Genomic DNA, 72089 nt, shown 5'->3' with positions numbered 1-72089 from the left:
CTATCAACATATGGGAACATTGATCGGGAGATCATGAATGTTTTCAACCTTGGGAGTCTGATGCAGGAGAATTCAGCTCAGAAATATCATTGTATTTTATTATACATAGGGGTTCTTTTGTTTTAAGGGAGTTGGGTTCTTGAGTATTAAATTAATGTAATTATTAAGGTTTTGAGTGATTTTAATGCGAGAAACTAGAATAGGGATTAATTAAGTATTTGAGGCATATTTTATAATGTGCTCGAATGTAGAAGAAAATGAGTGATGATGAGTGATTACTAAGGATTGAGACATTTTGAAATATTGTAAATCCTAGATTAGGAATTGGTTTCATGATTTCATGGATTAAAGAGAATCCTTAGGATTTAGTGAATTTGTTGAGATCCTCAAGGGATCGTTGAGAGATTTTAGGACTTGATGAGGAAATTAAGGATCTAAACCAAGAAATGGATTACAAAACCTTTTGTATAAATGTAAGCCTAAAAGGCATAGAAGAGGGTTAGTTAGCTAGTCGTTAGTAGTGAGTTAGATAGGGTTGATTGTAAGCCTACATGCGGGAAAGGAAGGAAAGGCCACTGGTAGTGAAGATAAGGCCAGAAAGGAATCATTTTGTAATTATTTTTTTATTAATATAGATAACTCGATTTCTGAGTTTGTGTGGTATGAATGGAGTAATTGAATGAATGTGTGTGGATTTTAGTAATTCTGCATAACATAGGTTTGCAGGTGTGTAGAACTAGAGATGAAGTAGAGAGAAGTGTGTTACGAGTTCATATACAGATAGTATTGGACAAAACTTAATGGTACAAAGAAGGTATACTGTAAGGGTTCTTAAACCTAAGGAGTTATGCAGTGGAAGCATAAAGGTGTGAAGGGATGAAGTAATGGAGCGAAGATCAAAATCAAAACAAGTGAAGACAGGAAGGTGAAAAAAATACACAGACAGAAAGCCAAACAAATGGGCTAATACACAATAAGAGACAAAAGAACGTAGCAGTGGAGCACAGTCGTTGGATCATCCAGATCAACGAACGAGAGTGAGGGAGACAGGCAGCTAGGATTAATCCCTCAGAATAAAGTTAAGAAGATTAACGACGAAGATTTAAACTATGTGTAAAATAGTAGAGTGGCCTTCGTAGGTGATAAGTTGTTTCTCGTGCGCCCTAAAGCTGGTAAGCCATCTTTCTAAATTCTACGCGATTACCTTTAGCGGTCGACAAGTAGCACATGGTGGAAAGAGAAAACCGCTTTTCTCGCATGCTTTCAAAGTATTAACCGTCGTTTTAGTTGGAGCATGAGATTGCGCGATAGCCGTTCGATTTTGCAAGACAAATCAATGGTGGAGATTGTCTAGGCTAGTTGATGATCGGGTGACATGATAACCATCAGATTAAGGAATGAGATCGATGATGAAGGTTGAATGTGCTAAAGAGAACATCGATATATGTGCAAGGGTTTTTGAAATGGCAAAGAGGTAAAGTTTAAGTGTGATTATGAAATATTTCTATTATACAGGAATTATAATAGAAATAAGCAGGGTTAAGGTATTATGGTTTAAGTTGAGTTAACCAAATTCTAAATTCATGCTATGGCTGATAAGCGTGGGTGATTAAAATCAGAGTCGAAGCTTACATGATATTTTGTTACCATGGGTAATAAAATCAACTGAAGGGGTGAGTTATAAGGACTAGGAGAGAACCAAATATATTTATGCTTAAAGAATTAACCTTTGATAAAGTGGGTTTTCATGAGATGTTATATTTTTGCTGGTTAAAACTTTGGTTTAAGAAGTTTTTACTGGGCAAGAATATTAGAATTCCTCGGACATGTATATGACATGCATTTTATATGCATGCTATGGGTATTTGTGGCTTAACCTAGCATCAACATGTCTAGAACATATCGTGACCGTCGGATTGTAAGTTACAAAAGTACATAGTAAAGAAACACACTTTACCTAACTCTACACTAGACCAAGTTATACATAACTATTTCCTATGTGTTGGAATATCCTAATAGTAGATGCATAGAGGCACTATATGGTTATGTGGTATACATTTTTGATGAAATATGGAGATGCATGATTATGTGGACAAACATTTAAAATAATACCTATTATGGAAGGAGGTACCTCCTAATACCCTCAGAAAGGGAGCTCTTAAATCTTGAAAAAAGTGATTCAGTAACTATGACATTAGAGATTTTTTCAACCTAAAAGTGGTTTCTTAAGGAAATATAGTAATATAATAGTAAAAATAATAAAATAAGAGTTATAAATTTTGGAGAGAAAGAATAAAACTATTTTTTATAGTATTTTTGGCTTATATCCTTACAGGTTTATTCAAATTTCAAGCGTAGACAGTTTTTCGATGTGGAAATAGATTTTACGTCCAATGAGTACCCATTATGCATACTTATGGGAAGACTCGCATTGATAAAAAGTGAAGATACTTTAAAAAGGCATATTCAACTCATGTTTTTTTAATGTATCTTCATTGTTTTTCAATGTGGGTCTTATCAAAAGTATGTATAATAGGTACTCATTGGATGTGGAATTTAGTTCCTCATCTGACGAGAATCTACACTTGAAGTTTGAGTAAACATATAAGGTGATAAACCAAAAGTATAATTAAAAAAAAAAAATTCTTCTTTTCTGTCCAAAATATTTACATGTATCTCTTTTTAAATTTAAGAGATTCTCATTGGTTTACATATTATAACATGGAAATTACATGAAAATTTCATGGGAATTTTTATTCTGAAATTTCCTCTAATGATTATGTCACATAGGTTGATTGGAGCAAATACCTAATTGCATTATGTAATTCTTGGTATTCTTGTAATGAATAAATATCGAAAGACAATTTAATTATATTTGATATGAATAACAAGCAAAAATAATTGAAATGTTAAAATTTGAAAATTTGGAGGTTATTACGCAAGAACTATGTACATGAACGGTCACATTTTGTTCGGTTGATTGGAATTTCAAGTTGTAGGTAGAATGGTGCCATAAGAGCCAAATAGTATGTGTAAGAGTTTCACATGTGGGATATGTGGTTTTCCTATATGAACCAAATTTGAAAGTAGAATGTGTGTGAAGCAAGTTTAAAATATTGCTTATTGAAATTGTTATGATGTTATCTCATCATAATTGTCTGTGCAGTTTACAGGTGTGCTGATGGATCTATCTATCTAGGATAAATGATGCCTACTAAGCTTCAAGGCATGAAAAGGTGGCTACTATTGTGTGCATAACAACTCCTGGTTAATTTCCTATGTAAACAGATATAAATAATACCAAGGTCATGGAACACATATTCCAAGCTGAATGTCGGGAAAAAACATAGTGATGGGCATCGCTAGTGATTAATAAATGTTTATGGAAATTGGGAAAGGAAAAGTGGAAATAATTAAAATTTTATTTATGAAAAAAGGAAAATAGGAGAAAAGGGAGATGAAAGGTCACAAATCTGCATGAGAGGAAAATTGAAGGAAAATAGAGGAAAATGAAGAAATTAAAGGCCTCTACGATAAAAAGGATTTTGAGGATCAGTTCACAACATTTTGTCAGTTTTAGCTTTGAGTCTCTTTTATTCTCTCTGTCTCATACTCTTGCACACTTAGAGAAATCTTGGAGTAATTTCGAGCATGCTTGGAGCACTCTAGTTCTCACTGGATTTGGAGAAACAAGATAAAGGAAAATGGGAAAGTGTGAGGGAACAAGCATATGAACGGATATAGTTGGATTTATTTGTAGGTAATAGGTCTCATGTGTGATTTCCTTGTTGATTTATGGATGCATGGTATATGCATGTCATTATCTAGTTATATTATGTCATTGGCATGGAGGATTTCCTCAATTGATAGTGGTTTTAGCCTAGCCTTTCCATTTCCTGGATAGCCATGTTGTTGTGGGTTTCTCCATTGATTTGTTTTCTATTTGGTGCTCACAATTACTTATAGTTGTGGGTTGGAACAAATGCTCTAGAAGCGTAGGAACAACTTGAGTTGAGTTACTAGTCTTGGAGCCTAAGTTGGACAAACGCTTTGGAGCCCCTGGTGGGTGGAGTTACAGGTCTTGGAGTCGGGATGGAAAAATTCTCTATGTTACATGCCATTTTGTCACATTAGGAAAATGACCATTGGTTTGGATATTTCTCTATCCATCAATGTGTTCCAAAGAATCCCCTTGCAAGGCTAGAATCCAAACCATCCCAAAAAGAATGAAATTCTTCGATCCCAACGCTCAAAAACCTATTTTTGGCTTCTTGTGCATTTCCCTAGTTAATATATGCCCATACATAGAAGATTCCATTAGAACTTGCATAGAAGTGTGCTTAGTCTTACAGTATGGCCTGCACACATGAATTAACGTATGTAAAAATAAAAAGTAAAATATAGAAGTGTTGCTGGTCGAACCTTTCCCATCTAACAAGCTTCGAATGGTTTCCTATATAACCATGATCCCTTCCATCATGGGGCTACTTCCCTATCTTTGTGGACCCCCTATCCAATTATATGTGGATCTCATCCCTTCAGCAATGGATCCCAAACATCCCCTTCTTGGCGTATAAGCTAACACAAGCTTGAGGATTGAAGAGGATTATTCGAAGGTAGGCTTATGCTGTAGAAATAAGGCTAGGAGGCTATTCATCCATGCAGAGGGTTGGAGATTGTGAGAAGAGGATTGTAACATCAAGGATTTGAGGTTCTAGTTTTGTTCTCCATTTTATTAATATAAAAGAAATTGTTCTTTCCCAATTATGTCATCTCTGATATAATTTGTGGGATTCCTTGACCACCCACATAGGTTATGATTTCTTATTGATTCAATTTATGTTGAGTTAATTAGTTCATTTATATTTTATGCTATATATTAAATGCTTTGGTTCTTTGTTTGTTTTTGTCTATGCATTCACCTTTAAGACATCATGGAAAAGTTGTGGGAAGCACTGGAATGGTCTTTGAAGTATCAAGGAGAAGCAAAATGTCAAAGGCACTAAAAGGGAATTTGAAAGGCATTTCGATAAATGGTAAGTGACCTCTCTCATATTGTTTGTTTCAGCCATCATAAGCTAGGGAAAGGTAGTAGTTATTTCTTATTTGTTACTAGAGTTATCTAAGGTCTAGGAAAATCCATCTTGTATGTAAGAGGGATTAGTACGCCTAAAAAATTGGCGAATTTGTTGGGGGTCTTCTCACTCTCCATCATTCCCTTTGTTTCGAACTCTGATCCTTCTATTGAAGCACTCTCTAAGTGTTTGGAAATGTTTACAATCTATATTTTGTGATTTATTTGACTTGTTTTTTATTTTTTCTAAAATCTCATGTTATGCACACTTTAACTTTAGGCATAGAGCATATTTCTACATACTTTTATCTTTGCAACAATGCATATGCACATTGGTTTGTTCTATGACCTGCACACATACCTAGAATTTTTGGAAATTTCAGTTTTCTATTCATCAAGTCCAGATATTTTGATTTTTCCTACTTATTTACACTTGTTTATGCCTTCTTTGAGTCTTTTTCAGTTAGGTTGAGTGTTGTGAAAGATTTTTCTTGTAATTTTCGTGTTTTCACAAATTAGGGTAAAGCCTCATATGGCGAGTGGTCAATCAATCAAAAGAGAGATTGGTTGGTCATGCTTTGTTGTCTTTGTAGCTTTAGTATTTCGATTCGATCAGATTTTGTGTTTACTTTTATCTTTTTGGAAAGATTGTTTTGTGAGTGAAAAGAAACGATTTATAAGAATGAGTATTATTTATGAAAAGTTCCTCTTATGCTATTCTTGAAACAAAAAGTCATTTTTCTTCCATTATTGGAGTGTTTCTGAATTGTACTCTTGATTGGATTAAAATCATAACATTCAATAGGGAAAATTCATTTTAGTGTTGATTGGTTTCTTCTTGCATTTTGCAAATTTTCAAAAGATTGTATGTCAAAGAGAAAAGGTTTTTCTTTTTTGAGTTATTGGGCAAACTAAAATTTTAAAAGTTAATTTCAGTATTTGGGTAATTCAAAATTGGGATTTCAGAGTTTTTTACATTTTCGTTGAAAAATTGAAAAGACGGTTTCTTTACATCAGTTATAAATTCATTAAAAAGAAAATAATACAATTTCATTTTCGATTTCATTAGGATCTGCGTCAAGTGATAATTCCATTAGTTTCATGTCCATTACATTTGAGTAAGTAACAACTCATAAAATTAGCACTAATAAAATCAATTTAGGTTTTTTTTATGGAATAAATGGAAGTGATTTGGAGCACCGAATATGCCTTATTTATAAGTGTCGACTAATGGCCTTTTCTCTTTTCCTTATTCTAGGTCTCTTTTCCACCTACATTAGATCGGGTTGTAGGGCTTTGGAATAGGAAAGTGAGATAACTTTCCAAAGCTGCAAACAAACATGAGTAACTTATGATAGGGAGAAAACTCTATTTACTGCACTTTGGCTCTGGGAAGCTACCCTCACCAAGGAGTTAAGCACAAGATCATGTCTTACCCAATGGATTGATCGGACCCACTTCATTGGTTATGGTAGAGTGAGTTACACATATTAAAAATAGTGTCAACATGTACTTGGGAGTTACTTCGAGGTAATTTAACCTCAGATTAAGCATGTTGAGTAACTTTCAGGGGGGTTGAGGTTTGTTACTCTACCCTTGCATGTACATCTGATCTGCGACTGTCCCTCGAGGTTAAATTGTTTTATGTGGTAACCTTAGAGAGCATAATCTGAGGGCTATTACCCAAGGTAACAATGGAGAGGAAGTCTCTATCGTACTTGGAACAAACGTTGGCTAGACTCACTTGGACCTTTTTTGGAGGGTATTCTTCATTCGAGATGGCATAAATGAAGTTTACTTGCACCAGATCGTGTATGTTAAGCAGGTTGTTAGTGTAATTGGTTCCACTAACTCTACCTTTAGCCAATTTTCACTTTGATCTTTGTGACATTGGAGTTCATCACCAACTAGTGATTTCATTGTGAAAAATTTCTTTGTAAGGTCTGAACCCTTAGATTTACTAGCACATGTTATTTTCTTGCTTTTACTTTTTAGAGACTTTAGTATTGGATTATGAATGTGGTTTGGTTTATTGATAAAATTTCATCCCGTCTTATTCACCAAGGAGCTCACATAGAATACAGGTTAAACCCCCAAAATTTACACTTAGTCAATTGGAAATATCAAAATTGAAAGGTAAAAATCAATAGGATATGGAACCTTAGAACAACTTGGAACATCAATAGTTTTACAATATAAAATAGAAAACATTCAAGTGAAGCCAACACAAGAAGTCAAATCAGGCTTACTTCATTATGGCCTAGAAATTACCGAAGTTGTTCAAACCGATTTTAATACTGGTGAAGTTTCAAACATAGAACTAAACAAACCAGAAGTAGAAGAACTTGATTCTGATATTTCTCAAGCTAAATCACCTTCGACTATTATAGCTCCTACTCTTCCTTCACCTTCAGCACGAAGGAAGATGATAATTACAATTGGATTATCTACTAGTGTAATTAGCATTGAATATATTACCTAGAGCGAGGAGGACGAATCACCTCATACTCTAGTTACCAGCGATGAAACTTTTAATCCAAATGTTTTTCCAAGTGTTCATTTGAATGCTTTCTGACCTAATCCTTGGTATTCTACTGCTTTGAACTTTTTGGGTCATATTTTTCCACCTCATTGCATTCAGTTTTATTTACCGAGAAGAACCATTTTAAAAATTCCTCTTGGGAGCCAACCTATTGATTCATCTATGTTTATTAGCTCTCCGGAATCACTATTGTATGGTGGTAATTCAGTTCTTCCTCGATACCAGTCACTTACTGGGAATTTTTCAGGAGCTACCCCTTCTCGTCAACACCTTACTTGGTCATATGGTTTATATACATCTACTATTCAGAGCATGAAATCCATTCCTTAAGTGCCTATGAAATCTGACCAATATGTTCACATGGTATCCGGTAAATTAGGTAATCCTCAAGTCACCCAAACTGGTGTTTATCACCCACCTAGGGGGTAACCACCTTATCCTCCACCTGGAAGAAAAATTGTTATCAGATCTTCTCCTATGGTTGGATGAAAACCTTTCACTGGAACTTATGGTCAGATATCTTAGTTTAGTCAGTGTCAACCTGTTGTAGTTGAAACATTGATTGGTACTCCTTACCTTGGGATTTATACTATTTTTAACATTTCTTTTGCTCAACTGTTTGCTCCAGTTTATCCATAAGTTCTATTTTATCAACCTGTTCAGCCTACTGGACAATCTATTCCTCAAATATCTATTCTAGGTATTCGTGTACCCGTCTAACAGCCTATTGATGGAATTCCACAAACACCTGTTCAACAACTTGTCTAAGGAATTCCTCAAACACCTATTCAACCACCAACTGAATAAGTTGTTTAGAAACCAATTCAACAACCTATTTAGAGTTGACCTTAGACACCTATTCAACAACTATTTCTGATTTCACTTCAAACACCTATCCTAGGAGTATCACAAATGACTACTCAAGTTACCCCTCGAATACCAGATCCACAAACTACATAGGTTAACTTTAAGAATCTGGATATCAAACAGGTCCTACAATTCGGTCTACACCACAGATTCCTATCAGACAACTTGGTACATGAAAAATGCAAAGACCTTTTCAAGGGCAAGCTTCCCAAAGCCCACCTTTTCAAGGTCAATCTTATCACGTTCGACCTTTTCAAGGCCAAGTTTTTCAAGGTCCACCTTTCCAAGGTCAAGCTTTCTAAAACCAAAATTTTGAAGATCAATTTATACAAAGTCAACATGTTCAAAGTCAATTTGTTCAAGGTCAACCTTTGCAAGCTCAACCTATACAGGGGAAATATTACTTGGGTCAAATGGGTCAAAGTCAACCTTTCAAGAGTCAACTATATCGTTGGTCACAACTATAGGGTCCCTGTTCGACCTGTACATGGTATGACTGACCCTCGTTACCCCAGTGGAATTAAAATTCCAACTACAAAGGCTATTCCAAGGTATGTTGGGTATTGTCCTCGAGGAGTTGGACTTAACCCCTAAGTTTATGAACCTATGCAACAAGACCCTAACCAACAATTACCATTCATTGACACCCTAGATTCACATGATTTATCCCAGCTAATGAACGATCGTATTTATTATTATCATTTTTGGCCGGTGATTCCCACAAAGTTATTGAGTGACATACCAAAGTTTTCTAGTAAATTGAGAGAAGACCTATCTAATGATGTGATGACATTTCATCTTTGGTGTGCATCGAATTCTTTAATCGATGATTCTATTAGACATCACCTTTTCCAACAAAATTTAATTTGTTTGGTAGCCAAATGGTACATTAAGTTACATCGTGCTTCTTTCCATAACTTTAACTCTTTAGCAATAATATTTTTGACCCATTTCCAGCCACCCATTCGATACAACATTAGTACCAAACTATTGACTTCCTTAAAACAATCGAAATCTACTCGCATTTCTAATCATATACATGAATGGAGATGTAGGTGGTGGTTACCGAAAGTTTTTATTCAAGATCATATTTTAGTTGAATGGTTTACGAATTCATTGCTTTCTATTATTTCTGAGAATGTTTCTAAGGGAGGTTTTGTAATGGAAGAGTAGGTAATTTCTCATGCCCAGTACTTATACATAGTTTATACCCAATATGGCACGTTGTACGAGAAAACCCAAATTTACCCTGCAACTCGTACATGATCTAATGTCGTTGATGGTATATTCCACTGCGTTAGCAAAATTCAAATGAGATTCAAATATTTTTTACGAGGCCACTATGTGTTTTTTTTTATGTGCTTGCCTTTGTGAGAATATGAGGTATTCATGAAGTTGAAAAGTTTTTTTCTTTAAAAGGGTTTATTTTGAAAGAAAAAGGAAGGGTTTGTTATTTTTTTAAATTTAAATAAAAACTTGAAAAGAAAAAGGCGTATTGGGTTTGTATTTTTTTTAGAATTTTTTGTTATATAAACTTTGAATGTAAATGTAAAAGGAATGTTTTAAAAGTATTTTTTATAAAAACTTGGAAAGGAAAAGGATTTTTAAAGGATATTTAAAAGAAAAGGCGGAAATTTTGCATTCAAAGAATGGCTTCCTCCAATGCTTTGCCACAGACCGCGACGCGGTTTGGCAAAAATTACGAGGTTTTGGTTTTTGAGAATGGCGACGTTCATGCAAGCCCAAGAGTGTTGGGATATACTTTAGAATGCATATGTAGAGCTGACTCAAGAAGCATGGATGACCATGACTAATAATCAGAGGAATGAAGCGATTGAACTAAAAAGGAAAGAACACAGACCCAAATGTTGGATTCAAAACTTAGTTGATGACTCTATTTTTGACAAGATAACAAGCGCATCCACAACACATGAAGCTTGGTAAATCTTGAAAGTTGTGTATCAAGGTAATGATACACTGAAGGCAGTGAGATTATAGACATTGAGATCACACTTCGAACCATAAAGATGACTGAGACAGAAAATGTGGATCAGTTCATCACAAGAGTTGTGGGAATTTTCAATCAAATCAAGCTCATCGGTGAAACCATTTCAGATGAGAAAATTGTTAAGAAAGTCCTTCGAAGTCTGCCCAAGAAATATGACATGGTTGTAATAGTCATTGTGGAATCCAAATATCTTACAACTTTCTCAGTAGAATAGCTGATTGGATCTCTTCTAGCACATGAAACAAGACTCAACTTGACAGAAGATTCCACGGAATAAGCTTTCAAAGCAAAACTTTCTTTTGGTAGAGGTAGAGGTAGAGGATATAGAGGTGGCAACAAGCAAGGTAGAGGCCAAAGCAGAGGCAGATCAGAACATCATCATACAGCAGAGCAGTGGAGACCTCCACAAAATCAAACCCAAAGAAGCAACACTTGGAGAAAATATAATGTCCAGTGTTATTACTACAAGAAATTTGGGCATTATGAAAATGAATGCAAAGAGACACAGTCAGATTAACACATATGCAATGTCCATCTCTCGAACAATGAAGGTGAATACTTTGAAACAATGTTTTTTTCATGCAATCTTTTAGAAGACACTCACAACAAGGATCTTTGGTTGTTGGATAGATGATGGACAGTGTGTGCAACAATCATATGATACGTAACAAAAATCTGCTTTCTTATCTCCATGCTTCCATAAAATTAGAAATTACTCTTGGAGATCATTCTTGCATTAAAGCTGAAGGAAAATGTATTGTTCCTATCCTTACTAAACATAATCAACAAAAATACATTACCGATGTTAATTATGTTCCAAATAAGAAGCATAACCTCATTAATGTAGGACAACTGATGGAACATGGTTATGATGTAATATTTCAAGGGAACACATGTTATATCTATAACAAACCTCCCGATAGAAGATTGATAAAAAAGGTTGAAAAAACCAAGAATATGATGTTTCCTTTGAATCTTAGAAGTCAAAATCTTTCACAGTATTTTTTACACCATGTGTCAAGAATAGATGAGTCTTAGCTATGGAATTCCAGATATGACCACATACCATTCAAAAGTCTAAGTCAACTTTCAAAACAATCAATAGTCATTGTTCTCCCTACTATGAATGAGAAACACTGTAATTGTGAAATTTATGTTCTGTCCAAGCATAAAAGAGACAGCATTCCCACATCTTCCTCTAGAGAAAAAGAGCCTTTAGAGCTTGTCCATTCAGATATATGTGGCCCAATGCAGACACTGTATGTTGGTGGTAATTTTTATTTCCAAACATTCATTGATGATTATAGCAGGAAGACATGGGTGTATTTCCTCAAAAACATATCAGATACATTGTCAAGATTCAAACACAGGGGCTTCACTAGGGGAGAAATATCATACCACGTTGGTTCATATTGGAGGATATATATTGAGGAAAGAACGAAAAAATATATTGGCGGATATATAGGGGGTAAAGCATTTTTATATTGGAAAATATAAAAAATGGAGCTTAAATTTAATGAAAAAATATAAAGGGGTATAAAAAATGCTAATGGAAAAATGGATACCTATAATATCTAGTGAAATAGGGGTTTTTTAAATTAGGAAGCTATATTGGGCTCATATTGGTAGGGTGTTAAATAATGTGATTTTTAGATGGATTTTATAATATGTAATAAAATTAAGGGTATTGTTTAATATGCCATGAACACACGTGATATGTCGAAGGTTCACAAAGTGAATCCCCCATGGGTTGAAAGAATTCAAAGCAGAAGCATAAAAGCAGAGTGGAAATACTTTGAAAGTACTCATATCGGATAAAGGAGGAGAGTACAACTCCAATCACTTCAAAGAATTTTGTCAGTAGCAAGGAATCGTAATGCAAAACACAAGATATACTCCATAGCAGAATGAAGTAGCAATAAAGAAAAATTAGTCAATCATGAACATGGCCAGATGTATGCTTTGTCGAAATAACTTTTCAAAAAATTATGGGGATGAAGCAATTTCGATAGTAGTGTATGTTCTCAATAGATCTCCAACAACCACTCTCCAAGGCCCAGTTCCTCAAGAAGCATGGGATGGTAAAAAGGTAAATGTATCTCACTTTAGAATTTTTGGATTAGTAGATTTTTCACATGTTTGTGAGAAGCTAAGAAAGAAGCTTGATGATAGGAGTGAAATATGTATTTTCATATGCTTTAGTGAGCAGTCAAAGGCCTACCAACTTTATACTCTAGTTATAAAGAAGTTTGTTTTAAGGAGAGATGTAATTTTTTTTGAAAATAAATCTTGGTCTGATAAAGTTAATGAAGATTCAAGACAATATTTTTATCCACCATAGCCACCAAGATCATAGGTTGAACAAGAGCCATACCATTCTGAAAATGGTACATCTTGAAGCAGTGAATCCACCAGTGATTCAACATCTTCATAAGACAATCAAAAAACAAGAAGTGTCAGAGAAATATATGAGCAAGAGCATGAGTTTGACCAACATAATATGTTTTCATTTCTTTCAGATTGACCAAAAAATTTGAAGAAGCAGTTAAAGAAAAGCATTGGGTAGAAGAAATGAACCAAGAAATTGTTTCCATACAGAAGAATCAAACTTGGGAATTAGCTAATCTCCCAAGAGATAAAACCAAAATTGGTGTAAAATGGCTATATAAGACGAAGCTGAATGAAAAATGAGAAATTGAGAAACATAAGGCAAGGCTGGTTTCCAAAGAACTTTCACAACAATTTTGTGTTGACTATGGTGAAACCTTTTCTCTAGTAGCAAGGTTAGACACTCTCAGAACAATTTTGTCCACAACAACTCAGAAAACATGGAAAGTTTATCAGCTTGCTGTAAAATCTTCTTTCCTAAATGGTATATTGTAGGAAGAAGTTTATGTAGAACAACCTCATGGTTTTGAAGTTCAAGGACAAGAGCATAAGGTATACAAATTGAAGAAAGCCTTTAATGGTTTGAAACAAGCTCCAAGAGCTTGGTACAGTCGTGTTGACATCTATCTCATCAAAAGTGGTTTCTTCAAAAGCAATCATGAGCCAACTTTGTATACCAAAATGCATGAAGGTAAAATTTTGATTGTATGCCTTTATGTAGATGATCTTCTATATATAAGAAATATGATGTTGGAAGATTTCAATGAAGCAATGAAAAAATAATTTGACATGACAGATCTAGGAGTCGTGAAATACTTTTTAGACATTGAAATTCACCAATTTGCAAATGGATTTTTTGTCAGTCAGCAAAAATATGCAACCGATATCATCAAAAAGGTTAGAATGACCAATTGCAAACCTGGATATACACCAATTGCTCAAGGCACAAAACCGAGCAAGGAAGATGTAGCACGACCAGTTGATTCCACACTATATAAAATTCTAGCTCGTAGCTTGTTATATCTCATTTCAACTAGACCTGATATTATGTTTGCAACACTTTTTGTCTCCTGGTTTATGCAGTCACCTAAGATTTCTGATTGGAAGGTTGGAAAAAGGATGTTAAGGTATAGTGCAGAGACAATAGATTATGGTTTGTTTTATACACATTCTGAAAATTGTTCACTTTGAAGTTATACAGTTAGCGATTATGCAGGGAGTTTAGATGATCGCAAAAGCACCTCGGGGTATGTTTTCAACTTGGAACCAATCTAATTTCATGAACATCCAAGAAACAGTCAGTTGTTTTAATATCTTCTGCAGTGGTAGAATATGTAGCAACAAATTTAGTAGCTTGTCAAGCTGTGTGGTTGAGAAGATTATTGAAAGATATTTCTAATATTTAGAAGGAGCCAAATCCAATCTACTGTGATACCAATTCAACTATTTCCTTATCATAAAATCATGTTTTCTACCAAAGGAGCAAGCACATTGACACTTGTTTTCAATTCATCCGTGACCTTGTCAATGATGGGGACATAGTACTTTCTTTCTGTGGTTCCAAAGATCAAATAGCATATATTTTCACAAAGCCATTGGGAAGTAATGTATTTGAATTTCAAAGAGAACAACTGGGAATTGTAAGTGTCACTACATTTAACAATTGAGATTAGGAGGGGATGTTGAGATATTAATCTCACTGTCATTTTCCAATTTTGTCATATGTTAACTATCGATGCGTGAATGTGTTTAAGATGAAATTTAAACTAGATTTAAACCGATTTTGCAAAATGAGGAACTAGTAGACTATGGAAAACATGACTCCTGTCTGCACCATTTCAAGGGTAGCAACTCAAGGTATATTAACAATGGATAACAACCCACTATTGGAAAAAGAAACGTGTCTACTAAATATTAGTATTATTACATAACTTCTTTTAATCTAATAACGAATAACATAAACAATCTCCGTCAGTTTATTGATACGAGAGGATACGAGAGGGGCGTAAAAGGACATTCTATTATGCTGATATTTTACATGAATAATATTGGGGCACAGTGTGTGAATAATGTATGTATAGTATTTCAAGTTTACTATGAAGGAAAAATGAAAAATTGGTAACTAGATGATTTGAACCGTCATTGCTTATTGTTCTCAACTAATTTCACCATTACCATTGTTTGTATCGATGGAAAGATATTATAATTTTAAAAGATTTTTCACCATTACCATCTTTTGTATGGATGGAAATATTTTATAATTTAAGAATATTTTTCACAATTACCATCCTTTATATGGATGGAAAGATTTTATAATTTTAGAAGATTTTCCAAAAATGCAAGATATTAAAAATGATTAGCAACGCCATTCTTAAAAAAATCAAACATTTACATTATTATAAGCACTTAGAGTTGTGTTATAGAATCTAATTCAAATAACTTTTTATGTGTCATAATTATCCATCCAAATGTCATAGTCAGTTATAGTTTAGTCGAATTTGGTTCAGTTCCAATTTAGCTGCCATCCAACATTTACTATTATCATCTCAATTTGATAATATTGGAAAAAACATCTCTACTCCAAGTTTTTCAATCCTTTGCATGATATGGGAGCTTAAGATGAATAAGACTGTTTGAAAGAATTGTTGAAGATAATGGAGAATATCCTATAATAGGTAGAGTTGGTTCACGTAGTGTCAAGATAGAAATTAGTTTCTATTTCTTAGGATGTTGTTCTAACTTCCCTAAAACTATGTATTCTATTTAATGTATAATGTTGATGAACAATGCAGAGCGTTCTGTAGATCCAGACTCTCGTGGTTCAGACTCTCTTTTGTAGAGCTGGCCAGTGAGTTTAATTTTAATACAAACATTGCCATTTTTATCATGGTGTCAGAGCATCAGGGTTGATGAACCTATATGCTGGCTGGTGGGTGGTTCATTCAACCAATATCATCACAGTTGTGAGGCGAATAACTTCGAAGTTTCCGAAATCATCGTTGGAAAGGCGTGTACCTCTGTGACGAGGGCACTGTAGCACTTCGCGCAAATTTTTCATCACAGATCGTCGTAGAAAATATGTGTACCTCTATGATGACGTCGTAGAATAGAAAGGGACTTCTGCGACGATAAAGGAAAGCCAATAACAAGGCTATGGTCGTACGAGGAAGCCAAGAACAAGGTTGTAGGTGTTAGAGAAGCTGCGTGGGGAAGCCAATAACAAGGTTGAATCTGACAACAGGAGGTTGTCTGGAGGCTAAGAAGGAATTCATGGTGATCTACATTTGTGCTATGAGATCAAACAACAATGATCTGTCTCTGTCACAGATCTGGGGTAAATTCAACATCTTTTGCGTGTCAATTTTTTTTTTCTAAATCATCAAGATGAATAATACTATATTTGAAGCATGCATGAACAAGCATAACAAGCTCAATGGTTCCAATTATTCCAATTGGAAGTTTAAGATGCACACTCTAGCAGAAGCACAGAGTGCTTGGGAGATTGTGAATGGGGATGAGCCGAGGCCCGCGGTTGGATTAGAATATGTCCCAGATTGGGAGAAACGAGAAAGCAGAGCAAGGACAATGTTAAAGATGTCAGTGAAAGACTGCATTATACCACACATTAGAGAATGTAAGTTAGCTAACGAGATCTAGGGAATTTTGATGGAGTTGTATGAGATCGGGAATTCGAATCATCTTCTGTACCCTAAGAGTAAGATCCTATCCATGAAGATGGAGGAGAATGAAACAGAGATAAGTGCCAGAGAAAAGATCTTGCATTTTGAAGAGCTGACAGGTATACTGATGCAGGAAGAAAAGAGGAGATCGACTCTGAAGCTCCAGAGTGCGGATCTTGCATTGATGGAGAGGAAAAACTACAACAAAGGGAAAGGAGGTCCACAACAGTGAAATGGAGCAATTTCATGGAAATGACCAAATATTACCCATTGTCACACAGAATGAGTCGATCTTGCAGACAAGATAGACCTTCCTAGAATCTAAAGAAGACCTAGTGACAAGCAAGCCAATCACAAACTATCTTTCTCTAAATATGCTTTTATAAATGTTGGAAATAATACTGAGAGGGGGGGTGAATCAGTATTATCTAATTCTTTTAATAAATCTTCCTTATTTGTTCTTTGAATTATTTTTGCATGTCAGTACCATAAAATAATGAGCATGAACAAAGAAAACAGATAGTCACACCAAAGAACACAAGATGTAAGGTGGAAACCCAATGTGGGTGAAAACCACCTGCTGCAATATGTCTCTATCTTCTTTCAAATTAGAAACTCCTTTTACAATGGTTTTGTACTGGTGCAGTCCTTTACCAGTACGCAGGCTGCAAACTACAGAGAGCTACAACTCTCTCTCGTTTTCCAGTCTCTCCTGGAAGGGAGCTACAACCCCCTACTTCTTTTCTTACAAGGACCACTTTTCATAAATTTTCAAACTGGATCCATAAGCATCAAATGATCATCAAGAATAAGAAAATCACCCAGTCAACTGTAGTAACCAGATCAACAATAATATAACCAAACCCAGAACACAACAATGATAAACAGAGATTTCAAGAGAAGTAAGCAGCTTCACCCATGTACTGCCTGCTTACAGTACGCACCCTGCTCAACTGCTCGCCTGCTTACGTACGCACCCTGCTCAACTGCTCGCCTGCTTACGTACGCACTGTACTCAAGTGCTCACCTGCTTACCTACGCTCTATGTCCATTGAACTATCTGCGGACCTCCGCACCTGCAACCCTTCTGTGCCTGCGTACCGACGCACCTGAAACTCTTCGTTCCAGCGTATATACGCACTTTTCTTTCACTGTACCTGTGTACCTTCAGGCATAGGTTATTTCAAGACTTCAAGAATAACCCAGACAGTCAGATTTACAGATCTGATCATGCGCCGAAGAGATCTCAATCCATCAGTAGATTCACCTTATTTAGATCTAGACATTACTCCCAAGAGATCATAATATTTCAGATCTAGCTCTGATAAGATGTTCAACCCAAGCACATGCTCAAGCCAAATGATCTCCTTTGCTTTATATAGGAAAGCTCTTCCTCAAATCATGGATCAATACCACAGGCCGACACCATAATAACACAAATATCGTCGGCTAAATACCAAAGGTTAAACATAAGAAACCCCACGTGTGCTTTTCTTTGACTTGAAATGTGTGCACTGGGGGTACGCACCTCCTGAACGGCTGACCTGCGTATCAGGCCGCGGTCCCTTCACAGTGTACCTGTGGGTACGCACTTTCTAAACTAATCTCCTGCGTACTTCTTAATTTTCAACATATTGAGAGCCTTTCCATGGGTGTTGCCATCAAGTACAGCATCTGTAACATATAGCCATACCAGAAACATAATGCCAACAATCTCCCCCTTTGGACTTGATGGCAACCTCACAAACTTCAGCTTCATTCTCCCCCTTTGACATCAAGGGCAAAGGGTTATGCTCCCCCTAAGAACATGCTCCCCCTGAATATGAACCAGATCTGCAGCGACGAACCATAATCCACCATGAAAGAGATAGAGACATATTGCAGCTACTTCCAAGATCTCCTTCTGCACATCCTCCATAATGCCAACAATGCATTATATGCTCCCCCTGAACCTGTACCATCAATCAGAAGAGGTTTAGCAATAAGATGATGCATCAACAACCCCCAGCTTTTGCCTGAGGTATTCAAAAGTGTCCCTGGGCAATGGTTTGGTGAGAATATCAGCAACTTGTTCCTTAGAAGGAACATACTCCAACTTGACCTTCTGTTCAAGCACTTGTTCCCGGAGAAAATGATACTTGATTGGTATGTGCTTGGTTTTTGAATGCATAACAGGATTCTTTGAGATGCTGATTGCACTTGTGTTATCACAAAAGATGGGGATAGGTGGTGTACAAGTGATTTGAAAATCCTACAAAGTCTGCATCATCCAAAGGAGTTGGGTGCAACAAGATGCAGCAGCAACATATTCCGCTTCAGCTATAGACAAGGCAATCGAACTCTGTTTCTTGCTGAACCAAGATACCAGTCTGGAACCCATAAAGAACGCACCACCACTTGTGCTTTTCCTGTCATCCACGCATCCGGCCCAATCTGCATCTGTATATGCATGAAGTGTAAGATCTGTATCTCTAGGATACCATAAGCCATAATTTTGAGTCCCTTGAAGATATTTGAAAATTCTCTTCACTGCCTGAAGATGAGTCTCCTTCGGATTTGCCTGAAATCTTCCAACTATTCCAACTGCATGCATGATGTCCGGTCGGGTACCTGTCAAATAAAGTAAACTTCCAATCATAGATCTGTAGGTTGGTTGATGTACTGCTGCAGATTCATCATTTGCACTGAGGCTACATCCTGTGACCATGGGTGTACATACTGGTTTTGCATCTTCCATGCCATATTTCTTCAAAATCTGTTTGAGATACTTGGTTTGAGATAAAAAGATTCCTCCTTCTTTTTGTTGGATTTGCAAACCAAGGAAATATGTCAGTTCTCCTAGCAAGGACATTTCAAATTCTTTCTGCATGACCAAGGCAAAGCTTTGACTCATAGCTTCTTCATTGTTGCCAAAAATAATGCCATCTACATACACAACAAGTATTAGCAATTTGTCATTTTCAACTTTTATATAAAGATTGCTATCTGCTGATCCTTTTGAAAAGCCTTGTTGATGAAGATATTTGTCCAAACGGTAGTACCAAGCCCTTGGAGCTTGTTTGAGGCCATAGAGAGCCTTTTTCAATCTGCATACAAGATTTGGATCATTTCCAAGAATGAACCCATCTGGCTGTTCAATGTATACTTCTTCTTCCAAGTCTCCATTCAGAAAGGCTGATTTCACGTCCATTTGAAATACTTTGAAGTTTTGAAAACTTGAGAGAGCAAGGAACATTCGGATGGCCTCAAGTCTTGCAACAGGAGCAAAGGTTTCTTCAAAGTCTATTCCTTCTTGCTGCGCATACCCTTTACAAACAAGTCTGGCTTTGTTTCTAATTACTTCTCCATTTTCATTCAATTTATTTTTGAAGACCCATTTTGTTCCGATAACATTCTTATCTTTTGGTCTAGGAACCAGCTCCCAAGTGTTGTTCTTTTCGATCTGCTCAAGTTCTTCATCCATTGCTTTCACCCAACATTCATCTTTGCATGCCTCTTTCACATTTTGTGGTTCAGTAGAGCAAAGTAATGCCAAATAGCTTGAAGCTTCTGCAACTGTTCTTCTTGTTTGTACACCTGCTTCTTTCTGCCCCATAATCTGAGATTCTCGATGATTCTTCTGAACATATCTGGATGGAGTCTTTTCTTCTATTCTTGTTTGCTCCTCTGGTTCTTCTTGAGGCTCTTCTTGAGGTTCTTCTTCTTCATCATTCTATCGTTGGGGGTAGTCTTCATCTTCTTCGATGTCTTCATGATGTACTTGCCTAGGAATGTATCCCTTCTCATCAACCACTACATCAATGCTGTCAACAATTCTGCCAAGTCTTTTATTGTAGCATTTGTATGCTTTGCTATGTGGAGAGTAACCAAGAAGAATCCCTTCATCTGCTTTAGGTTCAAGTTTGCCAAGCTGCTCATCAGTATTCTTGATATAGCATTTGCTCCCAAAGCTTTTGAAGTGCTTTACCGAAGGAGTCCTACCACTCCAGAGCTCATGAGGAGTTTGAGTGCTGTTCACCCGGACATTTGTTTTGTTGAGAATAACAACCGCAGCATGTGCAGCTTCACCCCAGAAAGTTGCGGGAGTTCCTGACTCATCAAGCATAGCACGAGCCATTTGTTGGACTGTTCTGTTCATTCTTTCCACAACTCCATTTTGCTGAGGAGTTCTTGCTGTAGAGAATTCTCTTCTTATCCCATGTTCTTCACAGAAATCGAAAAATTCATTTGAAGTAAATTCCCCACCTCTGTCGGATCTGAGGCACTTAATTTTGTGACCTGATTCATTTTCAACCAAGGCTTTGAAGGATTTGAATTTTTCGAATGCTTCATCTTTGTGCTTCATAAGTCCTAACCAGACAAACCTGGAGAAATCGTCAATGAATAATATCAAGTATTCTTCTCCTCGAGGTGTTCTTTTCCTAAAAGGACCGCATGTATCTGTATGTACTAGCTCAAGAGGCACGCTAGCTGATCCTTCTTTCTCTGGAAAGTTAGTTCTGGTTTGTTTTCCAAACTGACATGATTTGCATATGGTGTTGTCAGGAATTTTGATATCTGGAAGATCGCGAACTGCCTGATATTTGCTTGCTTTCCTTACTTGTGAAAAGCTTAGATGTCCCAACCTCCGATGCCATAACCAATGCTCATCATCCTTGCTCAGATAGCATTGTTGTTGTCCTTCTTCAAATATGTACAGATTATTTGGAGTTCTTTTGCCTTTGATCACTGTTTTACCTGTATCAAGATCACGAACAAGACATCCATTTGATCTGAATATAACCTCGGTTCTTTGATCACACATCTGGCTGACACTTAGAAGATTATGCTTCAATCCATCAACATACAAAACATTTCCAGCCTTGACCTTTTCTTTTAACTGAGCAATGCCTTTTCCTTTTATAGTTGCAGGAGTATCATTTCCAAAAGAGACTTTCTTTCCTTTTTCTAGAGCAGAATATGACTCAAGTTTTTCTTTATCACCTGTCATATGCTTCGAACATCCACTGTCAATGTACCATAGATTTTCCTGTCGCTCTGCATAAAATGCTATCCCACATCTTTCTGTTTGTGGTTCCTTTATTCTCCATGTTTTGGTGCTTGAGGCTTGTTCCCTTTTCTGCTGAAACCTGCTCCTGCATTCAGAGTCTTCATGACCAAAGTTATTGCAAATAGAACATTCAACTTCATTTTCAAGAACCGAAAAGTTGTTATAGGTCCTTTTTGTAATCCCGGTCATACTTCTTTGTTTTTGAGCTTCCCTAGTCATGATTGTTTTATATGCAACACATTGAGCTGCTTTGTGACCAAAGTTATGGCAAGAAAAGCATTGTCCATTGAAGAAACTTCTGCGGTTATCAAATCTACTAGCCAATTGATTGTAATTTCTATTGTCATCTATTCTTGAACCAAATTGAGAAGATTTTACCTGTGGCTGGTTGTAGCTTTTGTTCACCCTTAAGATGGATTGCCCCTGATAGTTTCTGTTTGTAATTCGTCCCTGCTTTACCTGATGATCTTCATTGTGCTTTTGCTCATTTCTTCTTGCTGCATCAAGATAACTTTTTGAGGTGGATGCTTGAGAAGTTTCTCCGTTATAGCCCAGACCTGTCTTGTTTAGTGGAGACCGCTGCACATTGATAATCTCATCCAAAGTTTCAGATCCTTTGACAAACTTGAGATTAATAGCTTTTGTTTTCTCAATCTCTTTTCAAAGACCAACAATTTCACCTTCTAATTTTTCAAGATGTTTTTCCTTTTCATCAATTTGAAATTGTAGAGTATCAATGATCATGTTCTTTTCTTCTATACATCTCTTGAGTCTAGTAATTTCATCATAAAGGTTATCCACATCTATAGCATCCATATAATCATCATCTTCAAATGCCATTAACAACTTATATTCATTACCTTGTTCATCTTCATCACTGTTTGATAGACCATCACTATCTTCATGAGTGTAGTAGCTTTTCTTATTTGCGTTCTGTTTCTTGTTCCATCTAGCAGGTTCCTTTTCTTTATCCTTATAAGGACATTTTGCAGCATAATTACCTACTCTTCCACAAGCAAAGCATTTAAAAGGTAACTTACCTCTGAACCTTCCAGAACCACTTTGAAGATTTCTGACAAAATTTGATTCTTCTTCCTCTTCTTCTGGGACGTGGCTTGCTTCATAATAATCTCCTTTGCCTGATGCCTTGAAAGCAGCTTCTCTTCTGTCTGATGGACCTCCCTTTCTCATTTCATAAGTAGTTAGAATTCCATGTAGCTGAGACATAGTAAGAATTCGTAGATTTTCCTTTTCTTCTATTGCAGATACTTTAGATTCAAACTTGGGGGACAATGATCTTAGAACCTTTTCAACCACAATAGCCTCTTTTATTTCTTCACCCAAATTTTTCATACAATTAACAACCTCATCTACCCGAAGAAAATAGTTAGCCACACTTTCATCATTATACATTTTGAGAGTCTCATACTGAATTCTGAGAGTTTGAAGTTTAGCACGCTTTACCTGTTCATCTCCTTCATAGCTCGTGACAATTTTGTCTCATATCTCTTTTGCGGATTTATAGTGCATTACCTTCATGAATTCTGATTGAGATATACATCCTAATAGAGTACTGACTGCTTTCGTATTTGTTTCATACTTCTTTTTCTCGGCTGCATCTGTAGGAGTAGCTGAAGGAAAAGCGTAGCCTGTCTCTACGATGTCCCAAACTTCTGTACCAAGAGATTGAAGATAGGCAGTAACTCTTACCTTCCAATAATTGAAGTTTGTCCCATCAAAAACCGGTGGCCTGATTGATGCTTCTCTCTCGTAGTTGCTCATGATGAACGATCTACCTTCAAGCGATTAAGCTTCTCTGAAGGACCTGCTCTGATACCAATTGTTGGAAATAATACTGAGAGGGGGGGTGAATCAGTATTATCTAATTCTTTTAATAAATCTTCCTTATTTGTTCTTTGAATTATTTTTGCATGTCAGTACCATAAAATAATGAGCATGAACAAAGAAAACAGATAGTCACACCAAAGAACACAAGATGTAAGGTGGAAACCCAATGTGGGTGAAAACCACCTGCTGCAATATGTCTCTATCTTCTTTCAAATTAGAAACTCCTTTTACAATGGTTTTGTACTGGTGCAGTCCTTTACCAGTATGCAAGCTGCAACCTGCAGAGAGCTACAACTCTCTCTCGGTTTCCAGTCTCTCCTGGAAGGGAGCTACAACCCCCTACTTCTTTTCTTACAAGGACCACTTTTCATAAATTTTCAAACTGGATCCATAAGCATCAAATGATCATCAAGAATAAGAAAATCACCCAGTCAACTGTAGTAACCAGATCAACAATAATAGAACCAAACCCAGAACACAGCAATGATAAATAGAGATTTCAAGAGAAGTAAGCAGCTTCACCCATGTACTGCCTGCTTACAGTACGCACCCTGCTCAACTGCTCGCCTGCTTACGTACGCATCCTGCTCAACTGCTCACCTGCTTACGTACGCACTGTACTCAACTGCTCACCTGCTTACCTACGCTCTGTGTCCATTGAACTGCCTGCAGACCTCCGCACCTGCAACCCTTCTGTGCCTGCGTACCGACGCACCTGAAACTCTTCGTTCCAGCGTATATACACACTTTTCTTTCACTGTACCTGCATACCTTCGGGCACAGGTGATTTCAAGACTTCAAGAATAACCCAGACAGTCAATTTACAGATCTGATCATGCGCCGAAGAGATCTCAATCCATCAGTAGATTCGCCTTATTTAGATCTAGACATTACTCCCAAGAGATCATAATATTTCAGATCTAGCTCTCATAAGATGTTCAACCCAAGCACATGCTCAAGCCAAATGATCTCCTTTCCTTTATATAGGAAAGCTCTTCCTCAAATCATGGATCAATACCACGGGCCGACACCATAATAACACAAATTATGTCGGCTAAATACCAAAGGTTAAACATAAGAAACCCCACGTGTGCTTTTCTTTGCCTTGAAATGTGTGCACTGGGGGTACGCACCTCCTGAACGGCTGACCTGCGTATCAGGCCGCGGTCCCTTCACGGTGTACCTGTGGGTACGCACTTTCTGAACTAATCTCCTGCGTACTTCTTAATTTTCAACATATTGAGAGCCTTTCCATGGGTGTTGCCATCAAGTACAACATCTGTAACATATAGCCATACCAGAAACATAATGCCAACAATAAACAAAGGCAAACAAGTGTTTTAGGCCTACCTTGGGTCCAATGCAAGTTTGTGGAAGCCTCGCTCCTCTGATCCAAGTGAGCTCGCTTGTTGCGAATCTGCAAACACAAACAAGCAAACAAATTAAATAGCACCTGAAAAGCCAATATCATAAAACATATTTAACATGAAAGTCAAGGAATTCATGAAACAAATGACATAAGACAATTTGTTGAGAAAAATGAATCTGATTGTATTAATTCAAATCAAAGAAGAACTTTACAACCTGTGCCTTGACGCTATACAAGCTCCTCCCAGGGTCCACAAGAAGTCTCCTCTACTTTGACAAGTTTCACTCTCTTCCCAATGAAGCCAAAAAAGGTATGTGATCTCTCCTCTCAAGCTTAACATGAAGTCTCAATTCCACCAGCGTTTACCCTAAAAAATGTTCAGCTTCTAACCTCTCTAGCAACCAGCCCAATGCCTTAATTTATAGTGCAATGGAGGGAAGTTACTAGGTCCTCCTTCAAAGGGATAAAGCCCTCCTTCAAAGGGATAGCTCCTCTCATCAAGGGATTAGCTCCTTCTCTTTTGGGATGCATGAACTGCCTAAGAGCGGCCAATCCACGTCAAAATTCCTTCTAGAATCATCTAGAATTAACCCAAAGTGAGTTTTTTAGAATAAACTTGCGTCTTTTTGACTTTCACAGCGGTCCACACCCACTCCTTTAGGGACAGAGCGGGCAGGTCCGCAGTTTTTGTAAACAGGCCTGATAGAAAGCGATCCGTTGCAGGTAAGCCCACAACACGAAATCATAGATCAAGTTGAAGAAATTTAGTTGCAAGGACTGACTCAGGGATTGTCAAGATGGATGACAGATATTTTGCAGATGAATGGCTTATTGGCAGTGACCTCTTGAACACATAACGACACAACAGATGGCTTGGTGATAATTGATCCAAAGTTAATACCCAGAAACCAGCTAAAGACTTTCAATGTGGTTTGATCAACTGTTAGGCAAAGGATTTCCCAACCCAGGTGAATAAAAGTGTCGTGTTCAAGAGTGGTTACAAAGAATGACAAACAGGCTCATTTTTCTCTCTTTTCCCCCAACATTTCGGGCAAGTACCTCTTTATTTTTGACAAGCTTGAGGAGGATAACATTTGCTTGATTATAAGCTCATCCTTTGGATGAGTCCAACTTAGTTTAAATTCGAACCCTAAGAAGTATAGGCTCTAGTGCCTCCTTCCTTCTCCTATTGTGTCATATTTGTAAATCCTTCAATCAATCCCAAGTTGTTCTTAAGGGGGGATGTTAGGATATTCCGACACATAGGAAGTAGTTAAGTACAACTTGGTCTAGTATAGAGTTAGGTATAGAGTTAGGTAAAGCATGTTTCTTTACTATGTACATTTTGTAACTTACAATCCGACGGTCACGATATGTAGTGATCCGATGGTTCATTCTCTCCTCGGTATTACCGACACTTGATCCGTGGCTTAACACCCGATTGGTCCATGATCTCTATTTAAAGAGCATGGAGGGTTATTTGTAGGGTAATCCGTCTATGAGAGAAGCATATGTAAATTTTCATTATTTTATTAATAAATTGCCTGAAGTGGCCGCATTGGCTCAGGCCGTGGACTGTTTCCCTCTTTGAGGGTTTTAACCACGCCAAAATACTGGTGTATTGATCTATGATCTATTTGTGAGCGATGTCCTTTGGTGTTCTGTCTGAGGAACTTACCCTGTAAATTCCTACATGGTATTAGAGCTATTTGAGGGCTGCGTCCATTGGTGATCCAAATCTGAAGCCGGTAGAACTGCATTCTACAACCGTTTCCTAGATCTACTGTTTCTGACTGCTTTCAGGTTGAGAGGACTACTCTGTTGTGTTGGGAGCATCTGTTCCAGTGAGGAACCCCTTTCGTTTCACACGAAAAGGTTTCTGGTAGCCCTAGCTGCGTCATTTTTAAGATCTGGACATATACAGTGTTTATTTGCAGTTTACAGTCATTTTCTCTCTGTTTATTTCGGTTTCGGTTTATTTAGCTTTTTTTATTACCAGATCTATACCTTTCATTTCTGCATATGCTCTTTGCCGTGCGACTCTGTGTGATCTGGGCAAATCAGAAACAGAAAGGAAGGATTTTTCTCATGCGTATGCTCTTTTCCACTGCGCCTTAGTGTGATCTCGGAAAATCAGAAACATTGAGGAAAATATTTAGTTTCCGGCTAAAGCTAACTTCGAGCCGCAAGGTTCATTTTTTAAAATTTTTAGTTTCCGGCTGAAGCTAACTTTGAGCTGCAAGGTTCGTTTTTTTTGTATTTCCGTGTTGGGTTTTGTGTTTTTTGTTTTGTAGGGAAAAAGAGCTTTCTCAAAGCAAGCACGCAACCCAAAGCATCAACCCCCCTCTCTCTCTCTCTCTCTCTCTCCCCCAAACTTTTTGTATAGCTCACTTGGTGCAAAGCTAATTTGTGAGAGTAGAGGTCTTGGGTTCAGGTCTCCATTTTGTGGGCGGATTTTTCATTTCCGCACATTCTCGCACTTCGTCGGCGACTTCATCAAATTTTCTTCAAAAAGCCATAACTTCTTCATCCGGAAGCCGTTTTCAGAACCGTTTTTTTTTAAATAGCCTAATTTTTCGAGATCTTTCCATTGCAACACTTAGTTTCAACATATATAGCTTTAGTTTTTTTAAAATGGAAAGTCCATTCCAAGTTATTCTTGACAGCACCAACTACTTCCAATGGTGGTCCTACATTGTGGATTTACTTAGAAGTAAAGGTCTTTACAGAATAGCCATAGGCCAAGAGACCAAACCGAAAGATGAAGAGAAAGCAGCTAAATGGGAAAATAGACAAGACCAAGCACGTGGGTTGATAGGGATGTCTATTTCTCTAGATCTTAGATTCCATATTGCAGAACTTGATACTCCTAATGAAGCAATGAAACAGATTACTAAAGTCTTTGGAATTAAAAATGAACTTAAAGCCCATCAACTTGAAAATGAATTGCTTACATTGGACCCCAATAATTTTTCTTGCATTGAAGATTTTTTGTCCAAGTTCAAGACACTTAGACTTCTCTTGGAAGGTGTTAAGGTTAAGAAAGAAGATAGTAGCCTTATCTACTCCATTCTTACTAAGTTGGCACCAGCCTATTCTGTGTTTGTTTCCACCTTCCATTCTACAAGAGAAGCCTTCATTTCTCAAGGACAAACCTACAAGTCCCCTTCCTTTGATTCCTTTTGTGATTCTTTAATAAGAGAACAAGAAAAACTCTTACACCTTGGTCTTCTTCATCTTGGAAACTCTTCTAAGAAACCGTTAGCCGCCCAGCAGCAACCAAATCCAAAGAATCCTAAGAAGTTGTATCCTAAAAAGAATGGTCCTAAACCAAACAAGGGTCCTAAGCAATTTCAGCCTCAAAATGAAAAATCATTTCAACAAAATGATAAAACAAATAAAAACAAAGGGAAGAAGACTGATATAGATTGCAACTTTTGTAATCAATATGGCCACTTAGAATCCAAATGATTTAAGAAGATGGAAGCCTTGGAAGCAAAAATGTAGAAGCATAATATCCATTTGGAGTACTCTTCAACTTCAACTTCATCTTCAGGAATGGCACTTTCTGCATGTGGTTGTCAAGCATCTCGGTCTGGCTATGCACTAAATGTATCTTCTTCTTCTCATTCTCATGAGTGGCTCATTGATTCTAGAGCTTCTTATCACATGGCCAAAAACAAAGCCATGTTTTCTTATTTAAATGATTGTAACACCAAAAATATATATGTTGGTGATGATAGATCTCTTAGCGTTGTAGGGACTGGAACTGTTCATCTAGACAATGGTCAGTTTAATGATGTATTATGTGTTCCAACCTTATCCTGCAACCTTCTATCTATATATCAGATAACCCATTCAGGTGAAGGTAAAATCGTTGAATTTTCACCTCACGATGTTGTAATTAAGGACCTAAGAGATCCTAGACATATTTTAGCTACTGGCATTGCTGATGATTCTACAAGGTTGTATAAGTTTCACAACTTTGGGTCATCAAATCTTCCCTCAGTATTTGTTGCTCATAATGATGAAGTGAACAAACTTTGGCATGAGCGGTTTGGTCACTTAAACTATCGCTCTCTTCAGAATCTATGTAAAGAAAATATGGTGACAGATCTTCCAATGGTATCTTGCAGAGATGGTGTTTGTTCCAGATGTGTACTTGGAAAACATCATCGGGACAGTTTTGAAAAACCTGCCTCTTGGCACGCCTCAGCCCCTTTACAGCTCGTGCATAGTGATTTATGTGGTCCACTTCCAGTTGCTTCATTCTCTGGCTACAAGTATTTCTTAACTTTCATTGATGATTTCTCCAGACGCACTTGGGTATACTTCTTGAAACTCAAGAGTGAAGTATTTAACATGTTCTTGGCCTTTAAGGCCTTTGTTGAAAAACAATCTGGACATCAAATTCTTAAGCTAAGATCTGATAATGGCGGAGAATATGTTAAAAACACATTCATCAACTTTTGCACTGAGAATGGAATTCAAATGCAACATACTGTTCCATATACTCCACAACAACATGGTGTAGCTGAAAGGAAGAATCACACCTTAAAGGAAATGGCTAATTGTATGCTTCAATCTAAAGGACTTAGTCTTAATTATTGGGCAAAAGTAACCAACTATGCAAATTACATAATAAATCGCACTCCTACTAAGGTTTAAAGAATATCACTCCAGAAGAAGCATGGAGCTCAATCAAACCAGAGGTAAGTCACTTTCGTGTTTTTGGAAGTGAAGCATGGGCCCATATTCCAGATGAGAAACATAAAGCTTTAGAACCTAAGAGTGAAAAATGTATTTTTGTTGGATATTCTGAAGATGTCAAAGGATATAGACTTATTCCACTTAAGTCCAAAAATGTTATCATTAGAAGAGATGTAAAGTTTGCTGAAAATATATGGGCCTGCGAGCCTAGTTCGGCGGATGTGCCACCTCTCCCTATCTCTTCTACTTTTGAAAATATTTCTTCTTCAGATGATGAAAGTGAGGATGAAAATCCTCCCCCACCTTCTCAGGATCCTCCTTCAGCTTCTCATCTTCCAAAATGGGTCCGTGCTACTCGGGATGCAGCAGGTGATCTTGCCGATGATCCTACAGATCAGTGACGTACACGTTCTCAGTTCGAGAGAGCCTCTTCTTTACTGGCTCAAGCTTCAGTGAAATATGATCCTGACACCTTTGCAGAAGCTTCAGGCCATCCAAATTGGGAAGCAGCTATGAATGAAGAATATCATTCATTATTGGCAAATGATACATGGGATCTTGTTCCTCTACCAAAGGGACGAAAACTTGTTAGATGCAAATGGGTTTACAGAACCAAGTATGGACCAGATGGGAAAGTTGATAAACATAAAGCTCGTATTGTTGCTAAGGGTTTTTCACAAGTTGAAGGCATTGACTATACTGAAACCTTCTCCCCTGTTGCCAAAATGAACTCTATCCGCCTTGTTCTTTCCCTTGCTGCCTCTTTCAAATGGGAAGTCCATCAGATGGATGTTAAATCCGCCTTCTTGCATGGGGACTTGCATGAAGAAATCTATATGGAACAACCTATTGGCTTTATAAAAACAGACTCCAGCCTTGTATGTCGGCTTAAGAAATCCATTTATGGTCTCAAGCAAGCTCCTCGAGCTTGGTATGCCAAAATGGATAACTTTCTTTTAGAAAATGGCTTCTCTAGGTGTCATTCTGACAATACTGTCTACACCAAGAAAGTGGGCAAGTATCTTATCATTCTTGTTCTTTATGTTGATGATCTTATCCTGACTGGTAGTGATCCCAACCTTATAAACCAAGTGAAGTCTAGCCTTAAAAGGAAGTTTGAAATGACAGACTTAGGACACTTACATTATTTTCTTAGTCTTCAAGTCTTGCAATCCAAGGAAGGTATTTTCCTTTCCTAATCCAAGTATGCCTGTGATATTCTACGCCATTTTCACATGGAAGACTGTAAGCTAGCCCCTTCTCCCTTTTAGTCTGGAGTCAAACTTTCAGTCACTTGTACTTCTCCCGAAGTTGATGCTACCTTATACCGTCAACTTGTAGGAAAATTTTTGTATCTAACCCATACTCGTCCTGACCTTTCCTTTGTTGTTGGCCTTGTTGCTCGGTTTATGCAAAACCCACGTGACAGTCATTGGAAAGCAGCTAAAAGAATACTTCGTTATGTTCGAGGTACAGTTCAGTTTGGGATTCATTACAGTGCCGAAGCAACTCCTCTATTGGTCGGTTTCACTGATTCCGATTGGGCTGGTGACCCTGATGATTGGAAGTCTACTGCAGGTTATGTGTTCACTCTTGGTTCAGGACCTATTACATGGGCTTGCAAGAAACAAGGTGCCATTTCTCTTTCTTCAGCAGAAGCAGAGTATCGTGGTGCCATAGAAGCTAGTAAGGAAGCCTTGTGGCTTTGTCAGATCCTGTCAGAGTTTGGCTTTCAGCAGAAGCATTCGACTACACTTTGGTGTGATAATCAAAGTGCCATTCAGCTATGCAAAGATCCAGTCCAACATCAGTGCAGCAAACACATTGAACTGCACATGCACTTCAACAGAAAGCTCATTCATGACCATGTTCTTGAAGTGCAATATTGTTCAACAGATGATCAAGTTACAGACATCTTTACAAAGGCTCTCACAAAGGCGAAGTTCACTAAACTCCGATTTATGGTTGGAGTTGAGGAAGTTGTCACTAAGGGGGGATAGGCTCTAGTGCCTCCTACCTTCTCCTACTGTGTCATATTTGTAAATCCTTCAATCATATACCAAGTTGCTCTTAAGGGGGGATGTTAGGATGTTCCGACACATAGGAAGTAGTTAAGTACAACTTGGTCTAGTATAGAGTTAGGTACAGAGTTAGGTAAAGTGTGTTTCTTTACTATGTATATTTTGAAACTTACAATCCGACGGTCATGATATGTAGTGATTCGACAGTTCATTCTCTCCTCGGTATTACCGACACTTGATCCGTGGCTATAGAACTGCATCCGACAACCGTTTCTTAGATCTACTGTTCCTGACTACTTTCGAGTCGAGAGGACTGCTCTGTTGTGTTGGGAGAACTGCAATCTTTTCATGTTTTTACGGTCAAAAAAGAGCTGTAAGTGGACCATCTTTTTAGTTCCATTTTAACAAGTTTAAAAAGGAAATTTCGGCGATCTTTTCATGTTTTAGGAGTCAGAAAAGAGCTTAAAGGTGACTCTAACTTTTTTTCCGTCGAAAATGATAGATTTCGCCTGAATAATCCGTTATCGTGAACAAAAATGCAAACATTACTCAAACCTGTTTGAAATGGATAAAAATGCTGCAAAATTTACCTTTCCAAAGTCAAACATAAACAAATTTGCAATTTATTTACTCAAAAAACTTATAAAAAGGGCTTTCGTCAATTCATTTTTACCGTTTGAGATTTGGGTGAGAAAATAGTGCTTTTGTCCGGAAACTTCCCATGAAGATTGCGGAAAATCCAACCGTTAGAATCAAACGCCGTCTTCTCTAGGTAATCCACATCATCCTACTCTTCATTGTTAACTGTTTCATTTTTTGTTTTAGGCTTTTATTTAGGCTACAAACCTGCGCGCGGGGGCCCGCAGGCGTAACACTGGCAGCCCGCGGACCCCGACCTTTCCTCAAAGGGGAAAAAATCAGGGGTCCGCACCTTCCATGTAGGCAAGGTGCAGACCCAAGCACTGTCTCTAACCCAGAGGGTGCGGTCCCCGCAGCAAGGGTTTTTAACCCAAAAATTCTGAAATTTGACCCGAACAAATTAATTTCTAGCATTCTAATTTGACTTTTTATTGGATGCAGAGATTACATCATGCTAGATTGGCATGAAAGAGAGCATGAGGACGTGGATCTTGCCACGTTGAATCACCAACCTTCGATTGATGCATTGAAGGCATGTGGCTTGTACAAATTCTGGGCCATACCTGGCATGAGGGCCCAGGTGGATTTCTTACAGTGGCTGGTTGACAGATGGAGCATACAGGACTAGTGCTTCTTCATTGGTGGCTACTACCTCGAAATCGAGCCGGCAGACATATACTTCTTGACCAGTTTGCCTAAGAGAGGCGAAGACTTGAATCTATTCGGGACTAGGCCAGGTGGCCAGTCTGTCGATAGCCTCCGGCTAGAGTTCTACAATAGCCAGGCTAGAGACAAAGGGATAGACATTAAAACCATATCCCTTCCTGAACTCATGGTGATTGCGTTTAATGTCACCAGACTTTGCGGGAGTGCCGCATTATATATTTCCATCGGATCCCAGATGCGGATGGCAGTTGACTGCTTTCGATGCACCATCTTCAACTGGTGCGATGTTGTGTTGGCCAATGTGAAAGGCCAACTGACCAGAGCCAAGAACGGACAACTGAAGACCTTTGGTTATGGGGCTTTGGTTGTGAGCTTTGGTCTGGAGAGGGTTCCCATGTTGATCCTGCAGCACCTTACTGTTGGAGGTGGGCTTCCTCGAGAGCCCAAACTGATGCGATGGGTTGCAGTTATGGCCCGTCATCTGGACGAGGGGACAGAGATTGTTCGATTCAAACCTGAGTATTTCCAATGGCTGGAAAACCAGGTTTTTTTCTATTCAGGACTTCCCTTATGCTGGGGTAGATTTTTGTGGTGACCTAGACATGGCTCTTCCACTAGGAGAGCAATGGGATGACTCAGGTAAAATCATTTTCAACATTTTCCTATTTTATTTATTTTTTATTTTTCTATCGTCCCAAAACTGATAGTAAAAGTTTCAAATGCAGATGTGGGTCCACAGCGACCAGCTGCTCTTCGGCCTTACGAGAGGAAACAACCAGTTGCAGCCATGCCAGCCCCACAGGACGAATCAGCAGAGGTTTTGGCCGAGTTGGAGAGTCATCTAGAGCGCTTGACAGGAGATATTCCGGAGACCAGCATAGATGACATTCCTCGTCGACTTCAGTGCTATGTGATTGGGGTCCCAGGACCTTTTAGGAGGTTCCTTTGCAAGGTGGCCCGTGCAGTGGTTCCTTATCGAGATCATCACCAGAGATAGGATGATCACCTATTGTGGGCACATATGACATTTTTGCTTTTTGTACTTATCATTTTTGCCGATCATAAGGTGTTTTTCAACCTATGATCGAGGACGATGTATTTTTTGACACACTCCTATATATATCACTATTATCAGCTTATCTTGTAAATCATGTTATGGAATGGTTTTAAATTTACATGCATGATTATTGCAAATGTCTACTTAACATTCGAGAAGCAATTGCATCTGCTAATGTATTTAAAGATCTTGGAATATGCTGATATTCAATATAATCAAATTCACGTTCCAAGAGATGCACTCTCAAAAATAATCTCAATAATACTGGATTTCTAATGGCATACACTCAATTAAGCTGTAATACAACGAGTTCAGAATCTAACCTCACTATCAAACTCCGAATCCCAAATGAAATAGATTCAGATAATAACTCAATCACTGCACTATACTCGGAAATGTTGTTCGTTGTTTGACCAAGGCTTACCCCATGCATAGATACCAACTTGTCAGAGGGTGAATAGATAACCCAAGCTGCGGAAGAAATGTTCCGTGTATTACAACAAGCACCATCAGCGAAACCAATGTATGTTTGGAGAGGCATCGACATCTGCAATATGAAGAGTAAAACCAAGATAAGCAGGAATAATGATGAAAAACACTCTCTAAGCTAAGCACACTTTTTAAACTAAAACACACAAGCTAGAAAGAAAAACTATTCTAACTAAAAATCTCCATTCCCATTCTTTAAGCATAATACCTATTCAAGTAAAGACCATTTCTGGGTTTACCCAAAGAGTCCCCGTCAAAGTCTACCAATTCATAGGCCCCTTTTGCTAGCTTTTTCTTGACAACATAGGGACCATGCCACATAAGAACGAATTTTCCAGCGCCTAATTTATCATTATCTTGATCGTACACTAAGACTAGATCTCCTTCCGAAAAATTTCGAGGGGTCACATTTCGATCATACTGAGCTTTCATACGTTTTGCATGAGTTTCGATTGCCAATGCAGCATCACGTCGATTCTCTTCTAATTGAGCCTAATATAACAAATTATTTTCTTCTTCGGAAGTAGCTAGAAGTAATTCGATGGCCATTTGCAATGACGGGATTTCACATTCAATGGGTAACACAGCTTCTAGACCATAAACTAGTTGGACAGGAGTGAACCCTGTTGATGTTTTTACTGAGGTTCGATATGCCCAAAGCGCTGAAAATATCATGTTATGCCAATTCGACCGATGAATCCTAATGATTCGTCGGATCATGATGACTAAAACTTCGTTGATGGGTTCAACCAGACCATTAGCTTGTGGATAATAAGGAGTTGAACTATCATGACGCAAACCAAGCTAGCCTGTAAGTTCGGTCATCATAACGTTTCGAAAATTACGCCCATGATCAGTGATAATCGCTTGTGGGACACCAAACCTAGCAATTATATGATTGAACACGAAAATTGCAGTTGTTTTGTCGTCTGCCTCAAATGTAGGCATCCCCTCGGCCCACTTGGTAAAATAATCTACCGCAAGGATGATATACGCATGCCCCCTGGCCGAGTGAGGGTTACATGTAATAAAATCGATACCCCATTTAGCAAAAGGACTAGCGACAATTATAGGGTGGAGAGGAGCAGGTGGAGCGCGCATCTTTCGATCAAAAATTTGGCAGTTGTGGCATTTTCGGACCGCGTTAATACAATCTTTAAACAAAGACGGCCAAAAGTAGCCAGCGCGCAATATCTTTTGGGCTGTGGCATACCCAGACATATGACCGCCACACGCTCCATAGTGATAGTCATTTAGAACCCTTTTAGCTTCCTCGTGAGTTAAAAAACGTCAAAAAACAGAGTCCGCCCCACGGCGATAAAGAGTATCTCCAATAATCCTGAATTGTTGGGACTGGAATCGTATTTTCCGACGTTCTGACCTTGAAATTTCTGGCCGAAAGGATTGGGTCTGGAGATAAACGATGATATCCCCATACCATGGATCTAAAGTGCTGATTAGAAACAACTATTCGTCCGCAATGGGCTCCTCCGCCACAGTTTCCATGCCAGCATGCGGGAAGTCACACATTAACTCCGCAAAAGCTAAAGATTTCTTAGACTTAGATTTCTCAAATTCCAAGTCAAACTCCTGCAGGATAACAATCCATTTAGAGTACTTGCCCCCTAGCAATTGCTTGGTCAAAATGTAGATCATAGGGTTGCAATCAGAAATTACTGTAGTTTTACATAGTAAAATGTAGTGACGAAAACGTTGGATAGCTTGAACAGCTACCAATGCCAATTTCTCCACATGTGAGTATTTTAGCTCAGTTGGATTTAAAGTTCGACTAAGGTAATATATCACATGTTCAGTACTGAATTCATCTTCCTAAACTAAGACCATTCCAATGGTGGAATGATAGGAGGCGAGATACAAGAAGTAATCCTGCTTGTAGTTGGGAGGATGCAATAACGGTGCATGGGTCAATGCGTGTTTTAGTGCATCAAAAGATTTCTGAGCTATCTCATCCCAATAGAATGGAGTATTCTATTTCAACAACCGGGTAAAACCCTTGGTAACCTCGGCGTAGTTAGGAATGAATCGTCGTAAAAAGTTTGCTTTCCCTTGCAAACTTTGGAGTTGGCGAAGACTCGAAGGAGGAGGCAATTTGAAAATAGCTTCAACCTTCGAGGGATCGACACGAATGCCAGCTTTCGAAACAACAAACCCCAACAATAGACCCGTTTCTATACAGAAAACACACTTGTGTGGATTCAACTGAATTCGATAATGCCTACGCCTCACAAAGATTGCTCGTAAATGGATGAGATGATCAGCTCGATGTAATGAATGAGCAGGAAAATCATCAAGATAGGGTTGCACAATGTGCTTGATGTCATGAAACGCATAAGACATAGCCCTTTGAAAAGTTGCTCCAGCATTCTTGAGCCCAAAAGGTAATTTGCAATAAGAAAATGTCCCCCATGGACAAATGAAAGCTGTTTTTGGTTGATTGGCAGGTAGAATATTGATTTGATTGTATCTGGAAGAACCATCCATGAAGGAGAATATTTTGCTGCTGGTACAATCATCAATGATTTGATCGATATAGGGAGTTGGGCAATTGTCCTTTGGACAAGCTCGATTAATGTCCCTATAATCGATACATATTCTTATTGTCCCTTGCTTTTTGTTAACCGGAACAATATTCGATACCCAATCCGTTAACGCGATCGGATAAATGAAACCTACTTTGAGTAATTTTTCAACTTCTGCTTTAATAGCAGCAACTTTTCTTGGGTGAATCTGAAGCAAATGTTGGCGGACAGGTTTAGCGTCCGGGTAAGTCTTGATTTCATGAACAATAATCGCGGGATCAATTCCTGGCATTTCCTCATAGGACCAGGCAAACACGTCGCGGAATTCTTGAAATAGGGCCTTATATATTTGAATTTTTTCTTCTGTACACGAGGCACCTATATGAATGTTCTCAACAATTCCAGGTTTAACCGAAATGTCAATAGGAATAGTTCGAGAGATATTTCCCAAATTTAACTCTGAATCAGGATGTTTCATTGGATTCTGAGGTTCCTTGACATATTCAGTCGCAAAAATTGATGAAAAATCATTTTGAAAACGATCATTCTTGGGTAAAAACGAAGATCTGTGATGGAGATCTTCCCATGGTAAATCATCTACACATAGGATTTCACGAATTTGCTCATCAGAGTGAACAAGTTCAGAAAACGTGATTGAATCCGAGCTTGATGTGAAAAGTGATTCCTCATAGACCACATTCATTAAGTCAGTTCTGGTTGAAGATGGGTCGGTAAACGATTGCATGGCCTCATACGCAATTTCATATGGACTCAAAGGCATAACATCACCAAATGAGTCTATCTCAAGTTCAGAAGGAACGATCCAAGGATCATCATAAACAATGGTGTCTGACGAAATCATATGAATGGTAGAAAATGAAGACGATGCGTTGATCGGAGGAAAAGGAAAAGTTCCCAGTAAACTAGCATCTTTAACTAGTCCTACTCCAACATCCTTATACGGGATAGTCATTTTACTGACATGCTGAATGCTTTCAGAAGAGGCTGGGTCAGACGAAAGGTAATCCAGCTGGTCTATTGTTACGATCTTTCCATTATGAGGAAACTTTATAACCCGAAAGACCGATGAAACGACAGCTGTCATAGCGTATGACCAACTACGACCCAAGAGAAGGTTGTAATCTAGAGGGGCATCAACCACTTCCACATCTAGATTAACTGTTTTTCCTTCAACCCTTATAGCTAAATCCTGTAGAATGCTGAAAGGATGAAGCCCACTGATGAATAGGCCTGTTTTTGACTATTACTGGAATCTGGAAAGCCATTTGATGAGGTAAACGCGGTGTACTATTTTCTAGGTCGAAAATTATTAGGTTCGAGTCCTGAACGTCAATAGCTCCTATAGCCGGCAAAAGTAATTTACGTTGTGCTCGACATGATTGCAGCACTTCCAAAGCCGACATCGCTGAGGGTGAAACAACTATATCCTCAACAATGTTATAGTTTTGAGCCGCTCTCGCATGTGGATTGAAAGCTGAATTTCGAAGTATACCCTTGGCAGGCGGTTTGATTACCAAGTCTGAATTAGGTTTCTCGATCTGTAGTGGATCGAAACCGGGAGCTGAGGTTGATGGGTTAGAATGAGAAGATTCTAATTCTTTATCATCAACAAGAATTTTACTACCATAATCATGCGATCGAGTCGCAATCCTAACATGGGACATCATCAATATGGGTTCTTCATTGGCACTCGAGGAAGAACCTATCATCTTACTGTCTTGACTCGGAAAAGGATCCTTCAAAACAGCAGGCGTTTGGGAACCTTTGACAATCTTCGCAACCTCTACACGATGAGGGCAGTCTCTTGTAAAACTCTCTTCATCACAAATGAGACAAGGATAACGAGGTTTGCGTTTTTCATCATTGGATTCCGATTTTTTAGGTTTCTCTTTTGAATTTTTGTCCGTTTTATTCTTCTTCTTCCCTTTCTTCTTGCCACCGGATTTGATTTGGATGTAGATGACTCTACAACGTGAATATCAGTGTAAATATCCACGGAAGAATCTCCTGTCGGGGATTCATGCAAGGTTATGATAGGAGAAGAATTCTTGGAAGACTTCTTCTTACTTTTAGTGTTAACCGTACCAATCATACCATTAGCGGCATGAGACCTTGAAGGAGCTGCAGCGATTTGATTTTGCTTGCGAAGATCAAAGATTTTCTTGTGTAACGTACCTGACTGAGTATGGACCAAGTCAAGGTACTATGCTTGAGCAATTACTTGCTCCTCAGGAACAACTCTGGCTTTAGCTACATCTTCAGTGATCTTTGGCAACAAAGATTTTACAAACTATTCAGCCAAGATCTGGTCTGGAATAAAAACCTTCACTAAACGTCGTCGACGTCTCCATTCATGACTGTGATCTGAAATGTAAGTGGACATCGATTGCTTTAACGAAGTTAGTAATTCCGTGCCATTGTCATATCTGACTGGCAACTGAAAATTAGTTAAAAACGAGGTAGCTAATTGACTAAAATTATAAAAAGTGCCTCGCGGTAACTCAATGTACCACTTGGCCGCAAGACTAATTAGAGTGCACTGGAAAAGCCTTAGACGGATTGAATCATCTGAAATGGAGTTAGGCGCACCCCAGAGGTGATAAGTCATCACATAGTTCGACGGGTCCTCTCCTGATTTGCCTTCGAACTTAGGAATATCACTAGGCAACTTATTCGGCATTGGCGGCCAAAATGGAAGATAATTAATGGGATCGTTCTTTAGGTGCGACAAGTCAGGCAAGTCCAAAGTTGCGATAAACGGTAACTGACGATTAGGGTCCCTAAAACTCTGGGTCATGAGACCAGCCCCAGGAGGAGGATATCGAGGATAACTAGGAATAAGTATTGCATTTGGGATATTGTATCCTCCTGGAAAGCCAGGATTAACCGGACCGTACTGGGGTTGTTGAGGTTGTTGATATGTGTACGCAGGGTACGGTTGATACTGATAGACTGGCTGCTGCACAGCAGTATCGAATTGGTACTGTCCCTGGTATGGTTGATAAGTAAATTGTGGTTGACTTGTGACAACCGTACTTGAACCAGGTTGTCCTACAGGCATCTGAACCGAAGTTTGAATCGTGGATCCAGACAGAGGTAAAGATGTCTGAGTAGTAGATACAGGAACATTAGAAACTGGAGCTGTCGATACTCCAGAAGTAGGTGGGGTAGATTGAACAGATGTTGGGGCAGTTGCAGCAGTTGTTTGAGGCGGAGTATGAGGCGTACTAGGCCCAGGCTGAGAAACTACCGAAGGTACAGAAGTTTGAATAGAAGATTGGACAGGTTGCTGGGGTGTACCAGAAACTAAGGGTTGTCCAATTTGAGATGACAACTGTACATTCTGCTGCAAGACCTGTTGAGTTTGCGATGGATCCCACACTAAATTCATTCCGGGGTATGGACCCATAACAGGTTGAGAATATTGAGGACCATAACCGGGTTGAGGGTAGGATTGATAATTCAAAGGTACATTTCCCATTCCTTAAACATATGATTGACCGGAGGGTGGTTGGAAACCTTGGTTCGAGTACTAACCTTGGGGTTGATACCCTTGAGGCATGTACTGATACTGGGGTTGACCTTGAGGTACATATTGATACTGGGGTTGACCTTGGGGTACATATTGAGTCTGGGGCTGACCTTGAGGAACATACTGCCTCGTAGGTATGTACTATCCTTGAGGTTTCCCCCCAGGTGCAAATTGGGTACCTTGAGGTTGCCCCCTAGGCGATAATTGAGGATTTTGAGGCTGCCCCCCAGGCGATAACTGGCCACTTTAAGGTTGAGGATTGGGAATAGTACCTGACATCATGAGAATATCTTCTACGCTCAACAGCTTATTACCATTGCTTCCAGTTAATAACCCTTGTTCAATGGGTTGAGGAGATGCTCCCGAAAAAGTACCAGAAAGTGACTGATACCCAGAGGGAACAGAAGGACCGTTGTACAAAAAGGATTCTGGCGATTGAGTAAACATGGACGTCTGTCTTGACATATTTAACGGAGGATAATAACCTCTAGGTGTTGGGTGATAAGGAACATGAGGTGGTGAAAAAATTAACCATGGGTTTTCTAAGAAATTAGTCAAAGAAAGATATCAAGCACTACTCCTAGGTGGAATGTAAAAAATTGATTCACGCTCCCTTAGCTCAATAGCAGGTTGATTTTCAGGGATAGGGATGCCTACTTCTTCTTTTGGAGTAGCAAGTTCTTCGATAGCTATAAGTCCAAAAGGAAGATTTTGGGTAATTATTCTTTTTACCCTAGGTGAACTAGGACCACTAGAAGCTGGAGAAGCAAACTCCGATGTCGGAGTAGCAGCAAATTCACTTTCAGGTTCGGATATTTCAGGTTCCTCACCTATATCACTAGTAGATGAAAAGCTACCAATAACTTCAAAAACAAACACTGATTATGGATTATAATCTACTACTAAAGCTTGAAAATCAGGATGTACCACCAAAGAAGACTCTCCTTCTTCAGGTGACCGAACTCTACTGTCTCTAGGAGTTACGAGGGCTCTTAACCCTTCAATTTGGCTCGGTGAAAACTCAGGAGGTTGGCCCCGAAGTCTACAAGACTTCTTCGGCAATTCAACCACGATTAAAGAATTTTAACTACTTCACACGCAAACAAAGTAAAATCTCAATGAAAACCACCTAAAGCCTCTAAAGAACCAAACAAATTTGAATCACACGCCTAAAGAATCTAGGAGGTCAAACACACACAAACAGTAACTTTCCGTACTCAAAACACTAGTTGGTGATGAAATCCAACGTCGCAGAGTTCAATACAGAAATGGCGGTTGGAACAGTTACCCTGGTAACCTACTTAATGAATAGACTGGCACAAGTTCCTCCACTTAACCGTCTCGAGTTAAGAGAACCCCCCAGAAAATCCAAGTGAGTCTAGCCGACATCTGCTCTAGGTACAGTGGGATTTTCCCACCACTCTCACCTTAGGAAGAATCCTAAAGAATATGGTCACTAAGGTTACCAACTGAAACAAATATACCTGGGGGAACAGTCTACGATCTAATACGCACGAAAGGGCAGAGTAGCAAGCTCAATCCCCTTGAAGGCTCCTTGACATAATCCAAGGTTTACCAACAAGTGACCCCAGGCTCCTCGACAATGGTTAATCTGAGGTTTACCGTTACTAATACGTGAATATCTAGCGTCGTTCCCAATGAGGAAGGATTGATTCCCACACTGGTTCGGACACGATCTCATGCTTCTCCTTTAAGAGGAGCTTTCCCAGAGCATAAATGCAACAATTCGATTTCTTCCCTACCACAAGATATAGCTACTTGTTTGTTTTTACTGTCTTGGAGAGTTAATTACTCTCCTACTCCAAGACACTAGCCTAAGCTATGTTGGTGTATCAGAGCCCTAGAAATAAAAATATTACTAGATGAATTTTACTTTAAGCGTTATTTTTATTGGTTTTTGTTTAAGTCAAGAGGTGCGGAGATGAAACTTGTGGTATGAAGACTCGACTCAAAATCACTAAAAATGCACTTAAGATGATTAAACAATATTTTCTCTTCAATGAACTTCTAGCTAGGAAAGAGTTTGAGAATGAAAATACTTGTAAACACAAATCTTTCTTAACAAACAAATTAAAAGAAGAGCTTTTGTCCTTTCCAATGCACTCAAAACGAGACAACTAGTTATTTTCTCAAAAATTTCCCTTTTCTTTCAAAACACTCAACCACTACAAAAACAAACTTTTTCCAAAAGAGATTTTTTTATTTTTTATAAAACACTAAAAACTATGGAAATGACTAACTTTGTGATTTATAAACTATAAAAACCTATTTGAAGTCAAAGCTTACAAGATGTCCTTTTTAAGGATGTTTTACTTAGTTAGATGTAAACTAAGGACCAATTTATGCAGAATCACAAATCAGTAAAAAACAACTAATTTTGTTTTCTTCTTAAAAATGAAATCCAAACTTTTCAACACAAGCTTTTCGAAGTTTTGTAAAGAGAAAACACAAGGCGGATTCCTCAACAAAGGTATATTTCTCAAAAGGTCAGACTCGTAAGAAGGCTAGTAGAAACCAAGGTGATCTGAGGTTCCTACAGCTTCTAAGCTCAGAGCTACTATAAGACCAACATGAAAAACAAACCAAACAAGCAAAACTTCTAGGAATTTCACCTAAAACCCTAACACCAATGAAATCAACATAAGGAAAGCTTCTGACAGGTTATATGCAGGTCTGGGCAGTGGATAATAACTTATAAATAAAAACTAAGCTAACTAACAGAGAAAATCTTAGGTTTTCAAAAATTTTGACAGGGTCCGCAGGCCCACAGTTAACACAGGTGCGGTACCGCTCTGTGCTAAAAGCAAAAGTGCAGATAAGTATGCACTGTGTCAAAAGCCTAGGGTGTGGTCCTCTACCAAAGTTATGAAAAACAAAAAATAACCCTGGATCTACTAATTCTACCCAATTCCACACACAACAAGCCAAAAACAGAAACAAAAACACAGTTTCTCAGGTCAAAGTAAAAACAAGGAAAAAATCAAGTCCCCAGCGGAGTCGCCATTTTGTCACATGGAATGAGTCGATCTTGGGGACAAGATAGACCTTCCTAGAATCTAAAGAAGACCTAGTGACAAGCAAGCCAATCACAAACTATCTTTCTCTAAATATGCTTTTATAAACAAAGGAAAACAAGTGTTTTAGGCCTACCTAGGGTCCAATGCAAGTTTGTGGAAGCCTCGCTCCTCTGATCCAAGCGAGCTCCCTTGTTGCGAATCTACAAACACAAACAAGCAAACAAATTAAATAGCACCTGAAAAGCCAACATCATAAAACATATTTAACATGAAAGTGAAGTAATTCATGAAACAAATCACATAAGACAATTTGTTGAGAAAAATGAATCTGATTGTATTAATTCAAATCAAAGAAGAACTTTACAACCTATGCCTTGACGCTGTACAAGCTCCTCCCAGGGTCCACAAGAAGTCTCCTCTACTTTGACAAGTTTCACTCTCTTCCCAATGAAGCCAAGAAAGGTATGTGATCTCTCCTCTCAAGCTTAACATGAAGTCTCAATTCCACCAGCATTTACCCTCAAAAATGTTGAGCTTCTAACCTCTCCAGCAACCAGCCCAATGCCTTAATTTATAGTGCAATGGAGGGAAGTTACTAGGTCCCCCTTCAAAGGGATAGCTCCTCTCATCAAGGGATTAGCTCCTTCTCTTTTGGGATGCATGAACCACCTAAGAGCGGCCAATCCACGTCAAAATTCCTTCTAGAATCATCTAGAATTAACCCAAAGTGAGTTTTTTAGAATAAACTTGCGCCTTTTTGACTTTCACAACGGTCCGCACCCACTCCTTTAGGGACAGAGCAGGCAGGTCCGCAGTTTTTGTAAACAGGAGGTGCGGGACCGTAGGCAACAGTGAGAGAAAGTGCGGAACCAGAGCTTTGTTGATTTTCAATGTCTTTCTCTCATTTTCAAAGCTTGACTTGAAGAGCTGAGGTCTGAGACTTGCTTAGGACGACAGTACAAGTGATGATAGACCCATACTTACTGCAAATAATTATGGTGACGATATTTTTGTGTAACACGCACTATATGCATTTGAATAAAAACTACTATGAAACAAAATGTTTTTATTGCAGAAAATTGGGTCATATTGCCAGCGAATGTAGGAAAATGAAGTATCATGAAGAACAATAGAAGCCAAAGAGACATGAAGAACAATAGAAGCCAAAGAGACATGAAGATCGTCTCAAGAATGGTTATCAGGTGTAGAATTTAAGATTGTTCATGGCAGATCGTGATGAAAATTTTGATGCAGACATCTGGTATGTAGATTCACAAGTGTTAACACACATGATAGGGAACAAGCACTGGCTGGTGGATTTTAAAGAGATCAATGAAGGTGCACATATTCCTAGGTGATGATAGAAGTCATCAAATCAAAGGATGTGGGAAAGTTTCTATCATTATACCTTATGGTAATATCAAAAATTTTATAATGTAATGTATGTGCCTGGCATAACAAAGAACTTGATTTTTGTATCAATGATTACAGATGAAGATTTGAAAGTTGAATTTTTAAAATCTACCTATTACATTAAGGATCTCCTAGATGGAATGAAGACAATTGCTACAGGAATCCAAATAGGAGGACTGTACAAGGTGGATGTGAGACCTGCACTAGTTCGAGCATTGATAGTTTCGAGCCTGACTACAGAAGAGCTTCGGCATCAGAGGTTTGGCCACATGAATTACAATGATTTTCTGTTACTACAGAGGAAAGAAATGGTAAGAGATCTTCCTATGCTAAAACAAGTACATAATGATTGTGATGCATGTACTTAGGAAAAATACATAGAGAAGAATTCCCTGAGTAGAAAAGAAGCAGAGGGATATACTGGAGTTAGTGCACACAGGCCTTTGTGGTCCCATGTAGACAAAATCATTAGGAGTTGCACTGTATTTCCTACTATTTATTTATGACTGTACAAAGTTTTCTTGGGTGTATTTCTTAAGTAAGAAGATTCATACATTCAAATACTTTAAGTAGTTTAAAAATATGATTGAAAGACAAACAGGGAAATAGATAAAAATTCTTCATTCTAATCAAGGGGGAGAATACAGAAAAGATGAGATTATGAGATATTGTGAAGACCATGGAATTTTGTAGAAGTTTATAGTACCCCATACTCCATAGCAAAATGGAGTAAGAAAAAGAAAAAGCAGAACTCTGGTGGAATGTGCTAGAAGTATGCTTAAAGGTAAGAATCTTTCAAATGGTTTTTGGGTTGAAGTAGTGAATACTGTGGTTTATTTAAAAAATAGGAGTCCTACAAGAGGTCTTGAGTTTAAAACTCTTTTTGAAGCTTTATATGGATATAAACCTGCAGTAAAACACTTAAGATGAATGTAAAGCATTTGCCCACATAAAAAAGGAAGATAGAAGAAATTTAGATCGAAAGCCATCAGATTTACTTTTATAGGGTATTGTTCGTCATATAAAGCATATAGATTACTTAATCCCTCTATTCACAAGATCTTTGTTACTAGAGATGTTAAATTCCATGAGAAGGATAGTGAAGAAATTGATGAACATAATGACAGATGGGACATTTTGTGCTTTGAAGAAGAAGAAGCAGAGAATAATCAGGGTCAGCAGCAAACAAAGGCATAGTATGAACAACAACAACAACAACAACAATAGCAGCAATAGCAGCGGGAACAACAATAATAGAAACAGCAGCAGCAGTAGGAAGGAATAAATGATGATCAAATAAGGTTTGAAACCACCACCCCACCACTCAGGAGATCAGGTAGGAAAGCTCAAATGCCTGCAAGATATAGGGAAAGTGCATTTATAACTAATATGATGAATCTTGTTGAACCGTCTAGTTATAAAGAAGCAAATGAAAATAATGAATGGAAAATAGCCATAGAACATGAATATGATTCAATAATTAGAAATAACACTCGGGAATTGGTTGAACTTCCTAGAGGAAAACAGGTCATAGGTTGCAAATGGTTACATAAACCGAAAATTAATGCAGATGGAATTATAGAAAAATAGAAAGTTATGTTGGTTGAAAAGGGGTACACATAAAAGGAAGGGATAGATTATGAAGAAACCTTCACGCCTGCAGCTAAATTGAACACCATCAAAATGTTAATTGCTTTAGCTACTAAGAAACATTGGATAATGCACCAACTAAATGTAAAGTCTGCATTTCTGAATGGAGAACTGAAAGAAGAGGTTTATTTAGAGCAAATGGAAGGGTTTGTCTAGAAGGGAAAAGAACATTTATTCTGCAGATTGAAGAAAACACTGTATGGACTAAAACAAGCTCCGAGGTCATGGTATGAGAAAATTGATTCATTTTTCTACAAGCTGGCTATAATAGAAGTAAGAATGACCCTAATCTTTACACCATGAAAGATGAACAAGGGTGTGTAGTGTTGATTTCATTATATGTAGATGATTTGATAATTACAAGTGATGCCATATATCTAATTGATGAAATCAAGTAGCAGATGTCACAGATGTTTGAGATGAAGCATGTCGGTGGACTCAAATAGTGTTTAGGTCTCGATATCTCAAGAGATTCAGGTCAAACATTTATGTCTCAAGCAAAGTATGTCAAAGGTCTATTAGAAAAGTTTAGAATGGATCAGTGTAAGTCTGCACTGATACCATTGCAACAGAACATAAAATTGCAGTTTGAGGGTGGCTCAAAAGTGGTGGATGCAACACTTTACAGACAACTGGTTGGGAGTCTGATCTACCTAACCATCACTAGAACTTATTTGGCTTATGCAGTCAGTGTGATAAGCCAATTTATGTATAAGCCTCTCGAACACCATTTGAATGCAACGAAGAATGTTTTGAGGTATCTACAAGGTACTGTAGATTATGAATTATTTACACTGACTCTTGTGATGTTAGTTTGGAAAGATTTGCAAATTCAGATTGGCAAAGAAACGTAGATGATCGCAGATCTATAACAGGGTATGCATTCAGTCTTGGATCCGGGGTGATCACTTGGAGCAGTAAGAAGCAGAACACAGTCTCCTTGTCCTCAGCAGAAGCAGAGTATCAAGCCATGTGTGCAGCAACGTGCAAGGCAGTTTGGTTGTGCAGAATTCTCCAGGATGTTGGGAAAGAACAAATAGTCGCAACAACAATCAGATGCGACAATCAAAGTTCAATCAAGCTGGCCAACAATCTGGTGTTTCAAAAAAACACTAAACATATTGATACTCAATTCCATTTTGTTAGGTAGAAAGTGCAATCTAAAGAAATTCATCTAGAATATTGTAATACATGTGATAATGTTGTGGACATTTTCACTAACCCCCTAGGAAAATTTAAGTTTAAAATGTTTAGGGAGATGTTAGGAATATATGTGAATCCATTCTCCATTAAGGGAAACTGTTGAAGATAATGGAGAATACCCTAGAATAGGTAGAGTTGGTTCACGTAGCCTCAGGATAGGAATTAGTTTTTATATCTTAGGACGTTGTTCTAACTTCTCTAAAACCATGTATTCTATTTAATGTGTAATGTTGATGAACAATGCAGAGCATTCTGCAGAGTCAGAGTCTCTTGCTTGAGACTCTTTTCCATAGAGTTGACCAATATTTTCTATTTTAATATAAATATTATCATTTTTATCAAGAATAGCAAAAAATAGTGCATCAAACACACATCCTCTGTTGGTTGTTATCCTTGTGTTGATTGCTAATTTTCAGAATCTCACTCAAACATTTCACTGCTCCCATCAAACTAAGTGCCACCATACTCACCGCACCCAAAAAAAAGCGAGGGAAATTTTCATAAGGTCTCAACCATGTCAATTCGGTCTATGTCAAAGGCACTACTGTTTGTAATCGAGCTACGTAAACTAGAGCATGAACGAAGTGTGGCATTTAAAGTTTGGCATCATGGGATTTTGTTTTTGGGATATGCTAACTAACGCACATTATCCATGTTAGCAAGCGGGTTATGACATACCGAAAAGAGTTGTGACCAACGCACCCATCCTAGAGAGATGATGTAACGCCCTGCGGTTGTGTAGCCGGGCGTGCGCGTTCTCCACTCTGAAAAACAACTAAGGAAGAAATGCGACGGGCACCAACGATGAGGTGTGGTTATGATATAGCGCGCAAACAGATTGGCACCCTACTTATAGGCCAGCTGGGTGTATATGAATGGTGGGCAAGCCGATTAGACATAGGGGTGTCGCACCATCAGTTGAGGGCATCGGCTCATGTTGGATGATGACATTGGAGGGTCGGCCGGTTGGAGGTCGCCCACGGTTGGAGGCGTATATACACTTGGTGGAAACGCTCATTTCAACCATCGCACTTCGCATCATTCTATCGCATAAGAGATAGTGCGAAGGCGCACTTAGAGCCACAGCAAGTTGTGTGGATGTGCCCGCCGAGTCGGGCAAGGCAAGGCACGTCGTGCAGCACGGTTGAGGTGCAGGTGGAGGGTGTGCTAGGGCACCCGCCCGCCAAGTCTTGGTGGACGAGTTCGGTTGTACACGGGCGCAGGTTGTGCATGGGCGCACCCGCCCGTTTGACATAAACTTGTGTATTGTATTTTGGGTGGAGTGTTGTGGTGTGACCGCCGTGTGCTCTTGCACGGGCAGGCGCCCAACCTCGTTTATGAACGTCGGTGGAGCGCCGCTCCCGGTCATTGTAGTATTTTCTTCATATATAATAAAAGAAAATCTCCTCTTGCATATTGTTGGATTATTATTGCTGTTCATGTATTACTAATGGATTCTGCACATTAATAATGTTAATTCATGGTTATTATGAATTGTTGAAGGCATAGTTCCTGAAGTTAATCTAACTATGGAAAGAGTTGGTAACTTAGGTGGTGCCGCACCCGGCCAATTTAAGGAAAAAAGAATTGGGGGTGTGACAGGTGAAATCAGAGTAGGTTCACAGGTGGTGAAGCCGTTGCTTGATGATGAATGTAGAGAACATACATGTATGCAAGGAAACATTATGGAGAAATCGTGGATGAACAGTCTGGGTTTCGTGGACTTGATGGTTCATGGCAAGACCATTCAAGTTCTGGTGGACATGGGGGCCACTCATAACTTCATGACGACACTGTTGGCAAAAGAGGTTGGACTGATGATCTTCCCATCGAATGTGGAAGTCAAGGTAGTGAACTCTAGAGCTAAAGTGGCGAGTTTGGTACACGAAGTACCTGTGCAGATAAAAGACTGGAAGGGTCAGTTGGACTTCACAGTGATGGAGATGAACGACTTTGATATGATACTCGGACAGGATTTCTTGAAGGGCAACAAGGCTATTGTTGTCCCCTTCTGTGATGAGGTGGTTCTGGTTGGACAGACACAAACTTGGACTTTGCCCACTCATAGGCAAAGGTGAGAAGTCAAGGTGCAGCATGTTTCGGAACTGAGTTTGGAGAAGGCTATGAAGGAATTAGATATGGAGACATATGTGGTGATGTTCAAGGATGTCGAAGGTGATGGAGTGGGGACCCCTGTTCTAGCCGAGATTTCCGAGGTGCTGACCAAATACACAGATTTGATGCCTGATGAGCTACCAAAGAAGCTTCCACCAAGGCGTGCAGTGGACCATAGCATTGAGCTTGAGCCAGGAAAGAAACCCCCGGCTAAAGCACCTTATTGGTTGTCAGGAACTGAGTTGAAGTAATTGAAACGAAAACTAAAGGAGTTAGTTGATGCAGGTTTCATCAGACCTTCAAGTTCCCCTTATGGAGCTCTGGTATTGTTCTAGCGGAAGAAGGATTCGAATGAGCTACGGATGTGCTGTGATTACCGTGCATTGAACAAGTAGACGGTAAGGAATAGGTATCCTTTGCCATTGGCTGCTAATTGCTTTGACAAGCTTGCGAAAGCCCGAGTGTTTTCCAAGCTGGACTTGAGGCATGGGTATTATCAAGTGTGGATAGCTGAAGGAGACGAGAAGAAGACCGCGATAGTAACAAGGTACGGTAGCTTTGAGTTCCTTGTTATGCCATTCGGGTTGTGTAATGCTCCTACTACATTTTTCACTTTGATGAATGATGTCCTACAACCATACTTTGACTCGTTCATAGTAGTGTACTTGGACGATATAGTGGTGTTCAGTGACAACATGGAGGATCATAAGAAGCACTTGGCGATGGTGTTCGAGGCACTGAGGGCAAATCAGTTGTTCTTGAAGAAGTCTAAGTGTGTGTTCACTCAGACCGAGATTCCGTTCCTTGGGCATATTGTGGTCAAGGGTACATATGGATGGAGCCGAGCAGGGTGAAGGCGATTGAGGATTGGGTTGAACTGAAGAATGTCCATGAGATGAGGGTGTTTTTGGGCATGACCAACTACCAACGGAAGTTTGTAAAGGGGTACTCCAAGGTAACATCATCACTGACAGTCCTATTGAAGAAATACAAGAGGTGGAGTTGGACAGATAAATGTCAAAAGACATTTGATGACTTGAAGAAGAGGATGGTTACAACACTGCTACTGAAGTTGCCTGACTTTGAGAGACCATTTGAGGTGCACACTGATGCTTCGGATTTTGCCATAGGAGGGTTTCTTATGCAAGATGGGCATCCGGTGGTGTACGAGAGTCGGAAGTTGCAAGATAGAGAACGAAGGTGTCTAGTCCATGAGAAGGAGATGACTGCAATCGTTCATTGTCTTCATGTGTAGAGGCATTACCTGATTGGGAAGCCGTTTGTTGTCAAGACTGACAATGTTGCAGCAAGTTATTTTGCATCACAACTGAAGCTTTCTGCGAAGAAAGCTCATTGGCAGGACTTCTTGGCAGAATTCGACATGACTATCGAGTATAGACCGGGAAGGCACAATGCGGTAGCAGATGCCCTTAGCAGGAAGGGACAACTTGCAGCATTGGAGGGAGAAGACTGGGCAGCTAGGAGTAGGAGTCGAGTTCAGATGTCAGAAGAGATGCAGAATAAGATCAAGGAAAGTGTTGAAACTGATACTTTGGCGCAGAATATAGTGAAGCAGATAAAGGAGGGGAAGACACGAAAGTTCTTTCTACGAGACGGGTTCTTGTTCTTTGGAAACCGACTCTATGTTCCAAAGTCATCTGGACTCAGGAGGCACCTTTTGAAGGAGTGCCATGACTCGCCATGGGCTGGCCACCCAGGGATGCGTCGTTCTTTGGCATTGTTGGAGAGAGGATTCTTTTGGGAGAAGATGCGGGAGGATGTAGAGGAGTATGTACATACGTGCATCATTTGTCAACAGGACAAATCAGATACTCAGAGGCAAGGAGGACTGTTGCAGCCTTTATCGATTCCAGAGAGGCCATGGATGAGTGTCTCGATGGACTTCATCACTCAGTTGCCACAGGTTTAGGGGTATAATGGGATTGTGGTCGTGGTTGATCATTTTTCCAAGTATGTTGTCTTTGTTCCTACAAAGATGCCTTGTGGAGCTGAGCGAACTGTGGAGTTGTTCTTTAAGAACATAGTGAAGTATTGGGGGATGCCATTGAGCATTGTGTTGGATAGAGATACGCGTTTTATAGGCAGATTTTGGGCCACATTGTTCAAGCTAGTCGGGACAGAGTTGTTGATGAGTTCGAGTTACCATCCGCAGACAGATGGGTAGACCGAGAAGATCAACACATTGCTGGAGGACTACTTGAGACATTATGTGACGGCTGATCAGAAAAATTGGCCTGAACTTTTGGATATTGCTCAGTTTAGCTACACTATTCAAAAGAGTTCTACGACGGGGTATAGTCCATTTGAGTTGGTGAATGGACAGATGCCGGTTGCACCGCATACCATAGTGAGGGGAGGCTTCTTGAGAAGCCCTCATGCGAAGAAGTTCATGAAGGCTTGGGAGGAGACCTTGGAGTTAGCACGGTTGCGCTTGCACGATGCTGCAAGGAGGATGAAAAAGTATGTTGATTGTGGGAGACGGGAGGCACACTTTAGTGTGGGAGATATGGTGTTTCTCAGGATTACCCGGGAGCAGTTTCAGCCAGCCAAGGGGACTACAAGAAAACTGACATGGAAGTATGAGGGACCATTCCGAGTAAAGAAGAGAGTGGGGGAATGTGCTTACGAGCTGGAGCTTCTGCACCATATGCACATGAAGCATCCAGTTTTTCACGTGAGTCAGTTGAAGAGATGTAGACTTGATTCAGACCATCCAGAGAAAGCTGAACCACTGAAAGGACCAGCGGGGATTCTGGACAAGCCAGGATTGGAGTTGGAGAATATTTTGAGCTTCAGAACTACAGGGATTGGTTGCCACATGAAAAGGGAATTTCTTGTCAGATGGAAGAATGCACCGGAGGAGGAAAGCTGGGAATCAGAGGACTCACTTTGGAGATGGAAGAAGAAGATTGAGAAGTACGACAGGAAGCTTTTGAGGTGGTCAGGATTGTCGAGGGCGACAATGATTTCCAATGGGGGAGGATGTAATGCCCTGCGGTTGTGTAGCAGGGTGCGCGCATTCTCCACTTAGAAAAACAACTAAGGCAGAAATGTGATGGGCACCAACGATGAGGCGCGGTTATGATATAGCGCGCGGACAGATTGGCACCCTACTTATAGGCGAGTTGGGCGTATACGAACAGTGGGCGAGCCGACTTGACATAGGGCTGTCGCACCATCAGTTGAGGGCTTCGGCTCATGTTGGATGATGGCATTGGAGGGTCGGCCGGTTGGAGGTCGCCCACGGTTGCAGGCATATATACACTTGGTGGAAACTCTCATTTCAACCATCGCACTTCGCATAAGAGATAGTGCGAAGGCGCACTTAGAGCCGCAGCAAGTTGTGTGGATGCGCCCGCCGAGTTGGGCAAGGCAAGGCACGTCATGCAGTGCGGTTGAGGCGCGGATGGAGGGTGCGCTAGGGCGCCCACCCGCTAAGTCTTGGTGAATGATTTTGGTTGTACACGGGCGCGGATTGTGCACGGTCGCGCCCGCCCGTTTGACATAAACTTGTGTATTGTATTTTGGGTGGAGTGTTGTGGTGTGACCGTCGTGCGCTCTTGCACGAGCGGGTGCCCAACCTCATTTATGAATGCGGTGGAGCGCCACTCCCGGTCATTGTAATATTATCTTCATATATAATAAAAGAAGATTTCCTCTTGTTATCACTCAGGTTGTCCCTTTTGACTCCTAAAGGGATACGGCTGAGGTAACCACAAACCAACTTTGGACTGCAGGTCCTAGCCTACCTGCAGTCAGAGAGGGCTCTCTCCTTATGATTTAGCTTTGTTGAAAAAGGGTGATTTTAGGCTAGATATGATGCACAGGGGTTTTGATTGAGTTTTGGTGGGAAAACTAACACTTTCAGGTAGAGAGGCAGAGTATAGTCTGAATTTTTCAAGCCATTGGGCGTGGAGTCGAGAAGGGGAACTGCTGGTGCATTTTCTTAATAATAGTGAGGGGAAAATGGAGCAAGATAACTGAAGCAGAAGCAAATTTCAGGTTCAAAGGATGGAATGAATGCTAAAGAAAGAGAGGCAGTTAAGAATCTCTCCAACAATTAGCAGAGAAAATAACAGGGCGCTACCTAGGGGCAGTTAAGAATCCCTAGATAATTAACCAGCACGAGTGAACTGGGGTAAACATGAGCCGGGAGGAATTCAATGATCATAACTAATTCTTTTAGAGGAAAATATCAAAAAACAACAGAAATTGAGCATAAAGAGTGTTTAAACTAATTCTAGGCTATTCCTTTTTTCTGCTATTTAGATAATGGCAAACACATAAACAGAGATAAGAGGCACTTATTGCTTCAGACCGTAGCGCAAGAATTCCATCTTCAACTCTTCAGAACATTCATCAGCAACAGACAGTTCGCTCTCCAAGCTTTAAGCAATCTTTGATTACAGAAAAGTTCAGGTATACACAGCGAGTCTCTAGTGAAAATCTCAATTAACCAACCCTTAAAACTATACAGAGGGTGGTATATATAGGGCAAAAACTCTCTGCAGAGTTCCTTTATTACATCTTGACCTAATTAGGTCATAAAAAATGACTACTTGACCTAATCCTATCTAGAAATGAATGCAAAAAATATCTCGGTCCGTACTCAGGGCCGATGTGTCAAAACTGAATAAATGATGCTGTCCTCGGTGGCTTGCTGTAGTGTTTTCTGCAATAAATGGGTATGGATTTCTGCTTTCTTGCTGTCCTGGTGCTTTGAATGCCTTAATGGTGATTTGAAGGCAAGGATGGGCTGATGCTTATTGATTTGACTTTCTGGGGGCTTCATCAATGTTCAGGTGCCTCGAGCCCCTAAAAAATCATGACTGATACTCTCTGGCATCTTTTCTTCCACTGATACTCTCTGACAAAATCTGGACTGCTGATTTGTTGTGCTGCGGGTCTAATCGCTAGTAAATGGCTATTGTTCGGCCTCGGTATTATCTGGAATTGTCTTCTGATCATTTTGGTATGCTCTATGAAGAAAACGGATCATTTTTGCGCCTTTTCGGGCTTCGTGAGGCCGCATGGTGAGAAGATTCCCTAAAGATTCCCTGAAGTTCTCCATTTTGGCCCAAAAAATCCTGCGAGGCGCAAATCGCTCATCAAAAACTGCTTCAGAATTCGATTCCGGGGCTCTGAAGTGCGACTTTTGCGCCTCTGCGTCCAAAAAGGGCTGATGACGTCAGCATTTTACGGCGGGTGACGTTAGCAGGGCAACGTGGCGGGATGACGTTAGCATGACGTCATCACGTACGGACGATGATGTGGTAGGTACGGTGGCGGGGACACGTGGCAGTGACATGGCAGGAGGCCACGCAGGTGGGTGACTCATCGGGTGACTGGACAGGGGGGTGACTTGGGCATGACTGTGCATGGGGTGATGTGGGTGGTGACATCACCCGGCAGGAGGCGGTAAGCGGTATATGGCGCACCGCTTATGGGCAAAGGCAGTTTCGGGGGAGGGGGCTCCGCCACAGCCCAGCGCCTGATGCGTGGCGGGAGTACGGCGGCAAAACCGCCGAACTCCTAGACGTTAAAGGCCGGGCGTGTCGGCAATGGGGATGCCCGCCAGCCGTTGATCTGTGGGGCGGGCGATCGAACGGTTGGCGGCGGACGCGAAGGGAAGGCGGGTTAACGGGTGGGAATATTCACAGGAATATTCCCTTTTTAATATGCATGGCGGATGGGTTAAAACTTAGAAAAACAGGTTTATGCGGGTTTATATCAGTTTTTACAAGCACAGGTTAATATTTATGCATAAAACTTTGGTTTAGGGGCGGAATATGGGTTTTTTAGGTGTTTTTAGGGTTAAGGGAGAGGTTACTAGCTGACCAGATGTCAGACTAGTTCCTCAATGACTCGGATGGGCTAAAAACAATCCCAGATGGACTGTGATTTCCCGGACTTAGTAGAATTATGGCTATAATGCCAGGGAGGGGTATTTACATAGGGGGATTTATATACATGATTTTAATAGGGGAAGGGAAAACTAATAGGGAGTTTATATAATAAGGGTGATGAGAAGAAGAGAGATGTTAGTGAACTCCAGCCTGAGTACCTCCAACTGAAGAAACTGCCTCGGACCGAAAAATGGATTGCTTATCAAAATTGGAACACAGCAGTGGCCCTTAGACTAGCATACTCTTATGGATACTTCTTTGGCCATTTGTAGCAAATATGGAGCATTGCAGCATGCATAGTACGACATATTTGGCATGTAAAATTGTCGATCATGAGAGATGATTAACCTGCTGCAGCAGGAGGCTAACAGTGGCTCCACTTGGGGATGGATTTTCCTTGTGAAAAGTCAAGAACAGCAGGTCAGACTTCCTTGTATTCAATTGTTGCTGTATTTTGTAAATTTCCCTTGGCTGGCTGCCTTATTGATCCTACCTACCTACCTACCCTAACCAGTACTTACTTTGCTATTAGGTGAAGTGAAATAGCCAATGCAGCCACTTAAGCAATAATAACATGAGTGGGCTTTGCTGCTTGTGCTTACCAGTGAGAGCAACTGAGATTTTGCAATTTGTTATGGCTTTGTCAATCTTTGAGAAGATCAGGAAGCTACTGATCTCCTTTGCGCTGTTTAAGTATTGTACAAAACTATCCTGCAACATATATATACAATTTCTAGGCTGAATTAAAGAACTGTACAAAGGTTGAGGATTGCTACCACGCCTTGGAGTCGGGAGATCATCGACAACTCGATACTGAGCCTTGCAGCCTGTTAATGGAGAAGAGCACTGATCTCTTTCATCATTCTGCCTGCCAGCGGATAGGTCATTTAGAACTTGCAGAGGTGTTTGTAATTTGTTACAATCTGGCTCGAATAGAACTTGACTGATCTGTGCAGGCTGCTGGTCTTCTTCTTCTTTGAACAACTCAGATGGCTGAAAATAATGAGGCGGGGGATCCATTTGGATCTTTTGGTCATATGCTGCTGCTTCTGGATCCTCCTCGATCTGATATTCAATGGCTCTTTGGGGCTGCAAAACTAGAGGCAATACCTTTGGAACAATATCTTGATTATCCTCCAGTCGGTCAGTAGCAACACGAGGTGACACTTGATCATATATAGCATGATAATTATCCTTGATAAATTGAAAAGATTCAAAACAAAAGGGTAAAGTTCCTTCACTGAAATCAACACACTCTGCGTTTTCTTCCTTTTCTTCATAGCTGAGATGGGCACGCTGATCATTGGGTTCAGGTTGCTGAACCTGAACACTGCTTCCTGCCAAAATAGGATCTGATTCCTCTGGAAGGCTGATTTGGTCGTTAGGCTCATAATCATCATCATACAGATCATATTTGGGCAGACAATTGAAAGAAGAGAAGCTATTATATTCACACAGTATATCAGGAGACTGCTCCATCATGTATGGCTGGATGAATCTGTCATCTGTTTTGTGGCAGGTTTGTTCGTGAATGTCACTACTTTCCTATTGTGAAACAGATCTGTTCTAGTGCTCTGAACATTCCACTTTCACTGTGATCAGCTGCATCATTTCCTCTGTCTTTTGTAACACACTATGAAATCTCTCTTCTTGCTCTGCTTTGCGTTGTTCTTCCCTCCTTCTTAAATTTGCCTCTACGTCCACATCTATGTCCTGAATTTGTTTCAAAGTGGACGGGCATCTCTCTCTTAAACAGAATTCCATCTCTGTGTCAAATGCTTTAGGATATTGCAATAGAGCTAAATCAAGGGGAGGTCTTATATTTAAAGGCATGGACTGATAAACCTGATTGAATCTGTCTGAAAACTGCTGAACAGATTCATGTGGATGCCTTTCCAAATGATTGTATTCTTCAATGAGCGTGAAGATATTACCTCTGATCATCCATCTATCAAGGAAAAGCTTGGCACACTACTGAAACTTAGAGATGCTCGCCTGAGGCAACGCTTTAAACCAAGTCCTAGCTTCTCTTTGCAAAGAAAGGGCAAATAGTCTAAGACTGACATCTTCATTTTCCACTTCAAATGTATTAAGATAGTCTTCAAAAACCTGAATATGTTTCTGGGCAGTAATGCCATTCTCTCCGTCAAATCTAGGGAGATATTCAGGATGATTTGTCGGCAGAGGACCAAGCACAGGAGGCAGGATGAGCGGCTTATATCTTTCAGGAACTTTACGAGGCAGAGGAGTATGTACAGGAACTAGAAGTCTGGGTTCTATTTTTGGTTCCTCCTTGGCTGTATGATGATCTTCAACAGCATTTGGAAGCTGCTGCTCTGATGTGCAAGGAGGCTTTTCAACAATATTTTCCAAAGGAAAAACATAAAAATCTGACATAAAATTGTTTTTAAAGTACAATATGCACAGCAAAATCTGGTGCAAGAGAAAGAACATGATATCTTGGATGATAGTCCAAGTCAAGAGCCTGATCTGCTTATATAATTCCTTCGGGTTCATTTCTCCAGCGGAGTCTTTATTATGTGGATGATGTGGAGTCGCCAAGTGGATGAATTAACCTTGAAGTGCCTGATCTCTGTCCACCATCACAAATCAGAGTTGAACATGAAAAACCCTGAAGAAAAGGAACACTTTCTCCAGAAAACGAGGCGAACTGGTCAAAATTGAGGATTTACACTAATAAACACATGATTCATTTCCCCAGTGGAGTTGCCATTATGTTATCACTTAGGTTGTCCCTTTTGACTCCTAAAGGGATATAGCCGAGGTAACCACAAACCAACTTTGGACTGCAGGTCCTAGCCTACCTGCAGTCAGAAAGGGCTCTCTCTTTATGATTTAGCTTTGTTGAAAACGGTGATTTTAGGCTAGAAATGATGCACAGGGGTTTTGATTGAGTTTTGGTGGGAAAACTGACACTTTCAGGTAGAGAGGCAGAGTATAGTCTGAATTTTTCAAGCCATTGGGCGTGGAGTCAAGGAGGGGAACTACTGGTGCGTTTTCTTAATAATAGTGAGGGGAAAATGGAGCAAGATAACTGAAGCAGAAGCAACTTTCAGGTTCAAAGGATGGAATGAATGCTAAAGAAAGAGAGGCAGTTAAGAATCTCTCCAACAAATTAGCAGAGAAAATAACAGGGCGCTACCTAGGGGCAGTTAAGAATCCCTAGATAATTGGCCAGCACAGGTGAACTGGGGTAAACATGAGCCGGGAGGAATTCAATGTTCATAACCAATTCTTTTAGAGTAAAACATAAAAAAAAAGCAGAAATTGAGCATAGAGAGTGTTTAAACTAATTCTAGGCTATTCCTTTTTTCTGCTATTTAGATAATGGCAAACACATAAACAAAGATAAGAGGCACTTATTGCTTCAGACCGTAGCGCAGGGATTCCATCTTCAACTCTTTAGAAAATTCATCAACAATAGACAGTTCGCTCTCCAAGCTTTAATCAATCTTTGATTACAGAAAAGTTCAGGTATACACAGCGAGTCTCTAGTGAAAATCTCAATTAACCAACCCTTAAAACTATACAGAGGGTGGTTATATAGGGCAAAAACTCTCTGCATAGTTCCTTTATTACATCTTGACCTAATTAGGTCATAAAAAATGACTACTTGACCTAATCCTATCTAGAAATGAATGCAAAAAATATCTCGTGCCGTGCTCAGGGCCGATGTGTCAAAACTGAATAAATGATGCTGTCCTCGATGGCTTGCTGCAGTGTTTTCTGCAATAAATGGGTATGCGTTTCTGCTTTCTTGCTGTCCTGGTGCTTTGAATGCCTTAATGGTGATTTGAAGGCAAGGATGGGCTGATGCTTATTGATTTGACTTTCTGGGGGCTTCATTAATGTTCAGGTGCCTCGAGCCCCTAAAAAATCATGACTGATACTCTCTGGCGTCTTTTCCTCCACTGATACTCTCTGAAAAAATCTGGACTGCTGATCTGTTGTGCTGCGGGTCTAATCGCTAGTAAATGGCCGCTGTTCGGCCTCGGTATCATCTGGAATTGTCTTCTGATCATTTTGGTATCCTCTGTGAAGAAAACAGATCATTTTTGCACCTTTTCGAGCTTCCTGAGGCCGCATGGTGAGAAGATTCCCTAAAGATTCCCTGAAGATTCTCCATTTTGGCCCAAAAAAACCTACGATGAGCGATTTGTGCAAACCGCTCATCAAAAACTGCCTCAGAATTCGATTCCGGGGCTCCGAAGTGCGACTTTTGCGCCTTTGCGTCCAAAAAGGGTTGATGATGTCAGCATGACGTCAGCATTGTACGGCGAGTGACGTCAGCATGACGTCAGCATGGCAACGTGGCGGGATGACATCAGCATGACGTCATCACGTACGGACGATGACGTGGTAGGTACGGTGGCGGGGACACGTGGCAGTGACGTGGTAGGAGGCCACGCAGGCGGGTGACTCATTGGGTGACTGGACAGGGGGGTGACGTGGGCATGACTGTGCAGGGGGTGACGTGGGTGGTGACGTCACCCGGCAGGAGGCGGTAAGCGGTATATGGTGCATCGCTTATGGGCAAAGGCGGTTTCGGGGGAGGGGGCTCTGCCACAGCCCAGCGCCTGACGCGTGGTGAGAGTACGGCGGCAAAACCGCCGAACTCTCGGACGTTAAAGGCCGGGCGTGTCGGTAATGGGGATGCCCGCCAGCCGTTGATCTGTGGGGCGGGCGATCCAACCGTTGGCGGCGGACACGAAGGGAAGGCGGGTTAACGGGTGAGAATATTCGCAGGAATATTCCCTTTTTAATACACGCGGCGGATGGGTTAAAACTTAGAAAAACAGGTTTATGCGAGTTTATATGGGTTTTTACAGGCGCGGGTTAATATTTATACATAAAACTTTGGTTTAGGGGCAGAATATGGGTTTTTTAGGGTTTTTTAGGGATAAGGGAGAGGTTACTAGCTGACCAGATGTCAGACTAGTTCCTCAATGACTCGGATGGGCTAAAAACAATCCCAGATGGACTGTGATTTCCCGGACTTAGTAGAATTATGGCTATAATGCCAGGGAGGGGTATTTACATAGGGGGATTTATATACATGATTTTAATAGGGGAAGGGAAAACTAATAGGGAGTTTATATAATAAGGGTGGTGAGAAGAAGAGAGATGTTAGTGAACTCCAGCCTGAGTACCTCCAACTGAAGAAACTGCCTCGGACCAAAAAATGGATTGCTTATCAAAATTGGAACACAGCAGTGGCCCTTAGACTAGCATACTCTTATGGATACTTCTTTGGCCATCTGTAGCAAATATGGAGCATTGCAGCATGCATAGTACGACATATTTGGCATGTAAAACTGTCGATCATGAAAGATGATTAACCTGCTGCAGCAGGAGGCTAACACCTCTTACATATTGTTGGGTTATTATTGTTGTTCATGTATTATTAATGGATTCCGCACATTAATAATGTTAATTCATGGTTATTATAATTGTTGAAGGCATAGTTCGTAAAGTTAATCTAACTATGGAAAGAGTTGGTAACTTAGGCGGTGTCGCACCCGGACAATTTAAGGAAAAAAAATGGGGGGCGTGACAGATGATGTGATGAAAACGACAAAGTTCACACACTGCAATTGAATTGCCGCAGTTGATGCCTAGTCAACAACAAAACATTGAATCGACGGTCGACGCACGAAAAAAAATTCTTCCGTTCGAGGCACGCTTGAGGTTCGATTTCCGTACATATGGAAGGAGAATTTCATAGGGAGAAAGACGTTTACTCAGAGCACAAGAGTTTTTTTTGGCACGAAGAATGTTGAAGCACAAAAAATCAAGCCTTCATTCGGAAATTCCCAAGGCCAAGTTTTCTTTTTTCAACAAATTATTTTAAAGAGTGCTTCAATATATTTTTTTAAATAAGGCCCTTCGTCTTCGTATATCCAATATTGTTTTAAAAATAGTTATGTAATTTTTAAATGAAGGTGCTTTCATCCTTTCTTATGTTAAAGTGGTGATAGGCTTTACAAAAGAAGATATTTCGATGTAAAAAGTATTGTTTAAAAAGGGCTTCTTCGATATTTTCAAAGCGTTTACAAAAGAAGATATTTAATGTAAAATGTATTTTCTTAAAAGGGCTTCTTCGATATATTCAAAGCGTTTAAAAGAGAAGCGGTTTATAAAAAGAAAAGTTTTTTTTTAAAGGTTGTAATACTTAAAAAAAGGGTATGTGAAAGTGTTGTTTTTTAAAGGATTTGTATATTTGTTTTTAGGCTAAGTAGTAGAGAAGCTATTACAGAGGCGTTCTTTTTTTATTACGGTTAGATGTAATGTTTACAAATCTGTTTGATTGATGAGCTATAATGAGTTGAAGTTCAAAAAATGGGAAAAACCAAGAGATTAAGAAGGTTGAAGCAACGACAAGAGATGTATAAAACTTTTTTGAAAAATTTGGAAACGAAAAGGAAAAAGAACGCCTTCGCATTGAAATGCATAAAAGAATCTATAGATGGCAACATTCTACCCCTCATTGCAAATGTAAAATTAACCAAGGAAGCTTGGGATAACCTTGAGAGGAATTTTGATCTAAGAAGGAGTAATCAAGTTGAAGATGAAGAGTTAGGTGAATCCCACTGTGCTTAGGCATAAGTGGATGATTGTTGTGACGAATTTGTAGTAGAAGTAAAGAGAGAGTACATACATGCTCCTAAATCCCACTGTGCACATCCATAAGTGGATGGCGATTTGGTGAATCCAAAAATAGTGCTTGTTGATGACAATGAAGTTGTCATTAAAATAGTTAGTGTTATGGTAAATGCAACAATGAAATTTGTTGATGTTAAAGTTGATTAATAACGGTTAGCCAAAGGTGAATGGTTGCAAATGATCCAAAAAAAACGTCATATCGACATGATGCTTTTCGAGGAGAGAAACCTGCTTGAGATTGAATACCAAGTGGAAGACAACATGTTCAGAACAACACGGGTTAGTAGATAAGTGAAAGTGACAGAGACAGACATAGAGAAGGAAGCACAAGAGTAGAAAGCTCTCATTACAAAGAAAAAAGAACAGAATTGATTTGGTTCTATAGATGTTTCTAAACCTACAACTGGTTTTAAGTGTCCAAGAAAACAGAATGGTTCTGAAGAAACAACATTTTTTTTAAGAAGAATTAAAGTTGCTGGAAGCATGGCTTGCAACACCATGTTTTGATGAATTTTGTATAGAAGTTGCAACAATGAATGTTGAAGACAACATGCAAGATGAAAACATTACTAGTATTTTCATGAAGTGGAGTTGTGAAGAGGTAATTATTTATTATATGTTGCAACACGATATTGATGATGAAAAAGAAACAACAGAAAATGACATGTGGAAACAGTCCACATACAACCCAATTTTTCAATAAATCAAGGACATGTTTGGAAAATATCGAATAATGGAAGAGCTGTAGTGGCGAATGAAGAATTTGAAATTTGAAGCCTATAACAAAAATAAAAAAACTGAAACAATTTAGAGGATATAGGATTTTCAATAAAAGAAAAAGAAAAGAAAATTCATCTCATGTCAAATTTCTTAAAATGTAAGTCTAACTGAGACTTAGACCAATAGGAATCTTAGTTTAAATTTTTGTGGTTGTAATCAAGGGGAGTATTGGAGAACCTAATTCCAACCACCTTCTAGGTGTCATGACTATCCATTTAAGTGTCATAGTCATTTAGAGTTTCGTCTTGTTCGACTGAGTTCTAGTTCGGTCTCACTGCAATCATTTATTACTGTTGTCTCCTATGTAATTTTATTTAACAGTTTCATAATATTGAGAAGAGCATCTCTAATCAAGGCTTTTCAATCCTTATGAAGTTGGAGTCTGTAAATAAATGTTCTCTGTTATTCCCATAACAGAGACATCATTTTGATAATCTCAAAAACAATTATGTCGATGGTTAGAGAATGTCCAATATAAGGAATGTATACAGAAGCATGTGGCTAGTAATATATATATATATATATATATATATATACACACACACATATATATATATATATATATATATATATATATATATATACATATATATATATATATATATATATATATATATATATATATATATATATATATATATATATATATATATATATATATATATATATATATAGTTGAATGTCCCAGGGGGATGACTAAGAATGAGATGTTTCTTCTGTAGCTAATGAAAATCAGATAAAAAGAAGTAGGCACTCTCTGCATTAGCATAAATAGTTGTAGTCAACAAACTGAAAATATTAGAAAGCACCTCGAATCAAAATGACTTATATTTTTTCCATATGGTACATTTTAAGCAGAGCTAGGTGCCACATTGTTTGTAATATTTGAATGCAATTATTATCATTTCTTAGCAAAGAAAATATGTGAAGCCAAAGAAAAATCAAAGACAAAATAATTTCATAGCATTCTCTCCCTATTCCAAATATTACGAGTATTACGAGTGAACAACCGGTATCTTTATAAGAATTTAATATATTAATCTTCGCAACAAAATTTAATGCTTAGAATTTGAAAATAAAATCAACCAACAAATGGAAAAAAAAACAATGTAAAATAAAATATAGTTTAGCATAGACATAAAATGAAGAGGAAAAGAGAATAAAAAAAGAGAATCGACATCTTGGTGATAAAATGAAGAGGAAAAGTGAAGAGAAAAAGAGAATCAACATCTCAGTGATAACTGAAAATTTTCCTTGTCAATTTTTTCCAATGCACCATTCCTAGACGATATTGAAAAACATTTGCAAGCAAGTTCACATAAATAGTCAGCCCTTTCTTACTATCCAGTTTTGGTACGTGTTGTAGCACCTACAACCATCCTCCAAAATTTTACCTTAACTTTGTTTTGGATCCTCCCTACCAACCATCCATAGAAGCATGTTTTTCACTGCCTAGGTACTCATACTTTTACTTGAGTTTGTTTGGTTGATCAACTTGTGTTTACTAACTTGTTTTCCTTTCACCCGTAAGTTGACCTCCTGTGGCTTGGCTTTCAACCAGTTCTTGTGTTGACATGGAGAATTGCGTATAACTAGAGGGAAACCAACCTTCCTCTCTAGAATTGTGCAGTGTATCGTGGCAACCAACACTGCTATGAAGAATTATGTAGAGCGTGTAGGCTGCATTCCCTAAGAGAATTGTGCAAAGAAGCCCATCATTGGTCTTGCTCTCAGAATTTACACAGTTCTGGTCAGAAGCCTTGGCTTCAATCCAAAAATTGCATAGAGTTTGAGGGGCAGCGAGAGCCACTTAGCCCAGAAACTACGCGAAAGTCATCCCAAGGCTTGTTGGTCGTTGCATGTAATCATAGGTTGATTGGTTCCCTCTGGGACTAAGCAATATTTCCTTGCACACATGGGAAGTTTTTCCCAGAAAGGAAAAAAGAACCCCTGTATTTTAGGGATATTTTTTTAGCAGCTGGGGGTTACATGCAAAATATCTTTTAGAAATATCCCACCAAGTGTCTCCTTTTCCTAGAATTGTGGCATGTGTGTCATAAGCCTCGATCTTGTCAAAACTATTTATTTGACGCTTCAGAGCTCATTCCTCACTTTGATCTTGGAGCTCTAACATTCCCAACACATCTAAGAACCTTTGGCACACTCAACACAACATTTTCCAGGTAAGTCCGCTTTTCGTATCTTTTCCTGCTTTTCTGTCACTTTCTGTATTTCAGTTTGTGTGAGTGTTGTTTTCTTGGTTTTATTGAACACTTGCTACTGTTTTAATGCATGTTAGTTTGTAGAAATGTCATTTATAGTTTTGCATTGCATTTCGTTGCTATCGCATGCATGACAATGTTTTTGCAATAACAGTGGTTCCTGCAGCGACCTGCTTCATACACTTAGTTGTTTGCCCATATTACTGAATCTTGCACTTACTAATTGAATGCATGTTCATTCACTCATGTCTACAGCCAGCTTTGCACATGCATTTAGTCCTTACAATTTTCTATTGCCTGTCAACAGGTTTGAGTTGCCTTGGCCTGGACCTTACCTTTCTTGGCTTGCACTGCACATTTCTAGGATCAAGGGCCTTGCCTCAATCTCATAAATTATGCAAAACCTTCCTCAAATTGGCATCCCATGATGTGCTCTGTGAAATTTTGAGAGACAATGCCTCAGTAGGCCCCCGGGATTGTGTAGTACAATTTTCCTAGCTTGTAGTCATGCTGACTAAAACTGTGTATTGCACAGTTCCAGTCCTCGACAAGAAAATTTGGACTATGCTCTACGTAGTTTTGGGAGTCTGGACTGTGCTCTGCACAGGTCTGACAATCAGTCTCCTAGAGTCTCCCATAGAAAATTATACAAATTTCCTTGTCAGTCTCCGAGAGTCTCCCATAGAAAATTGCGCAAATTTCCTAGTCAGTCACCCAGATGTGTTGCATGTCAGTCCTAAAGTTGTTTTTAGTTTTCAACTAACATATTTCTTTCCATGAATTTCTCTTTATCTCTATGTATTATAGGTGTTCATCAGTCTCTTAGCCATACAAGTAGAATGACTTCCAAGAGAGTAGGGTCAAAACACACCATTGAGATTGCAACTGGAGATGTGGTCGAGAAAGTGTCTATGAGCTTGCCCATCTATGAATATATTAAGTTGTTCACACACAAAGAGATTGACATCAAATTGTGGGTCATCAATGACATGTTTTCAGACACCTTTGAGGTGAACCTAGAGGATCACAGTGTCTACGTCGACATACAAATGTCTGGCTTGTACCGGGTTGCATGAAGATATCCCACATTTCCATGCACAGACATGATCTACTGGATTGTCTCACATACTGATCCAGAGAAAATGGTACTAATTAGTGTTAGTGGAAAAAAGGTTGCTACCTTCATGGTAGAGAGCTTTTAGGATATATATCACTAGCTGCGTCCACTGAACAAAATGTATACACTCTTCACCCATCCTAGCAGTAGTGCGAACTCAGGAGACATCTTGAAGAGTTGGGTGAGAGAGCCATCCAAGTTCAGGACAACACCCAACCAGGTATACAAGACAAAGACACTGCGGAAGGCTTATCAGTTCTTGTTCAACTTTGCATGATGCTTATATAGTCAAGAGAGTACATAGACCTTCCCGTAGAGTTGGGTGATTCTGTTGGATCAAATGGTGAACAAAGTAAAACCTTTCAATTGGTCTGACATGTTGGCTCTCTAGCTGAAGGTGAAAGTAACAAATGCCCCGCATTAGCCCAAGGGTCAGTAAGAAAAGCTATCATGTCCTCTTACATGCTTGATGCAATACGTTCGCATCAGCAGTTCCCTGACTTTGGTTGGGAATGGACACCTTTATAAACCTTTGTGCACATCTATTATATGTTGTTCTTCGAGTGAAGCTTCCTTGGAGTTATAGTACAACTATCAGACCACTTCGTCACCCTGGTGTACATGATGATATTTGATCAGGTTCTGCCTTGCATGTCACAGGAAGTGATGGAGGCATTGGTTAAGATAGTAGATTGGTATGCCTCACCCGTTCGCACACTCATCTGAATGTATAGTGAGGAGAAGGTTGTCATGTGCTACCAAAGTTTTCCATGGACACGCTAGTCATGCAAGAGGTTGCATACCACATCTCGACAGGGTTGTTAACAAGACTACATGGGAAGAACAAGGAAACTTGACCCGCTCTTCCTTTGTAGACTGAGTTGTATGAGATCTAGAGTCTCAAGCATGCTGAGGCGAAGACAGAGGAATTCAAGAGATTCACATTCAACATGAGAAGTTTTGATTCATATTGTTATCACCATAAAAGTTTTTGTTTTTCTAAACTTGAACAATTTACATTGTTCCTAGTCATGGTCTTAGACAAGTGTTAACTCATTTTATGTTTTATTATGTAGGTGGTAGGTTAAGAGTCTCAAAAGTCTCATTTTCATATACAAATAAAGTTTAACAACCTTATTCCATGTCTTAGAAGTCTCACATTCTATTTAGAACTCATATCTTAAACCATTTTGATTTTTTTTTGGAATTAGCCCCGAAACCACGTTTTCGTAACGTAGACAATGTAAAAGGTCTATTTTGCGCTACATAAACGTTTCTCTTTTCGTAGCACTTTTCCCCAAAATTACACTAAGTGCGCTACGAAAGCGCAGATTCATAGGCAGTCTTGTCAAAACATCAATTCATTCAAATTTCGTTAAATTTTCATTATTAGGTGTCAACTAGGAGTTAGTTCTTAAGCATGCAACCATCCAAATCCATCATTTCAAATGTAGGGGTCATCATGATAGGTAATTTCAAATTCGAAAGGGCTGGCTGGTTTCTTATTACAGTTTGCATGCAAACACTCAAACAGATCGTTTTCGAATGATAAGCTTATGGTAATCTCTTACCAAAGCTTCACTCATATATAATTTAAGTGAGGCTAATTACCATTAACAAGCGAGGCTAACCACCATAAGCAAGTGAGGTTGACTTGTTATGGGAATTTAGAGGCAATGATGATAAAAGAAAGGTTAAGAGAAGCTAATAATGGAATTGTTGGACTAAGGAAGAGAGCAAGAATGCATGTTGTTGACAAGACAGATTTCAAGAGGATAAAGGCTCTCTGGGAAGTTGAAAAAGTTTCCAAACCAGAAATATTTAGTAGTGAAGCTCAGTATTTTACTTGAACTATACCTACAATTAAAGAAGCCAGATTTGTAAGGATGATGAATGATAAGTTGAGAGCTATTAATAGGAGATTGAAGATATATGTTGAAGACCTAGAAATACAGTTAACAAAATTTCAAGAGAGGCTGTAGCAACAATGAAACAGGGTGATGAAAAAGGGTAGTAAAAGATATACTTAAATCAGTTTTGATATTGAAAAGAAGATCATTTTTTGAAGAGGAACATCTTATAAAGTTAAGTTGTTTTCGTTTTTGGTGATCATATCAGTGCTTATGAAATTTTGAAAATCCCCAAACTTCAAATTTTTGAAAACTATGTTGAAAAAAGAGCATACACAGCAGTTTCATAGTGTTACAGGGAAAAGTGTCTATTTAGAACTACTCTATCCCACTAAGGTGTGACAGCTTCCTTAGAAACAAACAGAGAAAAGCTACTTTTGTTTTTCCTTTATGAATTATCGATAGAGAGGAACAGAAAGACCAACCTCTGTCTTGCGCTAATCTCTTGATTTGATCCCTCTCTTCTTTGATAGTCCTCAGCTACCTACTCCCTTGCAGGCCCAGCTTCACAAAGTACCTGTAAGATCACAGAAGCATAGCACTATACAAAGACATGGATCTATAATCATAGACAATCTAGGATCAGATGTAAATTGGCCATACAAATGTAACAAGCATCAATGATACAAAAGCATGGAGGAAAACTCAAATAGCTTTTATTGATAAACAAGAAAAGAGCCAGGAGGAGTTACAACCAGTTGTTCCGACCCAGCATCAACCTCCCAGCAAAGAAGTCCCTCTTCACCTCAAACAAAGCTTAGATCACCCAACAATCTGATGTTTGTCTCAAGAAACCAACAACAATTCCTTACAATATACAAAATTCCAGCCTTCGGATCTCTGGGATGAGGGATCCATATATAGATATCTGTAAGGGGGATGAGTCAGCTTGTGATTTGATTAGTGTCTTCTCTCTGATAGTTCTTGCTTCCACTTGGAGACTGATGGCCTCTTACTCATCCTTGGTCGAATTTAGTGAGGCAAGTGTCACATGAGAAGATTCTGGAAGCTTCCATTGCCTCTCCACCTCGCGGAATGACACTGCCATTTGTCATTTATCGCCCTTCGCACCCCACAGAAGGGACTTTTGAAATGCAACGCACCCTCACAGTGTATTTGGGTGAGATGCAGTGCACTTAGCCAGTGGAGCAGCTGCAATGATCCTGTTTTGACCAATTCTGAGCAGTTTCTCATGGAGAACTTCTGGGAGAAGCTGTAATCTGTTGACCTTGTTCCTTTAGGGTTTAGAACAACACTTTTAGGGACTTAGGAGCCCTTGGTTTATGGACATTTCATGCTTGGGGTTGTAGGGCCCAAAAATGTCTATAACAGTTACCCCCTAAAGTATGAGGCCATTAATCTTTTGGTGTCTGGTGAAATGCTTTATTATGAGGATCCGAAGTTCTTTCAATGCTGGGAGGAGACCTGTAATAAGATACAATACAATACATTATCTTCATACTATTTTCATGATCTAGCTGAGGCGGGCATTCCCATGCTCAGCTTTATAAATTCATTTTCATGTACATAGGACAGACAATCGTCTGAGTGTAGACTGATGATTCTGATAGAGCCATCATCCTTTTGAGTGGATGATTATCTGTGTAGCAATGATGTACATTTAATGTCTTTATTTCCCTGAATATATATCACAGCCCGGATGGATGAAACTAGATCCGGGGTCTTCAATCTCGTTTGATCTTCACTCGAAGTACAAGTCGATCCATGTGAGAAATGTTCTGAAATCGAACATGGAAAGACATCGCTTGATTACCAGTCAATGATGTAAACTGTTAACAAGCGTGAGAGGAATCACTGATAATGATAATGACCCTCAAGGTACTGCAGTACAATTCGTGTGGTGTGAATAAAGGACTTGGCGTCGAACGCCACGCAAAATCTTTCGGTCGAAGGCCATTGATGTAAACCTGTCGCCGGAAGTGAGAAACTTACCATTGAGGCATGCAAGCTTGAAAGTACTGAATGGGGTGTTCCTAGATCAACTTCTTGGATAATGAGCTGATGTCGACAAGAAGTGATCCGTCACAGGAGGGCCTTAATGAATCCCACATCAATGACACGGAACGGAGCAAATGATTTTAATGGAGGTGAAAACGATCTGGTGATATAAGGTTTAGGGTGGCGGTCATGAAAGAATGGAGTATAATGTATGGTAGTGGGTGAGACACGGCTGAATTCTTTGAATGACTTCTCTTGAACATATTGGCGACACTGATGTGATCGATTGGTAGCATTAACCCCAAATGTGGATGGTATGGTGTCACCATGGTGATGTGACTGGTGAATGAAACAACCCAACTCGACTCGGACACGGAGTGGAAGTGTCATGTTCAAGAGCGACTTGCTACCAACAAAGTTCCTTTAAGTTTTCTTCCCAATTTTTCCCCAGTCATTGCTGACCAGTACCTCTTTATTTTTGTCAAGCTTGAGGAGGATAACATAAGCTTGTTCTATAATTTGCCCTTCGTGCAAACCCATCGCTATATTTTAACGAGTCTAGTGATAGTGAAACTCGTTCTCGTCTATAGACAAGTTTGTCACTATTAATATTTTTAACGAGTTTAGCGACAAAGATAACTTGTTCCTTTTCAATTTTATAGAGTCTGAAAAGGAACGTAAAGTAACTCCAAGATTCATTTTTCGTCATCTAATCCCTTAAATCCAAAAAAGTATAAAACAATATAGAAGGGATGAATTTTCGATACTTTTAACGAGCCGAACAAAACAAGTGCTCGATATTTTTGTGTAATAATCCCTCAGGTCCAAAAATATTAAAATCTAGAGGAGGGATAGCACTTCCTGTTCCTTTAACGAGCTAGAGAGGCCAATGGCTCGGCATTCTTTTCATATTTTACGAGTCAGTTGAAAAGAGCTTAAAGGAGACTCGTCTTTTGAGGAACGAGTGATAAAACGGGTAGCAGCTGATTCCAGGTAAGGTTTGGAATTTTCCAATCACGATAGTGTCACAAGGATGGCTAGTGAAATCACTCTTCGCAGTTGTTCCTCAAAATGGGTAAACAATCAAATGGAGGTGAATGATCGGCCAATGAAAACGTGGAGGTGACGGTGCAAACACGACCAAGGCTTTAACGGCTGAAGTACTACATTCACGATGGTTATTTACCAGGGAATAGTTCATTTTTTAACGAGCTTAAATGCGGGGGGAAACATTTGCTCATGTCTTATGTTTATTTTTTAACGAGCTTGAACTATGTGCTAAAACTGCTCGATTAATCTAGTCGTGTGATAAGAATGTCTCATATAAAACGACAACTTTTAGAGTTTTGCCCCACATCCTTTCTTTATGCAAGTTAGGAAACGACCAATCCTACGAGTTTAAAGGATTAGGGGTCCTACAAATTTAAAAAAAAAATAGTCGCTCTTCGCTTGCACGCCAAAAGGCTTGCATGCCCCCAGGTATAAAACAAAGTTTCAAGGTCACCTTCTATTCGAGCTGACAAACCATTTGTTTTATCAGGAAAGGTATACCTCTTTCAGGCTACCCAAA

The sequence above is a fragment of the Pinus tabuliformis genome, chromosome 7, assembly GCF_031772625.1.
Source record: "Pinus tabuliformis cultivar Carrire ecotype Pingquan chromosome 7, CPIR1, whole genome shotgun sequence".
NCBI lineage: Eukaryota > Viridiplantae > Streptophyta > Pinopsida > Pinales > Pinaceae > Pinus > Pinus tabuliformis.
This window is presented reverse-complemented; position numbering follows the sequence as displayed.